Raw genomic sequence first — 65629 nt, forward strand, 5'->3', positions numbered from 1 at the left:
GCCTGCAGGAACCACACCCTTGGTATGAATGAACAAAAGAAAGTTTTAGGGGCTCATTTTTCTTTTTTAAAGATATTGTGTTCACCACACGTTTGAAACATGTTATACACTTCTGCCTGTGATCAGAGCTGCAGCCTTTTTAGTTTATTCAATAGGTGGATGTGCACAGGCAAGAAAGTACAACGCCTGCACATGAACACTTTCCCCTACCTCCTAGAGCTGCAGCCTTTTTAGTTTATTCAATAGGTGGATGTGCACAGGCAAGAAAGTACAACGCTTGCACATGAACACTTTCCCCTACCTCCTAGAGCTGCAGCCTTTTTAGTTTATTCAATAGGTGGATGTGCACAGGCAAGAAAGTACAACGCTTGCACATGAACACTTTCCCCTACCTCCTTGGGTCTGCGAGAGACATTACACATGCAATGCACTACAGTTGCCTTATTCCTTTCTTGGGCCTTCGATATGGCCCACCACTCCTCTTCACGCCTACGATCCATCACATGCCCAAGCAAGCTCACAGCTACCAACAACAACACATCTTGAGTGAAACCCGCAATTTTAAAATGGGATGCTTACTCGGAGAATTCATCCTCCACCTTCTCTGCGATGAGACGATTGCCAAAGAGCATTCTGCAAAGGCAAGTGCACGCAACGCCTTTTAGCTACTTTTGAACACTTCGACACAAAAAGCAGCAATGACTTCCAAGCACAAGTTTAATACGACCAATTCTCTAAGAAGAAGCCATAAGTTTAGGAATTTAATCGTGCCCCATTCAAGAAGCAGCTACGCTATTTAAAGAAGTCGAAGCACATTCCAAGAAAGCTTCAAAGTGGGCACGACATTTTACTCACAGCTTATTCATTTTGCCTAGTGAAACGCCAAAAAGTTATTCACAAAGCAGGAGGATTGTACAGCACTTCAAGTCATCAACCTTTTGTTAATACTTTTTTTCCGCACAGGCAAATAAAATTCAATAGGTATCAACGCAATGGCTAACCAAATATAAACAGCCTTCCAGGGCAAAGAATCTACTGCTCCACGTCAAGAATGCTATCAAATTTTTTTAAGTAGTATCTTTCCCTAGAAAGTGTCGAATGTCACTGGCAGATGTTTGGAAGTGTTTCTCACTTCAGTCTACATTTTCTGGCTAGGTCACAAATGTATATTTATAACGGCAGGGTATTAGTATTGGATTGAGCACTGTATCAATTCTTAGATACCTGCACTTGACCTGTATTTGAAGGAACACTAATAACAGATTGCTAGGTTTCAGTGCTGTACGATCTCCTGCCATGTGGATAAATTTTTACTGTTTAATTTGGCAGAATTTGTGGGCTGCAAGCCGCTTGCTATGCCCAGCATAAAGGTTTTGCAGCACAATATCCAGCATCTTGTGGCATCACAAAAGATTCCCTAAAGTTTCCCAATCGAATTCCTGCACTTAACACCGCTTTCTACAAAATGGTGCGCGATTCGGCGGTATAAGTCTCGTGTATGGAAGCCACTGCTGCCTCTCTAGTTGGGGCACACAAATGGGTCCAAGAAAGCGGTCATGCACATGGCCTGCAGAATGCTCTGTGTGTATCGCCTCATCACAAGGTGGCTGAAGCGATTTCCAAGTAATTGTCTAGGTTCAACTCAGTGAGCCGCCTGTAGCTGGGGATTTTCCTAGGCAAGCGAGGTATCCTAGGTGTAGAAACAAACTACAGATCATCTGCAGGGCTTCAAGAAAAAAAGACAGCTGTGGTACTTAACATGCACAATGTTTCTCACAAACTCCACTAGAAAATGGGAACAAAGTGCTGGAAAAAATAGTGGTGTTTATGGCCCCTGAAACTTTTTGACCTATGCAGATTCATTGATATGATGAAAAAAAGGAAACACTGCAGCGCTCACCACAGGCAGAAGTATGATTGATTGATATGTGGGGCTTAACGTCCCAAAACCACTATATGATTATGAGAGACGCCGTAGTGGAGGGCTCCGGAAATTTAGACCACCTGGGGTTCTTTAACGTGCACCCAAATCTGAGCCCACGGGCCTACAACATTTCCGCCTCCATCGGAAATACAGCCGCCGCAGCCGGGATAGGCAGAAGTATGTAACCTGTGTTCAATGCATGATGTACACAATCACTGAAATTCAGCAGAAGGTACATGGGTCCGATGGGACGCTGTCCTAATGATAGACTCCATGAAACTTTTACAGCACACAAACAACAGTGACAAGGTATTTCCGTATCTATATGTGGGATTTCAAAGGCCTTTGAAGACAGTGTGGTACTTTAAGGTAGCCTGTATTAGGGGGTTATTCCACTCGGCTAATTTTTAAACATAACGTCATTCAGGTTATGATCAACATTTGAGTAAATAGCACTCAAGTGTCAAGATTGCTTACCTGTAGACAAAGTGTAAGTTTTAAAGATCAATATACAACTATTAACAAAGTTACATTCATTTATTCACTTTTCAATTATTTGCAAGTGGTTAAAGCAAATAAATAGTTGTGCCACCCGTTACCACGTCGATGAGGATACACTTTACAGGTGGTGGTTGTTTCAACTGCCATAATATAATCACACTCGTTCTCCCCACAGACTAATTGGGGTAAAATAATATTGATGCTATGAAACCAAGAAACGTGTACAATTATGCTAACGCTGTCTTGAGCCAAATAAAGAAGGTCATAATAACAGACGCAACGGAAGAAGTTACGGCAAACTGGTGGTCCAGGTAAACATGATGAAACCATTGTTTAAATGAAAAAGGGGCTGCCACACCTTCAAAGGGTCAATTGATCGACATAATCACTCAGAGCAAGCTCACAATAATTCTAAGGAAAGAATAGTTGATATTATTTTTAATCTATTTTGTGTATACATCGTATACACAACATAAATCAAATCATTGAATGTGAATGAACGCAAAAATGACCCATTTATGATTTTTGGTGTCTTACCGTAAATTGCATCGGTGTCACACGAGCACTTTTGCTCATCAGAAGGGCTGATTTGAGTCTGATTTCTTGATCACGATCAACAATGATCGTTGCTAAGCGGTGCAAATTAATCTGAATTGATCTTGGCCGAAACGAGAGTCAAACCACATTGCGGAAGCCAGATCCCGGTCAAAAGTGCCCGTGTGGCACCGGCAGTGCACGTGACTTACGTCACAATTAGTGCGATGAAACATGCGATGGCAATAAGGACTACAAAAGAGAAGACTGCAAATTGTCTTCGTGAAAGACCCTGCTACTTAACCGATCATGCAGCGTGAGGAGTGCTCAGGGGGAAGCCGTTGACGCTGAACGCCTAGCTTAGTTGTACATGGACAGGAGGGGGCACCGCAGAACACAAAGCCAATAAATGCAGCCACACAGACTCTATATAAACTAATATCTTTGTTAACTACTGACGAAGAGACCGCGGCGGAATCCTCCATTATTGTGAGCACGAAACGCAATCACGTACCTAAAACAGCCCATGATGAAATGTGGGACCCGATGTTGAAAATGTATAGCTTCCGACACAAACAAAGCCAATGCCCTTCTTAAAGACTATCGCTTGTTTTATAACTAGGTAATTTTAAATATTCTACGTACAAATTGCAATATTATTTTTCATAACTGTCTGCATTTTCCCTTTGGTAACATTTAATGAGCGCAAACCTAGAAGCCATCGTGAGGGTGCATCATGAGGGTGCAAAAAAAAAAGTAGGCGACGAGTGCGTATTGCGCTGTACAATTCTGAATTCCAATTTTTTCTGGTCTGGTTTAAGCTTTCATGGTTTTCGTGGCGGTTCCCCTGCGCAGGGTGTTGATATATAAAGATGTGAATGTTCCTTGAATAAAGCCAGTTAGTAGTTTGTGCCTGTCCTCGTGTGTCTCTTCCTGTGTGCTGTGCGTAAATTCGCCCTCACGATAGTTTCTATGTCAAAGCACCAACTCGCCCAACAGCCAACTTTTCTAAACAGCACTAATTTAGCGGAAAAAGGTTCATTTTGACACTGCAAAATTCTGTACATGCCCCTGTGAAAAAGGGTCTGCGGTGGAATATTTACGCGTAGTCACCATGAGACCATATGCTCTCAGAACATAAATATTTGCGGTGCGATTTCAAACAGGCTTTGTTGCTGTGAGCTTCCTTTTGTGCGCTTTTTCGGGGTGTTCGGAACAGCACCTCTCCGCAGGCAGCAAGTACAAATTCATGCAATGAGTGAGGTAAGTGAGGTATGTATATACACAGGTCGGCAAACTCATTCGCGAGTAGACGAGATTCAGATCAAACCTTGAGTGTAAGTGCGGGTGAATGGTATTCTCGCAAGTTTCTTGTGTGGAGTCTCAATGAGTTCTATTGTTCCTTTTTGCCCACCCCCATGTACTGACCAGTACAGCCTTGTCTAGATTAACGTTTACACTCACGCCTACTAAACCACATTGTTCACTTAAACTCGTAATTGAGGGTACAGTATCAAAAGGCCCCCAGAAGTCCACCAGTGACGTGAGATATTCGTGTTAAAGAGCACCGACGCCATGGTAGACTCATGAGTCGGTTGATTCACTCAGATTCAGATCGAACCATAAGTGTGCGTCTAAATGAGTCCGGGTGAGTAAAAATTTGTTAAGTTTCAGTCTGAGTGAATCCGGTTGAAGAAAATTTTCGGGAGTGTGAGCCCGGCTCAAGAAAATTTTGTTGAGCCCAAGTCCGAATGAGTGCTAAGCGCAAAATATATTTCAGGAGTGAATGTGAGCGAACTTCATCATTTTTATCAGCCTATAGTGAGGCAGATGACTCATTACAGAAGACGACACCAACGGCGCGCAATCAGGCTGCAGTTTGATCAGCCGAGTTTAACACAATGCATTAGAGACTTGTACAATCAACTACTTACCTGCTAATGTTAAGCAAGCCTCACTGAGTCATCGTCTTGCCTTGCAGATATTTTAGAGCATACACTTGATTCGATCTTTTGCAAACAGCTTTTGTCTCACTTTTTTTGATGCTGCCTTACCTGCCTTTCTTTTACAGTAGACTCCGTCCTATAACGCTACAAAACCAACTTAAAAAATAAGTCAAAATTGAAGCTTGCGCAATTTCGATTTCAACTCACTAACCTCATCATAATAACAGAGTAGCATGGAGCATCTTATTTTTCTGTGTTTCCACTCTGCATTCTCTGTCAAAGGCGTCAAGGTAGGGTGGCCTAGTCAATTGAGTGTGAGGAGTCGTTCAAGTGGGACCGATAATTACCACTACTAGTGAAAAAAAAGCAGAGTACCTCCACGCAACCGCTAAGCATCACCAGTGAGTTCACCTGATGCGCGTCTTCCTACACAAAATAACGTCCGCAGCAGAGACATCTTAGCACGTAAGTGCATGGTCGGCGATTTGAGGGCGAACTGGATGCTGTTCACACAGCGATTTCAGCTTTATTTCACCATTGTAAGTCAATTTAGAAAAAATTTAGATTTAGAAAAAAATTATCGACCACAACGCAGCTAGTTAGAACAATTCATGAGTTTACGTCGTCGCTGGATACGGGGAATCAAACTGATGCTATTTTTTTAGATTTTAGTAAAGCTTTTGATCTTGTCACGCATAGCAAACTCATTTCTAAATTATATGTCCTAGGTCTACCTGTTAACCTCATTGACTGGATCCGTTCTTACCTTGAAAATCGCAAGCATTATGTTAAAGTAAATGACTGCATGTCTGGTATTCTACCAGTGTCATCAGGAGCTCCTCAAGGTAGTGTTTTTGGACCTATTCTCTTTCTGGTATATATAAATGACATTGTTGAATCAATAGACACATCACAAGTCCACATAAAGCTTTTTGCAGATGACTGCATACTTTATAAAACGATTACTGCTCCGAATGACCAGAAGTGCCTGCAATCCAACCTTTGTGCTATTTCTAAGTGGTGTGAAGATTGGTCAATGAAATTAAATAGCGATAAATCAGTTGTCATGCATATAACAAATAAGAAACACCGTTTTAATTATACCTATTCTCTCAAGAACTGTCCATTGACTGAGGTTAACGAATATAAATATTTGGGCGTCACAATTACAAGCCACCTAACATGGTCAAGCCACATTAATAAAACATGCTCATCTGCTTCTAGAAAGCTTGGTTTTTTGAGACACAAATTAAAAACAGCGCCCCCAGAAATCAAAATGTTGGCCTACAATGCTTTTATAAGACCAAAGTTAGATTATGCTAGTGTCGTTTGGGACCCACATATAAAGAAAGATGTTAAGAAGCTTGAGATGGTACAGCGAAAGGCGGTTCGCTTTATCTTTAATGCCTACCGCAGAAATGACTCGCCAACAACGATCATGGCTAATAATGATATCCCCACTTTACAATACCGAAGAGCTGTTGCCCGGCTGAAATTTCTACACTCACTTTATTTCCGTATATTTAACATTTGTCCACAAACTTATATAAGAAATCGAATCTCAAGACAAACTCGACATACTCACAGCTACACTCTTGAACCTTACTTCGCACGTACTAATCTTTTCATGAACACAATCTTTCCTCGGACGATCAATGATTGGAACGCGTTACCTTTTGGCGCATTCTGTGATAATGAAAATCCTGACTTCGATAACTTTGTAGTTTTTCGTTTTTAACCGTACAACTCAAGATCTCTGTCTCACGTTGTATTTTATTTGCATTCTTCGGTTTCAATTTGATTTCTTGCTGCCATTTAACTTTGTTCAAATGCTATCCGGTGTTCTACTGCCTTAACATGTTTTATTGCTTGAACTTTCTTTTATTTAGTTACATTGTGAATCACTTTTTGTTATGCCCCCCTGCTTGGTCTTTCGACCGCAGTATTCTGTAAATATATAAATAAATAATAGACTGCATCTATCAAACGGATGGTGATCCTCCGAATGTACGTAGCAGGCGTACCTGTTGCCCTTATCTACAACAGTTTAGACTTCGGTCCTCCAACTGAGGCGACTCCGCAAGCAGAAATGGACCTTTTCATTGTGAGAAAGACGCTTCATGCGCACTCTACGCCGACATGCAACAAAGCGTATACCCGCTACACCCTTCGCTGCTTAAAGGGGCAAGCTTTATAACGTCTTGGCTCTTCCCCCGCTGTCTTAATCCTAGAAGCGCATCAATGTAACAATGAGCAGCAGTGCGACAAGATTATCAGACAACAGACGTCCCCAGGTATGAATCACCCTTTCTGCGAACTAGCGACAATAGTCCACAATTGTTATGTACAGAGCTCGCCACGTTCACCAAGTCATGGCAGATTACACACGGCTTCCAGCTCAAATCACGATCAGTCTAATTGAATAGTTGACAGTTTGGTAAATGCAGCTAAACCTTCATTCAAGAACGCATTGAAAGTTGTTCATGAGCTGCACTTGTGCATTTTGGACCACAGATATACACCACGCTGTAACAGAAAGGGAAGCCCGCCAAACTGCTGATAGGCTACCGTACCTACTCTGTCGACAACAAACATGCTGCTTAAAAAGCCTGCCCTGCACTAGCAGACTTAGTAGGAAAAAAATGAAATGAATGAGGAACTACTAGAGATAAAAAGCATAGTAGCCGCTTTTACTGAAGAAAAAAGACCTGTTAAGACTGCGACCATTCACGCCTCGACTGTTATAGTGAAAAGGCGTTGTTATGGGACCAGTAATTGACAGATCTTGCAGCATTGAGGTGCACGGTGGCATGCTATGGAGAAAGGAGCACACCTGTGACATGTGCCTCAGCCATTTGTGTTGTGATCAGCGAGAAAAACACTGCAGTTGACCAAATGCATCAGTAGTCCAGACAGCTGCAAAAACGTGATGCTACTTCTATATCGACTACATAGAAAGCTGCGTGAAGCCATGTGAAGAAAGAATGGCATCTCATTAGCAGCTTTGCTCAGTTGTGACTCTGCTCACTCGACCTACTCAAGCAAGGGCATCACTATTAGTAGGTGCATTTGTTCAAGCTGACATAAGCATTACAGTCAAAGTGAAGCTTAAGCCAGGCTTTGGGCAAATCGCAAGAGGACTGCAGTGGTCTGATGTTATTTGTGTTCTGCATAGTGTATTGTGCAGGCTTGGCATCTCCTTGTAGGCGTCTCTCAGATTTGCTGTGGGTGATATCACGTGCAGATTACTGTGCCCTTTCACGATACTGCAACTTTTGGTTTAGGTTTTCTCACCAACAACACAGTGTGTTCAGCAGGCCTGCTTTTTTCACGTTGGTGTCTCCTGTGTGTGTTGTGAGTGATCATCCTTGTGTATTAGTGCAGTCTTTCGTGGCGGTGCAATTTGATGTTTATATATGCTTGCAGACAGTGTGTTCTGCAGGCCTGGTGCTTGTTGTGTGTGCCATGAACTATAGCTTTGGCAGTAACAGAATAACACACTTTTTTACAATTCTTTATTTTCGGCTAATGTTTACTTACACACAATTCTAAAGAAGTCATGAAATGCTGTCTTGACGATGAGAGTTTCCAATAAAGGTGCAAGTGCAGAGCACCTGATACAGCTACTCTTGCATTTTCATCATTCACAGATGCCATCAGATAGTTCAGTACTGCAAACAGTTGTCAAGGCAGTTTTGAACAAGAATGGGCACCCTTTTTTGTCCGAAAGCTCAGCATGTCTAATTATTTATTGTGAGTTCGACCGTCCTCCTGAAGTTTCGGCGATGGACCTTTTTTGTGACATCTAGTGTGCGTGTTTTTTCGCTTCCTCCCATTCTTTTTTTCTTTATTATTGTGTTTTCCTTAATATATATATATATATATATATATATATATATATATATATATATTTATATATATATATATATATATATATATATATATATATATACAAAACAGCCGCTAAACACGGCTGCATGAGTGCATGAGAGAGGAGGACGAAGTCAGTTTTCGTTGGATGCTGGTCTGGCGCCATCTTACTCGTCGAGTTCTGTGCGCTGTAAATAGATCATTAAACAAGTTACTCGTAACATTATCTATATATATATATATATATATATATATATATATATATATATATATATATATATATATATATATATATATATATATATATATATATATATATATATATATATATATATATATTTAGCGACCATGATTTTACGTTATTACTTTATCCAGTCACAGATTTTTGTGTTCGTATCTTTTGCTCAAATCATTGCATTGTCTTTTATGTTCCTTAAGAGTAAGGGCTCTGTGAAACAACAGATCTTCTAGATCCATGGTTCATACTGGTTCCACTTCCATAGTTCTTCCCAATCGTAGCGTTGGTTGTAGCTGTTGTTTTGCATCATGCATGCATGTGGGTCCCGTTTTAGTAGATCTGTATCTTGTGTGTTTAATCTGAAAGCACTCTTTAAAACAATATTGTGGTGATGGATCATACTTCAGGCACAGTTTCATTTAACAACGGCTTGTTCACTTCATAAAGCTTTCCATAATGCTTCCTATATTATTTTTACAACCACACAGTAATAATTAAAATATACTGGTAATTTGTATTCTTCAAGTCTTCATGCAATCATGTTAAGATGAAGCCCGCCTGTAAATTCGACGTCTGAATCCCTTTAACGGAGTCCTAAAAGGCTTGCTTCATATCTTTCTCACATATGAATTTACTGTGTTTAGTGTATCTAGCTACAGCCATAACAGAACAACGCAATGTTCTCCACCGTGTGATTATGCTATTGTGTTTCTTTTTTTTTTTTTTTTGCCAATGCAGACACTCTGTAAATAATGCATGATGTGGAGCTATAGAGGCCAAGTCAGGTGACTCATGATGTTCTTTTTCGTCTCCTGCAGTACGGCAGTAGTGTATAGTCAAACAAATAGATAAATAAATACAAAGGATGCAGCTATATAAAGAAATCAAATTCATAGAAGGATTGGTGTATGAAAAATATAGGCTGAACTGTTTTCTATATTGTTCGTGCTTCTTCTATTGCTTACACAAACACACAAACTAGCCACTGTCAGCCATCATTCAAATGAGTACACGAAGTTGGAAAAGTTCTCATGTGTGTTATTGAATGTTTCAACGATTGTGTCCTCCATGCTGTCCCTATGTTCGCTATTAAACATGGGCTTGATGTCTATATATAATGTTGATGCAATGTGATTCTTTGATTGTTGTTGCCACATTAAAACCATTAGGTTAGGGCAACGTAATAATTTGAATGTTCTCACCTTATTAAAAACATCATGTTAGGACAACTTGATTATTGGAATGTTGCTGCAACATTAAATACAATGTGTTATGGCAATGTAATACAATAAACGTCGGTGCAAAGTTATATTTTACTGTCTAACGTTGCCTCACATCGTTCCATTCAAACCACGTTGACTCAACGTTCTGCGTTACTTGGGTATCTTAACCCGTAATGCACGAGGTGTGTGTTACCGGCATGAGTGCTAATTTGAACTGTACGGTATAAAACTTTTTCGTAATTTATTTGTAAACCTTTTTTGTAACCATGAAACTGGATTGCATAAAAGCATCATGTGTTTGTCCCATGAACTCAGTTGAAAGTTTGCGCTTGTGTCCATGTAGTCCTTCATCACAAGTGTTCGTCTGTTAAGCAGTGCGCAATAAGGTAACATTGAATAGCTATTAACTCGCCCAAGCAAGTACACACAAAAGTACTCGTACACGCGTGTTCTTGATAACGGTTGACCGTCACGTTCATACACATTCGTTTACGTACATATTAATAAATCATTCCTTTCAGACAGATAGCCGGATAGCATTGCGTGATTCATAGAGGAAGTTACTACTGTTAAGTCGCACCAGCCGTTTTCTATCTGTATAAATAGAGTTACATTTATTAGCTTTTTTAAGAATATTTGAATATATCCCTGAACATCTACAATCCCATGTATTGTGTGATGTCTCTGCTCATTAAAAAACAACAGATGGTGAAAACTTCCGAAGCCCTCCACTTCCACGTTCTTTATAGTCATATCGAGGTTTTAGCTCGTAAACCCCCTGATAATATATTATCATTAATAATAATAATAATAGTATATTATTATTATTATTATTATTATTATTATTATTATTATTATTATTATTATTATTATTATTATTATTATTATTATTATTATTATTATTATTATTATTATTATTATTATTATTATTATTATTATTATTATTATTATTATTTGAAAATATAGCACACAACGACCAACGGGAGCCGTTATGCTTATGTATCTGCCATGCTCCATTGCGTCCATGCTTGATCTGATGGGAAGGACAATCGACTCTACATATTCTAGAGTATCGACTCCTCACAATTTTTTTTTTGTGTGTGTGATCTGTTACCGACCTTTAAACAGCTCGTATTTCATACACTGCACGGTTTTACAGATAAGATGCTTCATTACAAGGTAACACGTGGAACCTGTGATGTCGCCCTTGCACTTCCGGCGGGGTCACAGCACATTCAACAACGCCTACACTAGCAGCCTTTACCAGGGGAAAAGGGGGACAGGAAGTGTTCTTCCTTTTCTAAAAGGGCGGAAGCCGGAAACCCGGGATTGCGCCTCGGGTAAACATTGGAGTGAATGCACTGGCGACGAGCGTGATGAAGCGCACGGCACTGTGGCACGCCAGAAAACTTAGTCGTTAGGAAACCAGTCGTCACAGATACACGTTTACTCGACGTGAGCAAATGGAGTACAATAGAAGTGATGTGAACTCTCTCCTTGGCTGATGAAAAGCCCGAGAGTGAACAGATATGTTAAGATCTCACAACCACGCTTCCAGCGCTATATTTAGCGCCAAGGATACGCAGCGATTGAGAAGCCTGTTGCGATCGATGACAATACCTCTTGGAAGGACTTTTCGCACAAAGTACTTAGTTCCTCAAGACACTGCACAATTATTTATTTATTTATTTATTTATTTATTTATTTATTTATTTATTTATTTATTTATTTATTTATTTATTTATTTATTTATTTATTGTAAAGTAGTAGACTTTGCTGCAGTAGTGTTCACGCACTATAAAACTTTCAAAGCGCTGTGGTGACCTCGACGCTTCATTTGAATTCGTGTCCCCTCTAGGTAACTTTGGAAAAGTCTATGGATGATAAGTAAGGTTTGTTAACGTAGCGAGATGGTTTGTATGTATCATTTTATGACGGTAAAGGCGAAGTTGTGCGAAGCTAAGCGCATGGTTTGAAGCTTGGTTTGGTGTGTGAAGCAGAGAACGCATGTGTGCGCAGCGGAAATTCAGCGGCAGGCTTGAGCAGAGTTGTGGCGGCGCTTGCCTCTGTCAGCATGGGGTGGTTTTGGAAGGGAGCCTTGGTCACGATGGATCAATATTTCGGTAAATAATTGTTTGAAAAAGACGACGTTTGTTAGCTGAAAGTGTTGACCGCGTCAAAATACACATAATGCGGAAAAAATATAGGACAATTTAGTTTTTTCGTCCCTTTAAATTGACATGACTAGAAGGGCACACCGAGCAATTTCTTCAACAAACGACATAACGCACAACAATAATTTCATAGAATAAAGGTACATGAGTAGACATGCGATCATGTGAAATTGAAGGCAATATACATGGTAACCATGATTTTTTACAAGCAATTAAAGTCTGTGCAAACAACGTTTCATGCATCAGAGACACACACGACATACTAGAATAGTTATGAATAGGGGCTTTTAGCTTGTACGTATACTTCTTTACGTTACCGTGTTACCGGATACCAAATAAAATCTACGCATGCACGGGTCTTTACGTAAGGTAAACTACCTGCCGGATAAGCTTTACGTTTCAGGCCCTATCTCACAAATGCACCTTCTTTTAGCTTGTACTATACTTCTTTACGTTACCGTGTTACCGGATACCAAATAAAATCTACGCATGCACGGGCCTTTACGTAACGTAAACTACCTGCCGGATAAGCTTTACGTTTCAGGCCCTATCTCACAAACGCACCTTCGTTCCTAGCAACTCGCACTATCTCCACAGCGGAGACTCGAGCCGTTGAGTCAAAATAAGCCGACGTGCTAGCGCCAATAGCGATTACATTGTTTCAGCCGGATTGCCAAAGCTAAAATGGCATAGAACATAGACACCGGAAACGTGCTAGCCCCCAACAAGCTGAATTGTTGGCGCTATGTAATCACAAAATTGCTATTGCAGAAACATCGCGCATTGTTCGTCTGGTGAAAAAAAGCACGCAATGGCACTATTACTAATGAGTTGCCTTTTTAATCATTTTCACCTCGAAAACATTAGGCGTAGGCCAACCTGTTCATGACTGCGGTTGCACGAAGTGTCACAAGATGTCGACACCATCGTTGCAGTTACCTTGTATTTTTCACACATTCGCGCATACCAGGATGCTGTACATTATAAAAAACGCCTCGTGATTTTGACGCAATGGTGATTCAATTTTATGCAAGTGAAATACAGTTTATTGCACTTAGAATTACCATTTATGGTGTGCAACTAAGTAAAGGTATACGGATTCAGGTGCGTACGTAAACGTTTACGTATGAAGGCCAAAACGTTGCAAAATATGCGTTCCGGTAAAACGGCAAACAAAAACTGGTATCCAGTAACACGATAACGTTAAGAAGTATACGTACAAGCTAAAATCCCCTATTATCTTTTTCAATTCCCACGCAGATTTACACGCGTGTAAACCAGCGGTCACGTGGCAGTCACACTCGTTTTGGCTTCTTAAATGTGTGAGCGCTTTCTTCTAGCGCATGAATGGAAAGAGGATCAAAACCCTGAAAACGTCGTGAGTTCCCTTGCCTTAACTTTATTTTTTAAAAAGCACACATACCTTGCTCAGAGCTGCATCCTCATATTTGAAATACACCAGCCAGGCAAACAGCCCCGCCGCGGTGGTCTAGTGGCTAAGGTACTCGGCTGCTGACCCGCAGGTGGCGGGATCGAATCCCGGCTGCGGCGGCTGCATTTCCGATGGAAGCGGAAATATTGTAGACCCGTGTGCTCAGATTTGGGTGCACGGTAAAGAACCCCAGGTGCTCAAAATTTCCGGAGCCTCCCACTACGGTGTCTCTCATATTCATATGATGGTTTTGGGACGTTCAACTCCACATATCAATCAATCATCAAGAAGTTCCAATGACTCGCATCGGAATGCCCCAAACACACAACTGACAGGCACGGATTGTGCACAGTACAACGTAAGTAAACTTGTGTTGCGTGCGCTGGCAGTTCTGGTAGAATTTCACGCGTTCTGGGAAATTGATTATGGTACACTATGCTCTGAAGAAGACCAGAGTTTATTCTTTCATCAGTAGTGAACCGATCAATCGAAATTTTGTGTTGGATGAGACTGTTCATGTTTACGCTAGCGTAAGTGCTGCAAACGTAAATGCACGTACTAGTTAGAACACTGTTTACTTTTTGTGAACACGCAAGAGCTGCTGCGCAAATGTATGCAATTTTTGACAGCGCAAACATCCGCTTTGTTGCACTGTAATACTGCTTTTTTTCTCGTTCCACTGCAATAATGTCCACTCCAGCTATATTGGTCATTTTAATACATTACCAAATAAACAAATAGAAAAATACATAGCATGTTTATGCTGCAAGATGAAATATTCTGTATAGTATGAATCTGTTTAGGTAAAAGGAAATGGCGGTGATTGTTTGGTGATCTTTCAGAACTTTTATGTGTGCCGTGCTGGAGCAGATTCGATTGACACCTGTTTTGCCGCGCATGTAGCCCTAATCTCTCGTGTCTCCTTCGCGGCCTCATCATCGTTTTACTAATTTATATGCTTCACTGATGCGATGGCTTCCTATTCATATGTGCCTTGAGTGGTAGCCCTCATCTTGCTACATGGGGTGATAGATAAAAAAATTGTCACCGATGTTTGATTTTGAACTCCTGACGTTTTTTTGAGATATCAGTGGCCCTTGATAGAGGAATATGTCTTGTTCACTTTTCACTCTCTGACGAAGGTCGTGCCATGGCCGAAATGTAAATCGATGAAGGAACTGCTTCTTTCTGATAACTGGCTTCTCAATATATATATATATATATATATATATATATATATATATATATATATATATATATATATATATATATATATAGTCTTGTCCCAAATGCACTTTCGATTGAGACCAAACTAAACATTTCTCAACGATGACTACCTTGCCCTTGCGGATTGCATAATTAAACCTCTACGATTGGTGTACTTCATTGTTATCAAAAGTCTCAATGCAACTGTAATCTCGCGCAAGGTTGCGAGAAAGTCTGCTCGAAAAATAATGCGTGCGAAATTATGCATCGTGCAGCATAGCTTCCAAACAAACGACTTATTGCGTATCGCAAGCATGCTTGGATTCGCGCAGTAAAGTAAGTTGACTAAAAATATCACTGTGTCAGGGCTGCTTGACATATAGTGCATAACATAAAAATCATTCCCTTAGGCATGCAGTCACAAATATCGATAGTTAGAAATTATTCGCTCAGCAAAGTAAGCAAAACTGAAATGTAATTCTGAATGTACAAAAACATGCTGCATATACACTTCTCATTTCTCGTTGTGATGAGTGCTTTCCTTAAATTAATAAACGCACTTCGCCACGACGACGACTATGCTATCTACGCTTAACCGAGATTAACAATTAACAATGTCTTCACCGATCGGGCGGGTCTTCGCAGTGATAACTTTTCGATGACTAGTGCATTCAATCGTGCCACAAAAGGCTCTTGCACCAAACGGTTGCTCTACCTGTAGTTTACACCCGTCGAGGTGGTCTATGAGCTAAGGCTGACCCGCAGGTCGCGGGATCAAATCCCGGCTGCGGCAGCTCCATTTTCGGTAGAGGCGAAAATGCTGTGGGCCTGTGTGCTCAGATTTGGGTGCACGTTAAAAAACCCCAGGTGGTCGAAATTTGCGGATCCCTTCACTACGGCATCCTTCATAATATGTTGGTTTTGGGACGTTAAGTCCCACATATTCATCAATCAATTACCTGTCTTTTACAGTATTTTACTGTGATTACTTTTACGTACTCTCTTCGCAAGCATACCCATGAGGAGAGGGGGTCTCGATATACATGTACACAATCTGCTCAAACTACCGACTATAGTCACGTCACAGAAAAAAACTGATGCCTCTGTCTCCCTCCCCCGTTGGGCTGGTGTGAACCCCTCCCGAAAAAAAATTTCTGGCTACGCCCCTGGTTTAGGTGTTCATGCAACCCATTTAATCAAATCCGAACATACTTTATGCAGCCGCAACATAGGTGGCCTGATGTGGCTGAAACCCATGAATTTTGAGCCGTTAGTTATACTTGAACTGTGTTTTTGAACGAATCTTTCACGGCTGATTGCGGCCGAATTGCTGTAGCTTAAACCTGCGAACCCTAACTCGATCATTACTTCAGGGGTTCAAGCACAATTGATTCTATTCAGATTGTTTTCTTCATGTTTGTATTTCATTATTTTGTTTTGGTTTATCAACTATTGCATGCCCTTCGTCCCACTTTCGTGTTGCAATTTTTATAAACCCTTTTACGTGTACAAACAATAAGAACACTCTCGACCACTACCTCGAATGACGCTTTCTAATAGATAACAGGCCTAAAACCCATCTGCTGAGGAACACACCTGAAAACAATGAAAAAACACTTACTGACCACGAATAAAAGCACGATCTCTTTCACTTGTGAACAAAGCTCCTGTACGGGAGCCAAAACTTTGGCCAAAACTGAATTAATTCGTGGGCAACGTGTTTTTTTTTATTATTCTCTTCACTTCAGAGGACAAGCTTAAGTAAAAACTCTAGGCATGCGCTACAGATGTGGAACTGATACGTGGTATTTGCAGAAAGGAATATTTTATTTATTGCACAAAACTCACGATAATGTTATACATCACGGTATGCATGCATAAGGCATGCATGCATTGCTGTTAAAATGTAAAATTGGACATTGTATTTTAATTATGAATATTCATGGCGTGATTGGAAGCTGTTGGCATTGAAGCAAATATACATCTTCGGAAATGAGTCTCAATAAATGTTTATTGTGCATTGCTAAATCGTGGCTGATCGATTCTAAGTTGCTGGTTACTGGAGATTGTTGCAAAAGCTTGCATGCAATATTGGGAAGGTATGTATTATTTATTTATTTATTTATTTATTTATTTATTTATTTATTTATTTATTTATTTATTTATTCATTCATTCATTACATACTGCCGGCCTCATATGGAGGCCTTAGACAGGAGTGGGGCATAAATACACAACACAGAACAAGCTCGAAGTATTGAATAGAACTGCACAAACAAAAAAAGAAATACATGACTTAGTATTCTGCAAATCAACGGCATTGGCGAAATATGCAAAAGCAACAAAAGGAAACCAATTGCACGGCAGTTAGTACTCGCATAGCACAAGGTACTCACATTAAGTATTTACATACCAGAGAGCATTTCAGGTACTGAAATTGTACTTACATAGCACAAAAAGTCAAAGGAAAAAAGAAAAAGGAAAAGAAAGTTTCACCATTTATTCGAGCACAGCAAAGTGAAAGCGAATGCAAGTGAGTACGTGACTTTACATGACGCTTCGAGCATAGTGGCAATTAAAGAACTTCATTTCTGATCGCCTGCAGAAAAGATTCAATGTTGGAGCGTTCTACCGCATGAGCAGATAAGGCGTTCCACTCGACGATTGTCCGAGGAAAGAAAGAGTACATAAAAGGGTTTGTTCTGCACTTCAGCTCGGCCACCTTTTTTGCGTGAAGAGACCGAGTAAAGCGGCTAATGGTAGCTTTTATGAATACGGATGAATCAACTCGTACCATTTTGTGATAGAACAAATAAAATAACTTTACGGTGTCATGACAGCGCCTTTTTCAAGTTTCTCTAGTCCTGCTTTCTGTAGGAGGTGGGACGGGGATGTTTTCCAACTATAACTATTATAAATGAAGCTAACAGATTTTCTTTGGATACTTTCCAGCTTTAGTATATTAGAGGTTGTCCAGGGATCCCAGGCCGCCGCTGCGTACTCCAATATAGGACTAATAAACGTCCTGTAGGCTAATAGTTTTATTTCCGTTGTTGAGTGACCCAGCGTGCGCCTAAGATATCCCAGTTGTCTGTAGGCTTTTTTAGCAATAAATGTTACATTTTCATTCCAGCGCAAATTGGAGGTTATCATTACTCCTAAATACTTATAGCCTTGCACTAAACTTAAAGGTTGATTATTGATGAAGTAGGTAAATTCAAGTGGTTTATTCTTGTGGGTTATGGTCATTGCTACTGTTTTTTACCGTTTTTTTACATTATTGCTGCCGTTTTTTACTACCGTTTTTTACTACATTGCTACCGTTGTTTTACCGTTTTTTTTTACATTACTACTGTAGTTCAACATGGGCGCCTTGTATGTCTTAAAATTTCTAGGGGTGAATTAGAGGTACTGCCTTTTTAGCAAACCGGAATCATTGAAACTGATGGTCACAATTTAGCAGCAGACAATAGCAATTTAAAGAAATCAATGTCTGACATTATAGGCATATTCGTCTAAATGTGAGCAGCCTGAATAATTCTACATTAGCTGTGTTTAAATTGAAATTCATAATTTAATTTTAAATGCCACCTACAATGAATACTTCATGAAAGTGCATACCATCATGTATGTGCTGCTTTTTCACTGAACTGGCATTTCTATGCACTATGCAGCAGTGCTATAAAAGCATATTGGTGACACATATGTGATGTGAAAATTGCGTATTCTTTTTTAAGCTTGCAGCTGTGTTCTCCAAGAACGTTGAGCATATTTTAAAACATGTCTGGTTTTTGTACATCCTGCTTTTTTAATACACATTATCCCTTATAATTTAAAAAAAAAGACTGACAGATTTAGTTTTGAGACAAATACTATTAATTTTTTTTCTTTACATCGCAGCCTATACGTGCTCGTCGTACGAAGAGAGCGTGAAAGACGTCCGGACAAGTCTGTTATCAATGCGGGCTCGTGGGAAAGTTGCCTGCTGGTGTGCAGCAGCTGCGGATGGCTTCTGTTTTCTGTGGAAAGTAAACTGCACAGAGCTGCCTGGTAGCTGTAACCAAGGAGCACGTATATTCAGTGTGTTCTAAATTAGGTCCCATGCTTTTCCTTACAAATGTCAGCGCCATAAGTTATGTATCTAAAAGTCACCTTTGCAGATAGCTATATATCAAGGGGGATACAATGTGAGCCAATATTTATCACTGTTAGTGGTGCGGTGAGTGAGACCCATTAATAAACTTATGAGTTACCGCATCAGACGGTCATGCATGCATTAAATATTTCAGCCTGTCACATTTCTACCTAGCTTCACTTGCAATAATTATTGCCTGCCTATGCTCAGGTGTTCTGCTGGAAAATTTAGTTGCGGCTGCCAACATTATGTATGCAGGACAGTGAGCACTAGCACGGACTCCTGCATGGAATGCATTCAATCTAACCATGGGTCGAAAGCACGGGCAAAGATTCTAATGGTTACAATTTTACTACTGGTTTGCGATAGCAAGAACTGACTGCTCGTCTCGCCAGGAAGTGATATTTTTCTGATTCTCACTGCCTTTTATGCGTAATCATCAAAAGCAAAATTACACGTTGGAACGGGATATCTAGGAGCATAAACATGTTCAAGGAATTTTTGCAAGCGGTATTGTGTAGAAACATGACTGCCTCCAACTTTTCGATGCAGACATGCCCGCTTATTTCAGTTACTGAAATCGCATGGTTGATCCGGCAGCTGACAGCAATATCATAGTACTTTGTGTCCCCATGAACACAATTATCTGCAAAGGTGTCTTTTTTTCTATTCTCAGGGCTGAATTTCATTTCAACTACACTGAATGTGTTTGTGGTACTTACTAAGTTTTTTCATGCGTATTTTGTTTTTTTTATTGTCTACAGAGTGAGTCACCCTCCAGACTCGCATTTCATGTTTTAATTGATGCCTTATGTTCAATTACATATTAAAATACTTTTTGAGTTGTGCTGAAGCAGTAGCACAATAATGATTTAATTTTCACTGTTACATTCACTGAACATTTCAATTTCATACGTTTTTGTAACCTTTTTTATTCTATTGTATTATGGAAAAGTTCATTTCATAAGTGCAATCAAGTAACTTTCTTTTGTCATACTTCATCATACCTAGTTTTACCAATACCTAGCAATGTGTGATATTTCACAGTGATACTTACTCTTCTTTAACATGTTAATGATAACTGATAAAAGGCATTCTAGAATATTGTAATTTGAGTTCATAGAAAGCGGGAGGGGGTGAATGGTGACATTTTTACCTACATATTTATATCTGCTTTCTTTGTGTGTAAAGTGTGATCAAAATACTATTTGCTGAATTAATGGGTTAAAACCGCAATACAATTATCAGGGATGCCACAGTGGACTGCTTCAGAAATTATGAGCCCCTCGGGTTTTTTAAAATTCACCCACGTCTAAGCAGACGAGGCCTAATAATTTTTTTTCGTTAATCAAAATTGCGGCCTCCGCAGCCTGGGTTTAATTCCGCGGCCTTCAGTTCAGCAGTCAAGGGTTGCGTGAAATGTATGCTGGGCGTGGGCTGTAGTCTTGCTTCCAGTGATGCATGCTAAGTACTGAAGTTTGGTGCCAACCAGACATCTTTGCTAGGGCACTGATGTTGTGTTTGTCACACTCCTAATCTATTGCAATATTTATTTATTTTAGCATGCACCCTTTTGCAATAGCTCCCGGTAATGAAATGCGTATAGATGGCGTTTATCACATTCCTCATTTTTTGCTCTATTTAATCATTGTCACGTGTATTACGAGTTAGTTGTGAAGTTATGATAGTTCCTTCTTTTATAGACCTTTTCACTCAAGGCTCTCTGGGCGCCGCCATAATCCTCTCTGGGCTGTTATTAGTTCGCGTGTCCCCCCCCCCCCTCTTCCAAAATGCACTGCCGAGGCTATGACGTCGACTTATGTGCTCTCGTGCAACAGCCCGGAAAGAAGGAAACACTCCTCTCTGTAAAAAAGCTCCATGCTCTGTAAGGCTGCAGATATTTATTCTTAGCGTATAAAGCCCAAAAAGTCACTGAGATACACTTCATACATCGTACATTAGATGGCTACTTTGGTTGTTCAGAGTTTATCTAAATAGCCCAGTGTTTTTAATGCTTCGGAAAGTGCTTTGTGATCAGAAATTACGATCGTGATAAGTGTGTTTTTGAGAAATACATGTAGTCTCTATTAGCTGAAGAGATGCTGAAAACTTAAGGCTTTTAAAATTGTTCAAGCTTCATGGGGTTAAGGCTCCTCTGGTAATCTTATTTTTCCTAGCCACCAACAAAAATACATTACCTGTTCTAATACTGTCTGCAAAATGCTCTAAACTGCAGTATAGATGATAATAAATAATAATTTTACAGAGTTTCGTACGCATGTCTATGTAAAGTCTCCAGCTTTAATAGTATCGCGCGAGCGTCGACCACAGGCAGTATCAGCACTTTACAATGGTGATAATCTGCGATACCGGCAATAGTACGCGCAGGCGCTCAAAGCGGTGCTAGCGCAAGCGTTATCTGCCACGCTGTTCCTTTTAGGATGACGTACGCCCTACCACAATGACTGTATTAGTCTCCTTAGATGAAAAAAATTAAAAAGGACGGTGTGAACATAACCGTGCCACAACTTAAACCGTGATCTGCCACTTCATAATCTCTTGATCGTTCCTCTGATTACAGTCAAAGAAGCTGCTCAAAGATGATGCGCAGGGAAGTTTCAACTTAAAGAGTAACTAAAAGTAATAAACTGCAAAAAAAAACATTATTTCACCGACTGGTTTTTGCCAGTTTATTTCATCTAAAGAAGGTGCTAGTATTAGCAGCAGCACTTGCTGCTGAACTCAAACGTGAAAATAAACAAAAGCAAAACATTTGCGACGTTTCTATGTGTGAGTGAGTGCACTCCGGGCGCCTTTAAAAAAGAAAGGGAGTGTTTCATTCTGAAGGGAACAGCCTGGCAAACGACGCTTGCGCTAGCTGCTGCCTGTCTCGTAGATTATCGCCGTTGTAAGGCGCTGATACTGCGTGTGGACGAAACTTGGGTGCTATTATTAAAGCTGCTTGAGGCTGCACATCTCAAATACAGCAACCGTATTATTCCGCACTGCATAGACAGTGCAATGGGTCTAAATTCTGGTCTGCATAAAAGGTGGCTACTTATAGGACACATACAGGACGGAAACTTTCAGGAGACATAAAAGCGGCGGTCAAATCGCGACAGCTGGGAGATATACAGGTCGCGTCATCATGTTGCCTCGGGGAATCATATAGTAAACTTACCAAACGTAGCCATTTTCATGAGGGCTTCGTATCCTCGTCTCCTATTTCTATTTTCTTCCCAACAAAGAGTGCGCAGGCCTTGTGTCCCTCTTAAGGGAAGTTATCAGCCTGCTCCCTAATTGCTGCGTTGAATTTTGTGACCCAGAACCTTCCGAGGCATGCAGCGCCGCAATGTGAGCAAGAACATCACTCAGCTTTAAAACGCTATGGTGAAAGAAATAGAAATTCGTAAATCTTTATTACTTGATTGATATCTCATTGAGACAACGCAGTGTTGCCTTCCTTTATTGTTTTTTGAAGTTTTAGGATAGAATTTATTAGATTTCTTATTTTACTATAGTCTTTCTTTTGTATTGCTATTGTTATAATTGTTTTGTATGTGGGTGTGAAAAGCCAACATGAATTAAGGAGTGAAGAATTAAGAGAACGGAAGTAGAAACTGAAAGTGATACTAAAACTGGATGTGCATAACCAGAAGGCAGTCATGTTAAGCCGCCGCAGCATGTATGTTGTCTTATTTGTTTGTTTACGTTTTGTTTGTCATGACATTCGATTCGTTCAGAAGTGGCACATGGAGATCGTATATCGTATTGTCCGGTACATAGTTTATGTGGAAGCGGCCCAGGAACACGTTGTCTTCAATATTTATAATGCTTAAAATACACTTGTGTGGTTTTTGCAACGTCATTATCAGGGGCCTAGCCAAAAGGGGGGGGGGGGTCAAATTTTCCCCGAAACTTTTCGTGGAAACCTCTGCCCCCGCCACTTACCCAGCTTTTTTTTCATCGCTCGGCGCTGACATGATTTAGAATCTAAGTGATGCTACTATCACGATACCAATCCTGGGTGCTTTTACAGGGAATAATGTCTGCATACAGAAACACGAGTTGCGGTGTTTGTGAAGGCTTAACTACTCAGAGATTTCGGGCAGGAATTTCAGCCGCGAGCGTTTTAAGTTGGCTCGGCAACAGGATGAATGCTGCAGCGGTGGTCATACCATGACGATTAGGTTGTAACCGCGTCTTACTACTCGGTTTAATCTGAGGAGTGAACAAGCGCCGTGAATGGGAAGCAGCACACACCCGAAAATGATGATTATGAGCCCGAACAGACGATGATGACTGACTGCTCCGCCAATGAGGATGAAGGGTGTGATATATGCGTACACTGATTCCTCCCCCCCCCCCCTTGGAAGCGGCCAGCCTGACCACTGCAAGTCAAGGTGGCAAGGAACGTCGCAAGAAGAGCTTCATGCGGGAGATGTGGACAACTTCGGTGCTGCGGAAACGGCGGTCAGTTGACACGACAAGTGATGTCACGCGATAGTTGTCCAGCGGAATCTACTGGGAAACTACGTATGGGCCGATGAAACAAGATTGTAACTTGTCGCTCAGACCTGGTGTGCGAATGGGTGTCAAGAGCAGCACCTCGTCTTCTGGTCGGAATGAGGCACCCTGATGACAAGTGTCGCAGACAACCTTTCTTTGTTGTTGCGTGGCTTTTGTGCTCATACGAGCACACTGGTGACACCATTGGGCAATTCGAGAAATATATTCCTCGTAAGAAGACGCGGATAAAGTGCCATTCCCTGGGAAGAAGGAAACGTCCATAAAGAATGTTGGTGAACGTCCGTAAAAGAGATAAAACGATAAGTACCCGGTTGTGCGCTGAACGGTTGTGTTGTAGGCGAACGTAAGAAATGGTAGAAGTTCATCGCATATATTGTGGTCCGGTCGAATATTAACAGTGATCATATCGGCAAGAGTGTGGTGAAATCTCTCGGTCAGTCCGTCTGTTTGAGGGTGGCTCCGTGCGCTCTGCGTCAATTACCGGGCACTTAACGAGATTACACGTACGGACGTCTACCTCATGCGATGCATTCACGACGCTCTTGATTTTCTACAAAGAGCGGAATAATTTTCGAGCCTTTATTTCCGTTCGGGATGATAGGCAATTACGATGCACGAAGACGATAAAGAAAAGACAGCATTTTCAACTCCCGGCGGGCTATACGATGCTTGTCGGGCTCTGCAATGCACCCGCGGCCTTTGAGCACATGATTGACATTATGCATGTGGCCTTAAATTGAAGAACTGCCTCTGTTTTCTTGATCACCTTATCGTATTTTTCTGACGTTTTCTCAGCCCCTTCAACGCCCGGATTAAGCGAGAGGCACGGGAATTGATACCAAACACCTCCACCCCATATGACGACTAGGTTGTAACCACGTACGATGACTCGCTTTATTCTCGGGAGCGAACAAGTGCCACGGATGTGAAGCAGCACGCATCCAAAAACAGTGATGATTATGAGCCCGAACACACGATGATGACCGACTGCTCCTCAAATTAGACTGAAGTGCATGATATATGCCTACAGTACTTGTACCCACTGCAATAGGTCTCGCCTGAGTTGATCACGACGATGATTTTCACTAGGCAGAGGTTCTTTTTAATGGTAAAAGCCAAACACAGTTCCACGGTCTCATAGGGCACGTTCAAGCATATTGCAGTGTGACTCTTCGAACATGTGAGATATACTCAAGCCAGAGACGAAAGTTTCTACTGAATATTTGCACGTTCTGCCAAATCTAAGCACACAGACAAACACACGCACGCGCGTGCTCGACAGAATATTTGATTCATCCCCCAAATTTCGCTAGTATGCTTGTGTACGAGATATCAATGCGTATCTTTACTATGTCCTAACGGTTAAAGGCACTGTAAAGTGTTGTGTAGTGAAGAAGGTGGTGCAAGACAAGCAAACTTGCAGGCCAATGCAACTTTAGAATCCCTTACCAAAATATTCATCACGTAACTGAAGCTGTTAAATAAAAAGATGGTGGTCGTAAACATAAATCAGCATAATTAGAAGTGCAGTGTGGTTCAGCTGTATTGAGCAAGTTTTATGGTTCAGCATTCTTGCAAAGAGCGCAGCGATATGAAACACAAAGCTGATATATATATATATATATATATATATATATATATATATATATATGTGTGTGTGTGTGTGTGTGTGTGTGTGTGTGTGTGTGTGTGTGTGTGTGTGTGTGTGTGTGTGTGTGTGTGTGTGTGTGTGTGTGTGTGTGTGTGTGTGTGTGTGTGTGTGTGTGTGTGTGTGTGTGTGTGTGCAGGATCGTCAACAATATGACGACTCTTATGCAGATGGAACCAACGATCTTCTTAACCTGTTGAAGATAAAGGATACTCTGTTACCGAACCTTGACAGCCAGGTAAAAGAGTGTGTGGCTGAGGGTAACCTTGAGTATGAGCTTCAAAGCGTTGGGCAATACCAAGATTCTATCGTCTTAGCGAAGTCCCGCGCTGAACGTATTTTATCTGAACCTCAAGTCGTAGCTACGAACGCTTCTCATCATTCATCAAGACTCTCTTCTAGCCCGTGCACAGATTAAGCTTCTTAAGTTTGATGTACCGAAGTTTCTTGGAGACCCCATTAAATTGCCTGAATTTTAGGACCGATTTCAATAAACTATTCACTAAAACGAGCCCCTCGCTGACGTAGACAAACTGAAATATCTCCGGAGCTACCTGTCAGGTAAAGCGGAAGGTGTAATAAGCGGCTTGGCTACAACCAATGAAAGATAAAGCTCAGCTATAGATCTTCTACAAGAAATATTTGGCCATAAATCACTGAATGTGAATGACCATATGCGCCGACTTCTTAACCTTCGTAAAGTACAGTCATGCGAAGATATCGAAGAGCTGCAAAGGCTGTATGAAGAGATGCAAACTCGCGTGAGATCTCTACGTAACCTTGGTGTCAAAGAGAGAAAGTGTGGAGTGTTGCTTAAAATGGCAACAATGCATAATCTGCCGCAAGAAATTGTACTTCGTTATACTCAGTGCAGTTTGTCTTCGAAAAATACAAGTGGTACTACAGGGCCACCAGAGGAATCGTCTATTCTTCTAGAGTTCTTAAGCCTGGAAGTGAAAAGCGAGGAGCAGGCGTTGCTGATGACGGTTGATCACCGAGAACGAGCCCTAACCAGGCAACCGCAATTTAAGGAAGATAACCAAGGTTTAAAGTCTATGTTAACCGTTAAACTCTCTCCGGCGAGTTCTATGTTCTGCGATGATAAAGGTCACATGGTGGATGACTGCAGAGCTGATCTAACGCTAGGTGAGAAAAAAAACTACGCAAGTTAGAATGTTGCTTGCGATATGCCCGACATTTTCACAGAGCGAAGGAATGCAAAAGCTGGAAGAGGTTGAGTTGCCCAAAATGTAAGGGAAGGCACATCGCTTCTATGTGCGAACCAAAATCGAAACAGAAAAAAAAACGAAACGTAGACCACTGTTTGCAGCTCGTCTGTTGACCCTTCAAAGAGCACAGTACTTGTATACAGACCGCGCAAGTCTGGGCTCAAGGCACTGGAAGGAAAAGCCTTGTAAGAATGTTATTTGACGGCAGTAGTCAACGCAGCTTCATCAGAGAAGAGTTGTCTAGAAAGCTGAAAGCCACCGTGTTAGCCAAAAAACTGCTGTCTATCTCTGGATTCGGAAATATTTCCGCATCTCGGAAATGTTATAGGAGGGTACGGGTGACGCTGAATAGCCAGTATGAGTCAAAGTCGATAAAAATTGATGCTATAGAAGTCCCACAAGTATGCAGTGACCTGTCAGCACTAACAGAGACAAATGTGCTTGAAAGAATAAATAACTGGAACTTACGTTTGGCTGATGTCACTGTATTCCAAGTCTTACTCCAGCCTAAAATATGCGTGCTTATAGAAGCTGACTATTACTGACAACTCGCCAGCGGCAAAATTCATCGACTGGATGACTCCTTAACTGCCATTTAAACCATCGTGGGATGGACACTACATGGCGATACGAGAAGTTTTCTGAAGCTTGAACAGCCAGACACTGTAAGGACCTTCAACGTATGTTTAATGGAAGCCAACTTTTCCGAGCAACTGAGAACATTCTGAGAAGTGGAGCATCTGGGACTGGCCCACGAAAAGATACATTCGAAAGGAGATGAATAAGTTCTGGAGAACTTTGTGGAATTCACTGTTAAAAGCAATGAACGCTACGAGGTTGAACTTCCTTGGCGCAACAATTATTACGAGCTTAAAGACAACCAAGACGTCGCTTCAAAGAGGTTTGAGTCTCTACAGAGAAAACTACGTCGGGAGCCAGAGTTTCACATGGAATATGACACTACGATAAGGAGCTACTACAACAATAGCTTCGCTCAAAAGGTTCCAACGAGCAGTACGGGTGGGCTTGTCACTTACTACATTCCACACAGAGCGGTAGTAAGATGTGACAGAATTGCAACAAAGGTACGGGTCGTATTCGACGCCTCATCTTTCGCTCCAGGCTCTCCTTCTCTCAAGGACGTCTTGTGCACTGGGCCGAATTTGAACCCCAACATTCTTTACCTCTTACTGAAGTTTCACAACTTCAAGATTGGCATTTCCGCCGACATTAAAACAGCATTTCTTCAACTGTCCCTGGCCGAACAAGACCGAGACGCATTTCGTTACTTTTGGTTCGAGAAAGGGTCTTTTAACCTTGAAGCTAACCTTCAAGAACTACGCATGACAAGGGTTTCTTTCGGTGCCGCAGCGGCCTTTCCTTCTTCCGGCAACTCTGCGATACCACTTCCGACTAGTGGAAGGCAAATACCCTACGACTGCCAAACTACCGAAAGACCATTTCTACGTTATGATTTGGTCATCGGAGCTTAGAGCGTAGAGAAAGCACAAAGAATTGTTAGCGATGGCTTCAGTATTCTGAAAGAGGTGGGGACGAATTTAACAAAGTGGACGACAAATAATATACAGTTACGGAATTATTACAACCACCAAGACTCGAAGATACAGTACGATGTAGGAAATGAAAAGAAGACACTGGGACTCGTTTGGGATACTGACGAAGATTTTTTAAATCCCTCGCTAACTGAAATGATGCTTGGATCATTAAGTGAGCCAAAGATTACGAAGAGACAGAACGTAAGCTTTGCCTCACTTATGTATGATGCTTTCAGATTTTTCGCGCCATTCGTTCTGGTGGTAAAGTTATTAACACAAAGGCTGTGGCTACAGAAATACACCTGGGATGCGCCCCTACCCAAGTCTATTCTAAAGGAGTGGACAGCATGGACGAAAGGCCTCCCAATAGTGAGTCAGTTGGAAGTTCAGAGACATTTTGGCCAATTTCTTCAAGACAACATTTTTCGTGTTGTCATACATGCCTTTAGTGATGCAAGCCCAGCTGCGTACGGCGCCGTGCTCTACCTTCTGATAAGGGAGTTGAATGGAGCCATATTTCTGATAGCTAAATCAAGAGTAGCACCGCTACAAAAAATGACTGTTTCATAACTAGAGCTCATGGGAGCACTTGTGGCAGCTCGACTTATTGCAACATTGAGACGTACCCTAAACTTATCAGACTTTGAAACTGTTATGTGGGCAGACTCTATGATCGTGAATAATTGACTACGAAGTTCAACAAAGCGCTCGAAACAGTTCGTAGCAAACCGAGTGTCTGAAATACTCTCCTTAACAGAAGTGATTATGTGGAGGCATTGCCCAGGTTATCAGAATACTGCTGATTTGTTGTCTAGAGGAGCCACCGCCGAGCAACTTCTACAAAGCTTGCTTTGATGGAAAGGACCAAACTTTCCCAACAGTGAGACGACATTCAACGAGCCCTGCTACGGCGAGGACGTAATTGACATAGAGGAAAAAACTATGTGTTGTAGAACAGCTGTACGACCAGAAACTACGATTGTAAACATCGATGACAACAGCTCCTATAACCGACTGATGCGTACGACTGCATGAATACAGCTGTTTGCTGAGAATTGCCGACACCCAGACACCAGAAAGAAAGGACCTCTAGCCGCAACAGAATTAGAAGATGCAGAAATTTATTCAACACGTCGTACGCCAAACAAAGTATTTGGACCGGATGTGCGGCGAATGAACATTGCACTTCAGCGGTTTTGTCCATATGCGACGAATTAGGACTTCTTCATTAAGGAGGTCGACTTCAGTTCAGGCGACCTCCTTAAGCGGAAGTTCCAAGCACCCTATTCTGCTTCCTGCTTCAGACACATTCACAAAGTTGCTGGTGAAAAAAGAACACCAACGGCTTTTACACGCTGGAGCCGGTTTACTTATGACGGAGCTGAGAAAAAGGTTCTGGATACCGAGAGCCAGACAGGTGTTAAAGAAGATCATTCATGAGCGCACAGTCTGCAGGCGATTTTCTTGTAAGCCATACTCGGAGCCCATCGCACCTCTAACAGAAGACCGTGTCACCCCCTCTCCACATTTTGAAGTATGTTGGGTAGATATTGCCGGAACTCTTCTCCGAAAAGATAAGGCTGATACTACTAAAAAGACTTACATACTTATCTTCACATGTGCAGTTGTCAGAGCTGTTCATTTGGAGCTTGTCACCAATCGTAGTTACGACAAATTCCTACTAGTCTTCAAACGATTTGTGTCTCGACAAAGAATTTGCAGGAATATGTACTGCGCCGATGCCAAGATCCTTAGAAAGGCATCAAGGGAGATTCAGCAGCTTCATGAGTTGATGAAATCACAAGAAGTATTATCATATTTTGCTAGTCAGAGGATTGTTTGGAAATTCATCACCGAATAGGATCCCTGGTGGGGAGGATTTTGGAAATGATTAATTGAATTTGTGAAGTTTGCAATGAACAAACACTGAGAAATCATTTCTTTAATTGTGAAGAAATTTCAACCATCCCCATTCAGGTTGAGGCAATGATAAATTCGCGACCGATCACTTTAGTGTATGCTGAATCATCTGAAACAATCCCACTGACGCCAAGCCATTTCCTCATGGGACAACGACTGACTATGCTTCCTGGAAATTGTGTGAACACATCTAAAAAAACTTCATCGTCAAGCGACTTTTTTCAATGAAGGTGGAGACACAGAGAGCAAGTGTTAAACAATCTTTGGAACATGTGGAGACGAGAGTACCTCCAAGAGCTTCGTTCAGCTCATGTGACCGAAAATACAAGCACAGAATCGGTTAAAAAAGGAGACATCTTACTCGTAAAAAAATCAAACACGCCGAGACAATTGTGGAAGATGGGACAAGTTACAGAATTATTTCAGGGCAAGGACGGTAAGGTTCGGTTATGCGAGGTGCGCACTTATGTTGGCATCACGTTGAAGAGACTGATACAACTGTTGTATCCTCTCGAATATGCCGTGCAAGCTGCAATATCTCGTAAAGAAACGTCTTAATTAAAGAGATCCCCTGCAAGTTGTTCGGCCAGGAGCTATAAATATTGTTTCGGAAGAGCGGCGAAGAGGAAGAAGAGTACTAGAGCATGCCCGGATTCTCTCCTTCCTCCCCCCCCTTTTTTTTCTTTTTTTACATTGCGCCAAAATAATTTCACGGTCAAAACACAGTAATTATATTCCCCTAGTCTAGAAAACCTAAAGGTATTGACTTGAATTAACCACCGGCTTCTTGGCCAATTCCCCTTAGTGGGTGAAAGCCACAAAAGAAAGGAACAAGCAAGCAAGCAATGTGCGCCCGCATTTCATTTTTTTAGTTTTGACCCCAGCGTCTAATAAATAAGATGCTCTCTTCTACGGCTCCACTTTCTGGTTTTGAACAGCATAATCACGAGGAGTACACACTTCTGTCAAGTTTGCCAGCCTACTGCACTTTACCAACAATACACGCACATTGGTTTGCTCAAAGGTCTGTCAAAAATTGCTTAGTAGCTAAAACTCGCAAAATGAAATTGATTCTGAAAGTTGAGTGGCTGGACTAACTACTAAAAAAGCTGGCTGCACGAAAAACAAATCTAACTTGCCAATATTGACGATCCAAAAGCGTCAATCACCGGTGATCAATTTTATTAGGCGTCGTAAGGAAAGAGTTAAGCTTTATATTAAGCTGTTATGCTGAGCGAAAGCTGTTATGGAATTACAACACGAGTCAAGTGCGGCGCCGTAGCTGTTCGCCGCCGCCGCTACCTCCAGCGCCGGTAACCACTACCGGACGAAATGAAAAAAAAAACTCATTAGGTAAAAACACTATGGCCACAGTGCGGTAGGAACCCCTATCGCCGGAGCCAGCCCAGTATTCTACCACTGAGCTGCGCCATTTTTTTTTTCATTATTTAACTAAGCTACGCTGGTGCTCAAAACTCGTTTGCAAATTTGCCTTTGGCGGCCTTGATATGAGGAAAGGAATCGCGTTAATATGAGTAGTAAAGCGTTTTAGAGCAGCAAAGGAACAACCATGCGTCACAGAATGCGAATTGCGTAACGAGTGGATCGTCCAATGTTCCAAAACATTACAAAAGCTTGTTCTTGATCGCCTATTAACTGTGGCGCATATTCATTTGAGGCCTAATTTTTCATCGTTGTCAGCCACTTCGTAAAATATTTGCATAAGGTTCTTTGCAAGTGTGTAGCGGACACCCCGCTTCTCTGAAGAATGACGACGGATAGCATAGTGAAGGTCGGCCTACTACACAAAAATGATGATTATTTATGGCGTAGAAGGTAAACAGCAAGTGTGCCTGTGTCAGTTTCTTGACGAGTGTTCAGAAAAGGCTCTGAAAGGCCGCCCTTACAGTTTTAGCTTTGATTATGCTGGGCGTTCAGTGCAGGCCTGATGGTTTTAAATGCAAAGCATTTCTTAGGGAACTTCAGCGACTTTGAATCCATTCATCCACCCACCCAAGTATTCATTTATATGCGAAGCAGTTCTTAGCGAACTTCGGCGACTTTTAGATCTATCTATCTATCTGTCTATCTATCTATCTCTCTATCCATCTATCTATCTATCTTATCTATCTATCTATCCATCTATCTATCTATCTTATCTATCTATCTATCTAGACGCCTAAAAATTTACCTATCCCGACCGTGTCGATGATGGTATCGATACCAAAATTATTATGGCATAACATGACTGTATGACGAGCATAAGTGACTGCTCATGACATAAAATCATTACATATATGTCATACATATATGGCATATATATATATATATATACATATATATATATATATATATATATATATATATATATATATATATATATATATATATATATATATATATATATATATATATACATTTCAAGGTTTTGCTGCTCTTTCGGTGGTTTTGTTCACATGACATATTGCCAAACTGGTATGGTATGACATGACTACATGCATGACGAATAAAAGTGACAGACCCTAACGTGAAAATCGTAACACGCATGTCATGAGAGTCATGACTGCACGGCGCTCTCATGGTGCGCTCACGGTCGTTTCGCTAGCTTCACATATACCCAATTTGGTATTACGTGACGCGAACGGACTACGAAGATAAATGACACGTCCAAACATGATAATCATGCGTCATGGCAATGCGTGTCATGAAAAAACATGACTACATGCTACGCTTATCGAGCGCTCGCAGCCGTTTCGCTAGCTCCACATATGATATCAAATTTGGTATAACGTGACGTAAATAGACGACGAAGGTATGTGAGACGTCCAAACATGATAATCATGACATGCGTGTCATATAAAGCTTGACTACATGCTATACACTCATAGCTCGCTCGCGGCCGTTTCACTAGGTCCAGACATAACAAATTTGGTGCCACGTGACGTGAATAGACGACAAAGGTAAATGGCACGTTGAAATATCATAATCATGACATGGAAGTCATATACGGCATAACTTACGTCCGCATCGTAACGTTGTGGTGATTTTAAAGTGACAAGTCAAGCTTCCTCATTCGTGCTTCGCATATCATCAATTTCCTCTGTACGTGGGATCTGCCAATCTTTTTCGTTGTTATTTATTTATCTTTCTCGCCTTCTGTACAACACCTATTTCCGCAACCTTGCACAAGGTAGCAAACTGGTTACTTTTACCATGTAACCCAGCGTTTTCATTTGATCTATCTCTCTGCTTCTCTTATCTCGTATGTTTGAAGTCTTTTCTTTTAACTGAAGCGACTCATTTTGTAGTCATCTTCTCAGGCCGAGGAAACTTGTGAAAAGCGGCCTTATCATGACCGAAAATGCTGCGGAAGCCAATGCCGCACAGTAGTTCGGCCTTGCGAGTTCACTTTAACCCCAAAAAAACACAAGTAGTGGATGCCGGATGAATAAAATCTCTAATCAGAAGAAGAGAATGGTGCAATGTCGATAAATGTCTATGAACTGGTAAGATTGATGGTTCTCTAGGCAGCAGATCGCAGCAGAAACAAGGCACCATTCCGAAGCATAACAGGATAAGCAGCCCCGGCGGCCCGGCTCGACCTCGAAACTGACGTCTTATCTCCACGTGTCTCCTTCTGTCGCGTTCCTCCCCTCCTTCGTTTCACGCTTTTTTTTTTGGGGGGGGGGGGGGTTCCCCGGTGAAAGTTTGCTGGCTAGCGAACTGGCTTACCCCTTCTGGCCTGCTGGCTAACCCTTTCTTATGAGTCACGTTTATTTATCTCGAAAGCTCATTTTCCCAAATAAGTAACGCATCGCTGTATGGGTGCATCGCTGTATGGGTATTATGGCTAATTCTAGAGTGTTACTCCGCTTGAAGAAGCTGGTATCATATGCGCTGTTTCTTATTTTGAAAAAAAAATGCTATATATATTATTGCCTTTTCCTGCCTTAATACAGCTATAAATATATATTATAAATCTTCCCCAGTTATCACACTCGCCAAATACCTCTGTACGAGTGAAGCATGACAGTGTAGGACTTCAAAAACAATTCTAACTGTTTGCGGCACTTTATATTTTGCAGCTTGTTCGTGAATATCACAGTAATGCAACGTACTAAATAATGCTTTATATGGCTCAACCTTGGTGTCCAATGAAATTTTGAATTATCGACTATTGGATTTATAATTTCAGTGCCACTGGCATGTATGAATCTGTCAACAGAAATGAACATAGAAGTGTGTGAAGGTCCCCAAAATATAAATAAAAGCCCCTGGTAAAATTTTGAAATATTTTATTAGATGATGTCAAATCATCCATAAAATATTTTTGCGAAGAACAATTACCCGGTAAATGACTTGCACACGCATCTTTTAGTAATGTGACTAGGCTGAACAGCCCTTTACTACTCGACAAAAAAATAAGAGAAAGAAATAAGAAGGTAATTTGAGCAGAGAATTCTGTGATGACTATGAAAACGTTGCGTCCTACTTGCATCGTACGCTGACCCACGCTTTTAGAGCTATCTTTAATTTCATGAAGCCTAATTTGCCATAATTATCCTGGAAAAACAGCACGCTCTAATGTTTGTCTTTGCCAGGTAATTTTTTTTCGTCGTTACAACGGTAAAAAGTGCAGGGCAGATTTTATTAGTTCGTAACTGATATTTTGTGTAATGACGTGTTTTTTCCAACATTTATTATTGATTGCTTGCACTCAATGAATTCATTTAATATAACACAACTTTGCAAGTATTAACGCATAAAATCAAATTGGCACAAATGAAAGAAAAAAAGTGGTTTGCCTGTTTGTTGCACAAAAGCTCGATGAACAACCGTACGGATAATTTTTTCCTGCTCAATTTTTATTATAGAACCAGGATACGTGTTTCGTTTTGTCTACTTTCCATGATTTATTTCTAAAGAACCGGTATGGATTTCCCTTATGGCATCGGGACACGAACGCCTCGCTGAGGGTTTCTTGCTTTCGTGAATCATCAAACACTTTGCGGTCCTAATAGCGTGAAACCCTTGCGCCGTTATTACAGTAATGCGCTAATTGTGTACGTTGGGAATTGAATGTACAGAATTTTTTAATTTTTGTAGGGCCTACGAATGGGGTGACAGTAGTACTGACCATGATCAAGATGAATGCCAGGAGGAATGCCAAGTGATGGGATGCAAGTGTATAAGGTGAAAAAATAATGAAAGTGAATTAAGGTTAATTAGACGTGAAATATAAATAAAGTTTAAGCAAGTGTGAATCAAAATGAATGACATAATTGAGGCTGTATGGAACTGAAGGAAATGTGAATAAAAAGTGGCGACAACATTAATGAATGCTGATGAGAATTGAAGTGGAATCGACTGTAAATAAACATGTCGGTGATTTGGACCTTACGTGCTCTATACCTCTAAGGGATAAAGAGTAGCCGGCGCCATTTTGGCGCAAACATCTTCCTATATCAGGTAGGTAAAAAACTCAATAAAAATAGTTCTGTACGTGATTGAAATATAATAATTTTTAGTATACCTGCCAAATCCACTAGTTTACGTTGAGGCATGCCGCAGGAGGGGCCGCTGCAAATTTCGACCTCTTGGGCTTATTTACGGTGCTCCAAAATGAAGGTACACGAACCACTAGCACTTCCCCTGCATGAGAATGCTACGGCCGGGGCCAGGGTGGAACCCATGCCTTTCGGGTTAGCCGGCGAGGATCGTATACCCGCTTTACCACCGCAACGGCAAAGGACTGAAAAAGTCAAAGTAGTTTATCACAATAGGGTCACGATACCATATATTTTGTTTCACGTGTGCTCTTTATAGCATTAACATAAATAACTGTACGTGATAGTGTTCAAGAGCTCGTTTTGCCGCAATTAGTGACTACGTCAGTCGGCGGCGAGGGAAAAGTCGGTATCGATGTACGTAATACGTATCAAAGGCTCGCTCCGGAATTCAACCCCGGTACTCTGCGTGGGAGTTAAGTGTTCTAGTTCGAAGCCATGCCAGTGTCTTTTTTTTTTTTTTTCAGGATGGCAGGGGCTTGAAACTGCTTCAGGAGAAAGAACTGTGAACGTCAATCAGTGAGAGGAGTGGCGTTTAAAAAATTAAAGATAATGGACATTGTAGAACAGAAGCCTAGAATCGAAATAGGAGTCACGAATTTTCATTGAGTAGCAGGTGAACTACATGTAAAAGTCCACCAATTACAAAGCGCTCAAGCATAATTCACAAAATGAGAAATTATAGTGTAGTAGGTATTTAACAACGACTCAGACGGAATCGCACTTGTCTACAGAGCACCCAGCTGGCAAATTCATCTGGAGTGCTATGCTGGATCGGCCGAGTTTCGCGAAACTCGGGAACTTCCAGAGCCCTGGCGACACCCCCTTATCAACGAGCCAACAGTACGAAAGCGTGAAATCCACCCCTCAGCGCGCTGCGTTTCATTGGTTACGATGGAAGCAGTCATCGGGTCAATGACGGTGAACTAAGTTGCGCGGTCTTTTCAAACCAAAGGCACCATTTTCATTTGTTTGTCGTTCCACTGAGTGCAGATTTGCACCCTTGCATTAAAGGTGTCAAAAACCTTTCGTGGGGGCATTTTTTAGATGCACGGTGTGTTTAAATTTATTTTGAAGCTTTTAATGCCTGCACTGCAACACGCAGCGCTCACTGAGCGCTGCGTGTAGTGTGTTTTACTCGGGTGGATGTGTGAGCACTTGTGTGAGTGTTTGCGAGAGTCGAGGTTGCGCTGAATTCTTACAATATATCATAGCATATATCTGCAGAAAACGAACAAGTATAGTTTATTAACAGACAAAGATGGCTTTATGATGCTGCAACATTTAAATGCGGAAAATAGTAGCGTGACAAAGTACTGACTGACCAAGCCAATGATTGTTGTTTTCGTGTGTGTGTGTGTGTGTGTGTGTGTGGTTGCCTTGGTGACTTTAGGCGCTGGGTACAAACACTTGTGTTAGCTACTCATATTTTTTATTGTGTCATGGGCATTGCGAAAGTGACTCCGAGGGCAAAACGAGGTTCCCATGAAAATAGAGACGTCGAGCTTTAGCAGACTAGGCCTGAGATGCCATAGCCTCCGACTAATTGGCCTGCGGGTCGTTTACAGAGGTTTTCGGGCATGCTTCCCGAAATCTGAGTCACACGTCACATCAACTTTATAATTGAAAGTCGCTTTGACGGGTTACCTCATGCGTTGAAGTAGAGTTACAAAGAATTTTCGTTACAAACTTGCCTAATATACGTACTTTTCATCACGCGCACCAAAAAAATGCAATTAGTGCTTTGTAAAACACCGTCTAGTGTTCTAGATAACAACAAACGTTAGAGGGATAGTTCTCGGTGTCTAATAAACTCCAATGATCTACCTTCCCTTTAGATATCCTTCGCACCTTTCATTAACTAAACAAAAGATTTTGGCAATACTGAGCTGCTAACGTGGAATCAATAAAGTATTACCACGAACTCCACAGTCATGTCACAGGTAACTAGCTCTGCTAAGAGCAGCGACTGAAATTCACACAAAGACGACTACTTCTTGAAAGATTTTAAGCTATCAAGAAGCAGTCGTGTTTGTGTGAATTCTAGTGCTGCACTGCTGCACATACCGCATGTTCACGGGGCGCCAAACTCGTGTTCTCTGATCCAACCGAACTCTGAACGTGGACTGGTCCGTGAATACCACGCGTTTCCAGAGAGATGCAGGCAACCAGGTGTGATATTCAACAAACTGGAGCCGCTTCGCCTTGTTCTCAAATCGCATGAGTGGCTTCCTGGCAGCCGTTCAGTTTCTAACTCCTTCTTCATAGAGACGGCGCTTCGTGGTTGTAGCAAAAACGTGGTCGAGCTCTTGCTCAGCCTGTACTTCTCGGACAGTACTTTTCGGCTGTTCCGCTACTGCTGCCACAATTTGCAGGTCTTTGTCCTTTGTAGTAGTCAGCCGGACAGAGGTTGCCGAGGGGCGTCTCCAATGCGTCCTTCATTCCTGTACCCTTGAATGATCCGGTTGACAGTGGAACGAGGACGGTTTCTCATCGCAAATAGAGAACGTGGAGAATATTTTCACAGGCATAAACCTACGATGCATCGTTTTTCGTCTACCCGCACTTCCGGCATGACCCTTCAATTAGGAGACAAGACTGGGATGAAGTACTGCCGAACATATGCAGTCCTTTTATCTCGTGGCGATAAAAAAAAGTAAAATTTGATGGCACTATGAATGGAAGCGTAACAACGAATTACCGCAGTGGGCTAACGTTGCGAGCCAACGAAGATATAAAGCGATAAGCGGGCCTTGTTTCCCCCAGAGACAAAAAGTATAAAGCATTATTCTGCAACTGCTCACAGCAGTAAAAATTTGTCATCAGCGCTTGTTTGGTGCTCATATTACTCCGTACGAGTTACACAGAAAATTTGATTAGAACGTTTCCTAATTTGTCTGCCTGAATGGCACGAAGGAATACGGCTGCCAGTAAGCAGTGAATAACGGTGTAATATCGGTGACATGAATTCTGTAGCACATGCTAGCAGCGCTATTGGTAACACACCATTGTATCAGCTCTATAAGATTAACGGACTATAGTCACTATCTTTTGTTTACAGGTTAGTAACCAATCAAAATTTTCAAACATTGCAAGCTGATATGTCAGGCCTTACTTGATATTCATCATCACTCTCGCGGCGTTCAACTTTGCACTGATCAAAAGCAGCTCATGTATGGGCCGGGGTTTATTACCTGTAATATTGCTTGCGAAAAAGCCACACTGTCTGCGCTTTTTGAAAACCACACCAACTTCTCAATTTGCATGCGCACATAACAAGAGTGATGCTCGATTCACTGTAAAGCAGCCGCAATTCAGTCGAGTGCCATGCTCTAGCAGACGACACAGCGAAGACCCGCCTACAGCTGTCATTGCACTTACGCGCTAGTTTCCGAAGCACCCGGCAAAGGCGCTCCATGGAGCGCCGGCCTTGTGTTACGGTATATGCTAACAATAGGTAGCCTTTAAAGGTAGCATATACAGTAACTCTACGCTGGTCTAGAGTTACTGTATATGCTTACCATATGCAGTAACTGGACGCTGGCCACACGACGTGGTGTTTAGGGTAGAACTGGACGACTTTCTACCTTCGTATCTCCCTCATTTTCGCACACTTCAAGGTACTTGTACTCGCTTACCCTCGGTATTTCTTGGCCCTGTATTGAGACCGCCTGGTCTTTGCGATCATTCAATACCATCAATCCACATTTTTTTGCACCAACTCTTAGTCCTAGAGCCTCGCCTTCTCTTCCACAAATATCTGCCAGGTGCTGTATATTGTCGTGACTGTCCACAAATAGGACAATATTGTCTGCATAAAATAGACCTGAAAGCTTTTGCTCAACCATCGCGCCCGCCTGTTTGCGTCACAGATTCAACCCAACGATGCGCTCTTCAAGTGCTTTTTCCCTCCTCACCATGTAGAGCATGAATAAGAGCGAGGGCATAAGACATCTCTGTCTAAGCGCCTTATTAATTTTGACGCGGCCATTTCCACTTCTTCCTTCCAATTCGATGCAAGGTGTAATTTATTTGTATATTTCTCTCAAAAGCTGTACACAGTCACCACCTACGCCCACTTACTTGAATATGTCCCTGTTACAAGCTGCCACTCTAGCGTCGCCAGCGCGAAGTCGGCGACGGGAATGACAGCAGGTTGGTTCGTTCCGTACGCAAGCAGAGACAGTGAAGAGATCAGAGACGTGAGAAAACAAAACAAACTTTACTGTAGTGATATGGCAGCACACGGGATCTAATACAACAATTCTATACAACTAACAAAATACATCAACACTTGATACAACTAAAGAAATATATAACAGAAACAATAAATCAGCTTACGCGAGAGAACTATCACAAACTACACAAACTAACAACAATAGAACTACGGAGTAGAAAGTTCGAAGATATAAACAGATGAAGCCATACGTGTGATGATTGGCAGCGTTGTGTCCCCGACGATCGGATGCGAGAAGTCGAAGAGAGTTCTGGCACGACTGCGATGTCGGCGGTGTTGCAACGCTGGTGGCTCCGGGAGGCTGGTGCTTGCAGGTGACTTCGAGCAGGTTGAGCTAACTCGAGGCGAAGTCCCGATGTCTACGTTGCAGACGTTAATATCGCGTCACAACTAGACGAACGGCTAAGTTTAGGTGGCCAGCCGATACAGAGCCACACTAAAAACTTCTAGAAGAGATGCTTGTTGATCTGTTTCTACACCATCTTGGTCAGCGACTAGTCTGCCTAGCAGGGCAAAATCCTGCGCTTAAATCCCCCTCGTGTCTCCTCGCTCTCTTCCTTGGGGACAAGAGACCTCTACCTGGGTCCAATCATGCGCGTTTAATTGATGGGAAACTCCGCCCCGAAAATATTTTGACCCCACCCCTTTTTTAATAGGGAGAGGGCCCGCAACTAGCGAGAGTGACAACCTGTCGGGTTGTTGTCCTACGGCTTGGCCACCAGAGCGTTTCCCACGCTTTTCTCCGTGGGAACGGTCAACCACTTAGCTCTCAGCCGGGCGTCTCGTAGTCTAATCCTTTTTCGGGGTATACCGCGGCCTTCTACGACCTTGCAGACGTCGCCGCAGTTACAAAAGGATTAACTGTCGGCGGCGACGTTCTAAGGAGAGCACCCCATTTTGCACTTATCGGTTCCTTTTCATGTGCCGCCGTTTCTCACGGTCAGTCGGGCAGTACGGCGCCCGTTAATTGCCGTGACGCGGTGTCGCCGAAAATAGCCGTCCGTGACAGTCCCACAAAATTTTTTGATTAACGTTGTCACACGCCCCGGTGATGTCCAGATAAGCTACGTATAAGGGACTGTTTTCTATTTTAGATGTTTCTATACACTGAGTAAGAACAAGCTGGTTGTCGTCTAACCACCTGTCGATTCGTAATTCATTCTGAACTTCTCCCAAAATATCATTTTGCACTGCCCATGTTGATATTTTTCATTTTACTGCCTGCATCGCCAACTTTTATAGGACAGATGTATTGGTTAGAAACATATATGAGCGAATGTTATCCCTTTCTTCCTTGCCTTTATAGATCAAGTTCATTCTATTTTTTCGCCAAGTGTCTGGTATTTCCTTTTGCCGTAAGCACTTTTCTACGGATTTCAGCTGTGCTTTTTTTGTGCTATATCCTAGTACGTTATTGAGGCAGACGGGAACCCTATCTAAGCCCGGAGTGGTGCGCTTGGGAATTTTTCCTTCGGCCTTTTTCCAATTGAAATTCTCAAGTACTATATCTTCCTCAGTTGCACTCTTTTCCATACTTTTACTCCCCGGGGAAGCATTCTGGGCGATCTTTTAAAACAAATGTGCTGATACCTTTCGGATATAACCTAGTACTTCGTACCCTTCCAATTTATTTCCTCCTTCATGTATCGTATGTTGCTGCATTGTGACAGACGTCCTACCTAGAGCTTTTATGTGGCTCTAAAATATTCTAGGCGAGGCTTGCTTATTTTCGCGAATCTAAATCATTCAGCGTTCACTTTCACCTTTAATTTTTGCCGTGACCAATTCCTTCACAATTTCTTTCTCTAAATATAATTCCCATATTGGGTTGACTTCATTCTGTGGCCGCTTCTCCCTTTTTGCTTGTCAATGCTCCCGTCATGCCTCACGTCACTTCTCAACCACTTCCTGAAATTATCTGTTCTACCGACTTTCTGGCTTTTTCTTTTCTTTGCGGCAAATATTTTACTTCTATTTTTTCATCTCCACCGCCACCACAAGTAACAGCTCACTATACTCCCAGTTTTTTTCCGGTAGGCATCTACGTGACGAGGCGCCACCTGGCGTCGAGAAGAGAAAACTAGAGTATACAAACGCAACATTTATCTTTTTGGCTTATTTTGTGATAAAAACTAAAAAAATAAACATTACTCACTTCGTATGTAGAAGCGTCTACTTAAGTGCAGAGGACAATTCGGGCAATATTCACCTTTTCCAAGCAGTTCGTTGAGCCGCCATCTTGTTTTGACAGCAAAGTAGCTTGCATCGCATTTGTCTACGATACGGTCTTCTCGAAGCTGTGAATTTTGCCAGCTACGTGGGAATTAGAATCGGGTTAAGATGGTCGCCGTCCACTTAGCTATCTAGTTAGCTGTCTATGGTGAGTATTGGAACACACCCATAGTGATACAGCATGCTAGGTCCTTGAGCTAGAACAAAGAGAAAGAATAAAAAAGAAAAAATAATATAATAGAGAAAAAGAGAAAAAAATTAAAAAATGGAAAGAAAAAAGGTAAATATACAGACTCATTTTTGTCTCTTGGGCGCGAACATGTGCTGACAGAATGACTTATGACGAGTTTTCTAGGTGCCACTGCAGCTTGTCTACCTGATCGATATTGTCTAAATTCGTGAATAAAAGTTTCATCGCATTCCTCATTTCCGTGAAGCTCGAGAAAAGGCCCGAAACACAATCACCCAGCTGATAAAGATCCTTAGATGAACAGATGCATGCAGTAGTCATAGAGCACACGCTCATCTGATACGCTCGGCACTGAAACAAGATATGTTCTACGGTTTCTATGGAGCCACAGTTACTCCAGTATGGACATTCAACTTGACCGAAGCGGTACCGTATGTTGTTTCCATAAGCACTGTTCAGCCGGAGACGATGGTAGAGAGTTTGCATGTGTCCAGGGATTCGGGGTAGAAGACAGGAGATGCGGGTCGATAGAGTGGACGAAAGCCTGATGATGCGTCTGGAAGTTCCAAAGCCTCTTTTTTTCTCCGGAAGTGAGCCTTTTGTCCAGCTGGGAAGCATAAGATTAAGTGTAATAGGTTCACCTGTAGTTTCGGTCTGTGCAATACGTCTGTTCACTTCATTGATACCTCGTACACAGGGTTTAACATTAAAAGGTGAAAGCATCCAGGGAGGAAATCTTGGAGGCATTACCTTCTTCGGCTGTCTAATAGCAGTAAAATGCTGAATTTGGACAGCTTGGCCAAATGCTGAATTGCTGTGGGTGAGATGTACACGGTACAGAAAATGCTTCTTCCCGCGTAAGACATGTCGTAAACGAGTGTGCAATATTTCTTGAGTGCAGGCAATATTTTTTCAGTTTTACCAACAGCAGATAGCATACCATGCTACCTGCCGTTGTTGAAACTGTCTGAAGTGGTTTACATAATCATTGCAAAACATAAGAGGCTAGCAATTTAGGGTATAAACATACAAATCCTATTGCCAGAAGAGATGTAGACCATTCGAAAAATTTCGATGAAGAGTGTGCTCGCACACACTACAAGGCGACCAAAAACACGGCCGAAGCTCACCACTGAGGCTTTTTTTATAAAATTTTGTTGTGACTCGAGCGAAGAGGCACAAAAATTTCGGTATAGATTTTGCGCCCCGCCGCGGTGGTCTAGTGGATAAGGTACCCAGCTGCTGACCCGCCGGTCACGGGATCAAATCTCGGCTGCGGCGGCTGCATTTCCAATGGAGGCGGGAATGTTGTAGGCCCCGATGCTCACATTTGGGTGCACGTTAAAAAATCCAGGTTGTCGAAATGTCAGAAGCCCTCCTCTACGGCGTCTCTCTTAATCATATGGTGGTTTTTGGGACATTCAACCCGACAAACCAATCAATCAATCAATCAATTTCGCCAGGTGTATATACTTCGCGTCCCGAAAATAAATCGCTGAAAGCAAGAGCAATGACTCGGAGAAACACAAGAAGTGCTGCGTAAAACATGCTCGCGGTTCTTAAGCTTTCACCTAGCTGGAAAAGCTGTCTAATAAAACGATAGCAGCAATCTCTTGTTTTTGCTTTTTCACGGCCATTTGTATGAGCGTGCAACAAGAACCATACGTTAAAAAGCCAGAACAAAACAAAAAGTGACTGCAAATTATTTATTATAAAAGTCACTTTACACTCTTGGTCAATCAGTGTACAGACGCGTCAACATCCAGTGGCTATTGATGATAAACCACGCTGCACCAGGGTGCCAAAGGAAGGATACTAGAAGCAATGTGTGGTTTTTTGCTATGACTGAAAACAGCGGGTAGCCAGCGCGTTCCGCGGGCAACACTGCCCGCCAGAGCGGTCGGCGTCGCGCAAGAGCGGCGGTACAGCAGCGGCGCGTATGAAACGAACGAGCGCCCGCGCGTCCTGCGGCCGCTCATGGCCGCTCAGTCCCTCGCATGTGAAACAGGCTATACACAGGATAGTCAAATATGAGCTTCGCATCTGAATTCCCCATCGCCAAGATGGTTTCTCTCAACATCACTGCGCCACTCACCACGTTTATCTGGGCGCGGAGAAAATTCCGCTCTGAAACCCGTACACCAGTAAATCCCTTGGAGCGTTGACTGATTGACATGTGGGGTCTAACGTCCCAATACCTCCATATAATTATGAGAGACCCCGTAGTGGAGGACTCCGAGAATTTCGATTACCAGGGCATCTTTAACGTGCACCCAAATCTGAGCACATGGGCCAAAAACTTTTCCGCCTCCATCGGAAATGCAGCCGCCGCTGCCGGGATTCGATCTCATCACCTGCGGGTCAGCACCTGCGTACCTTAGCCACTAGACCACCGCAGCGGGGTGCGCTTAGAGTGTGCAGGCATCTATGAACAAAGAGGCATCTATCAACAACACATATCAAACATAGGTGCATCCTCCTTCCAAAAACTCTGTCTTCTCAGACATGAGTTAAAGCAAGCACCAGCTGAGGCGAAACAATTACCACATTTATCACTTATTAAACCGAAGATTGAATACGCCGCAATTTTTTCGGATCCACACACACACACACACACACGCACACACACACATACACGTCAATGCACTCGAGAGGATTCAGCAAAAAGCTATGCGGTTTACTTATTCAAAGAATCGGCAGACTGACTCCCCTACAACCTTAATGAGTCCACACAGTATTCAGGCATTGCAAATTCGGTGAAAGGTACACAGATTCAAGTTTCTTTTTCAGCTGAATAATAGAAAACTAGCTTTAGAACAGCCGAACAGCCGAACGCTCCTGAATTCCGATTGACGGCGCGACTGTCTATGGGCATTGTCAATACTGTAAATTCGTGCTCATGGTCGATGCCAAAAGTATATTTAGGTTCAGAGAAATTTCAGAGAGCGCAAAAGTCCATTGCCATGGTGTTTATGAAATTTTAATATCGACAACTATATTGTTCCTTCGGATCAGGGGCGCATTTCCGTCTACCAAAATAATCTTTCCGCATTCCACTATAAAAGTTTAGAGCCTTTTCCATTTGCTGTCGTTCTCGCTCGCCGGGACACAATACGGTTCATTCTTGTTAGAATATCATGAAATAATAATTCTTGGTAACTGTCCGTTTAAGTGCAAACGCCTCGTTTTCCTTTTTATCAAACACCAAATCCCTTTAGACGCCAAACGAAAGCTATCAACACGAACAATACGCCGGCAACAAAAAACATGCGTGGAAAAGGAATTGCGGTTAGGTGTGATGCAAAACACATGTAAAAAACACTTTCTATGAAGACACCGTTGATTTTTCTGAAGCATTGACATAAACGCCATGTGCAGTAGGAGTAGACAAACTATGGTGATGTACTGTACACATCAGGAAAAATCAAATTTTGCGTAATTTTGAAACCAAACTACGTCTTCACCTGATTGTTTCATAGGGCTGTTAGAGGTGCTGCCGAGAGCTAAACAGGTCGAAGGCGCTCTTCACCTCCCACTCAAAACAACGCATGCCCTCGCACTTCGAGTGAGCTTCGAGACGGCTTTAAGCTCTCCCTTAGTAGAGTACGTGGTACTCCAAATCGTAAACATAAACAGCATATATATATGCTGAAAGAAAAGACCGCAGATGCCGCGAGAGAAGATGTTTATTGATGAGAGGCTTTGGGTGTTTCCAGCAAGATGTATTTCAAGCAAGGTCCGTAAAGTGAAGGGTGAGTGGGTCTGGTTGCAGCGGTCTAAGGTTGAAATTTGCAAAGTCATGGTCGATGCACGTCCCGCGAACCGTGGTCGGATGATGTTTGCCTTCGTGCGTTGCTCGTTTCAGCGACTGCCGCGACTCCATGTAGTCGACCACCCAATCGTCCTTGATGACGTCGACGTTGAAGTCGCCAGCTATCACGAAGGGTCTCGGAGCTGGGGATCTTCCGCTCGACGCCGACGTTTGCGTTCCGCATCGCGAGCTCTTCTCAGCGCGGCCTTGTCCACGGGCCAAGTGTCTTCGGAATTACTTGCGGTTCCGCCAACACATTGGCTGACGCTATTGCAAGGGACGTCAGTAAGCGTGTTTGTGGATTCGTTAGCATACATTTTAACCAGCGACATCGGACGTGGAGCGACCCCACAAGCCAACTGACGAAAGGCGGCGTGCCCCGACACTCGGTTATTTATAGCGAGCGCCGGCCCTGGCGTGCACTTGCGCGCGTTAGCGTACATCTGGCGCACGTAAAACTAAAGGTCGCGCGGCGCGCGGAGGGGAGAAGCGAGCGCAGCGCGTGCTGTGTTGAGAGGAGGAAGGGATGCACAGATGGCTGGTGGAGGAGGAGGAGTAGGGGAGGCTGCGGGGAGCGACGGCGCATAACTAGCCCCTAGTATAACATGCTCCGGATGTAAAAGAATTTGGAGGTGGGTCTAGCGACTCACCACGGCCGCATGGATCGGGCGCGCGTGGCGGTGTTCCTAGAAGCACTGCCACACGCGCCTGATCGAGGTGGCTGTGGACCCACTTCTGTGCTGAGTGGCACCGAAGGGTTGAGCTCACATGTTCGGTTGTGCACTCCGTTCTGGTTCGGTGTCGTCAGATGTCGAGGCTAGAACACTGCACGGGCTCGAGCTTGCCCGGAACCAACCCGGCCCGTGAGCCAGGCCAGCTCGGGTAGTTTTCACGGCTTGTTCGGGCCTCACGTTTTGGGTTTGAGGCCGGGCCAGAGTTTAGGTGGTGGGATCGGGATTTGCTTTGATGTGTGCCCGAAAAAGGTGTATACTGCCCCAGTGTGATGCGGGCGCTAGAACACGGAGACGCTGAGGAACGTGCGGATAAGTGGGCACCTGCCGAGATTGAGTTTCGTTTAGGGGAAGAGAAAAAAAGAAGATCAGACGGAGCTGGGCATTCGATGCAGTCGGGTGAAAGGCTCGAGATTCGACGCTCTGGGACGCCATCCACGAGTTGAAGCTACGGGCTTCACGTGGCCGCTGTCGTTCTCCGCCTCCGACGCTTCCCTGCGGTGACAAGTTGTTCGTCACCTCGTACAAAGTGTTGCCGAACTCTTTGAAGCCATCCCGCGTCGCCCAGTGCGTCCAACTCTTCGAGGGGTGAGCATCCATCCGCCGAGATTAACTTTAGCAAGGACCATTCGCTCCTCAGGAACTGGTCTGTAGTTTGCTTCCTGTGTTTGCTGTGTTTGCTCTGTTTGTTTTGTACGTGTGCGTGTTCGTTTATTCATGTTTTGATAAAGTGTTGTTCATAAACCAGCAAGAAGTCTCGTAGTTTGTTGGAATCATTGACGCTCCCAGCCTTCTTTGCGTAAAAACCCACACGTTATATCATTACATTGGCGTCCATGAAAGGACATTGAAATGATATAACGTGTGGTATTCTAGCGCAAACAGCACACCGGGGCACTACATCTTTTTCGGGCGCACATCACATTTGCCGAGGGTTGAGATAGTTTCAGATGCATTGCGCATACATTCTGTTTGTTGCACATATTATGTTGCACGTATCATTGCACGTATCATGCCACAATTCGTTTGACCAACGAATTGCGGCAATTCGTTGGTCAAACGTTATTGCCACCGACTGTTTGGGCAGATCTTTCTCAGTTCTCATATAAATATTTTTCCTAGGAAAGTTCTCATTTATGTGTAACTGAATTAGTTTATAATTTTGTCTTTGAAATAAAGTACTTCATGCTTTTAATTTTTCTGACTGATACGTTTAATTTGCTTTTCATTCGGACAAATGTCTGAGAGCCTGTGCTTTTGCATGAACCGTTCGGATTTGTGTATGCCGAACAATTTCACATATTTTTCACAAAAATTACCATGCACATGCAGCATGCAGGCTTCATAGACATTTATTGCTTAGAAAGTATGTGTACCATTAAGCTAAAAAGCATGGTCGGGTGATACACCTGCCTTTTTTTCGTGAACTTCTACTTTCCAGGGAAACGAAAGGGAAATGAAGCTTGCTGAATGGAATATGTATGTACCTACAACGACTGCATGTCCCGTTTGATGTTCTCTAAGGGAAGAGTTTTGCACGAGGCATGCATATGGTGTATAAGGTCAATTACAAGACATCCGTGGTCTGCTGTATATTTCTAATAAAAGTTACATTTGAAGGTTTGCAGTATAAGTATTCAGTTTAGAAGTTTTTTAATTACCTACACGAACACAAACACACTACACTATAAGGTAAAAGGGTGTTAAAAGGGTGTGTGGTTGGTCTTTTTAGGGACTAATGGGGCTGCCTGTCACAGAACGAGCGCTAAAAATGGGCGCGCCGCCAAATTCTTGCGATAACGGGCGGGAGAAACGCCGCGAGCTCAAAAGAAAAAAAAAAGAAAACAAACATCCAAGGCTCCCCGGGGGCGCGCTCTCCCCCGCAGAAGCGTGGCTTCGCCGACGAACCTCCTCACCCCACTACGGCGGCCGAGCAAGCACTCGATTTTTCCAGAAGGAACGGGGCGTGTATGCCGGGTTGACTCATCTGTCGGGGACGGCCCCCGTACAGTCTCGCGCCTCTCCCCAGCCTTCGCTGCATATCGCGCCGACGAAATGACGAGAACTTTCTAGAATGTGGCGCGGAAGGTATTTAATCGAGCGGCCGAGACGAGAGAGCAGGAGAAGACGGAAGTAGCGCCAGAGCGCGTAGGGATTCCGCCGTGTAGTCGGCGAAGGTTCTGTCCGTAGTGACAGAGCAGGAGAAGAAGAGGATTTCCACCTGAGGGGTGAAGGCTCGAGCTACAGGCAAGAGAGTGTGTTTACCGCTATCGAGCGAAGACGCGTGGCGACAGCTGCGTGTGGGAAGCCGATGTGTTTCGGCGAAGAAGTTGAAGTTTGAAGAGTGGCCAATTGAAGACGCGAGGTTTCCTGGAAGAGAAACTTCAGGGGGCAGCGGAACGACAACAACGCTGGACTTTGAGTGAGTGATTCTCGGAAGAGTATCATTCAGACTTTTGTTCCAAGGACTTTGGACTGAATAGGTTTTCTATCTCTTTAGTCTTTAAGTGTCTTGGTTGTTCGATGCATGCGACTGCATTGTAGTGTGTATTGTTGTCTGTGTCCGTTGTTTCGAGTGTGGCTGATTGTTCTGCGTAGTACGTTGTTTGATCGGTGACATATTGTACTCAGCTATTGTGGAGTGAGCATATTGGTGTATTGTTTTCGATCTGCCGTTTTTGAGAATGTAATATTTGTTTTGTTTATCAACTCTCGGCTCTGACTTGTTCTTTGGGCCACAGCCGGCGTCCGCTGGCGCGCCAAAAAGGACCACTTCTAAATTGTCCACGCTTTCGTGGTGCGGTTCGGGGGGCCCATACTTCGGCCCTTGGAATTAGCCCGGCGATCACCTCCCTAATTAACGGGACCCGTGTGTGACAATTAATCTGGCGTCCGCGAAACAGGACCTTTTGGTGCACAGTGTGTCCAAAGTAGTGAGAAAGAGCCTTGAGTTGTTGATAGTGCTATCGGAACGATTTTGTGTGTTGTTCAGTGTTCTCGTTAGTGAGTGCAGGGGAGTGTTCCGATAGACTGATTTAGGCAGATACTTTTTGCACGCGGCAAGACTTCATTTGCGAGACACAATGGATCTCGAAAAGCTAGTAGCTCTTGGTGAGAAGATGGGTCTTTCTGGCGCCGAACTACGGAAATGGGTAAGCCAGAAGGAGAAAGAGGCGGTGGAGAGAGAAAGGTTGGCAGCTGAGAGAGCCAAGGAAGAAAAGGCAGCTGAGTTGGAACGAGAGAGGTTGGCAGCTGAGAGAGCCAAGGAAGAAAAAGCAGCTGAGTTGGAACGAGAGAGGTTGGCGGTCGAAAGAGCCAAAGCGGAAAAAGAAGCTGAGTTGGAGAGAGAGATGTTGGCAGCAGAGAGGGCCAAGGAAGAAAAAGCAGCTGAGTTGGAACGAGAGAGGTTGGCAGCTGAAAGGGTGAGAGAAGAAAGAGAAGCAATGGAGCGACAGCTGAAAGAAGAAAATGAGGCAAAGGAGCGACAGCTGAAGGAAGAAAGAGAGCAGCAATTGAAGTTGGAGCTGGAGAGAGAGAAGTTGGCAGCCGAAAGGGCGAGAGAAGAAAGAGAAGCGGAGATGGTTGAAAGGGAACGGCAGCGGCAGCACGAGATGGAACTCGAGCGGCTCTGTTTGCAACAGCGAAGTGAAACTCCAATCCAAGCTAGAGTTGAAAGCAGCGAACGGGAAGATTATGGTTTCCGCTTGAACCCAAGCAAGCTTCTTGTAGCGTTTGATGAAAGGAAGGACGACCTTGACGCGTACATTCACCGGTTTGAGACGATTGCGAGGAGCCAGAATTGGCCGGAACATCAATGGGCAACTGCTTTGAGTACTTGCTTGAGTGGTGAAGCGCTCAGTGTGTACGGTAGGCTGACGCCGACCGATGCAGCCAACTATGCCAAGGTGAAAGCTGCTTTGCTGAAGCGATTTAGATTTACTGTAGAAGGTTTCCGGGACAGATTTCGGAAAGGAAAGCCAGCTGATGGTGAGACGGCTACGCAGTATGCCGCCCGACTTTGTCATTATTTCGACAGATGGATTGAACTTTCAGGGACAGCGCAGGAGTACGATGAACTTAGAGAGCTCCTAATTAGAGAACAATTTCTTACTAGTTGCCACCCAAGCCTGTCGCTGTATTTGAAAGAGAGGAAGGCTGAGTCACTTGAAGGAATGCTTGAATTGGCTGATCAATTCTTGGAAGCGCAAGGTGGAACTAATTTGGCCAAGTTCAAGAAGGATTGTCCCGATGATTCGAAGAAATTGGCTCCCGAAGAAAAGAAGCGTGCACCAGAGAGCATTCCGCGATGTTTTCTGTGCAACCGAGTGGGTCATCGCGCGAAAAACTGTCGAACAATCTTTACGAGCCCTACGGCAGTAAAATGTTTGAAGTGTGGTCAGACTGGGCACAAAGCAGACGCTTGTCGGAACGGAGTGAGTCAAACTCACCAGGTATCTTGTGTGCAAGCGGCACCGAAATCTGATAATAATGCCGTCACCGATGGATTCGTAGAGTTGAAGAATGGGGAGAAAATTCCTATTGTGGGTGCTGTAATGTCAAAACAGCCAACCGGTGTTACGAGAGGAATGCCGATGCTGCCAGGAAAAGTTGCGGACAAAAAGATTACGGTGTTAAGAGACACCGGCAGCTCCACTGTTATTGTGCGGAGAAACTTGGTACGGGAAAGTGAGTTAACCGGCAAAACGAAACCGGTTTGCTTAATTGACCGTACAGTTCAGATGCTTCCCGAAGCAAAGATTGAGGTTGAAACCCCATACTTCAGCGGGAAGGTCACGGCTCTATGTATGACGACCCCCCTTTACGACCTTGTCATCGGAAACATCGACGGGGCGCGAGGACCGAATGATCCGGAATGTTTGGGAGAAGACCTTAAGATAGAGCCCTCGCCAACCCAACGACCGCGAGATACAGTGGAGGAGCAACCCGTGACGGATCCCACTCGAGCCCAAGGTGAAGCCGCGGTGCAAGGGACTATGAATGATAAGATGATCGTGTTGAACGAGTTCACGGGCCGGGCAACTGGACTTACGTCGGCACGACCTCAACCGACCGACACTACAAAGGAGACGGAGTTGGCCAGCCAGGCCAAATGTCGGGACGTGGACAAGCGGGTGACAGGATCGGTTGAGCGTTATCACCCGTTAACAGTGTCAGAAGTGACAACGATGGCTGAGACGCCGCCTCAGACCCCGTCGTTGGAGAAGGCTCGCCGAAAAAGAACAAGGAAAAACGAGAAGAGATCGAGCGAGCACCGCAAGAAAGGACGCAAGCGCAGCTCGAAATACACAGGATAGGTGCTGAGGTGGAATCGAATTGTGTTTGGCAGTGCTGAGTGCCATATGTTGTGTCAATGTTGTGTTATCCTGTGTCACAAGTGTCGAAGTGTCTGTGCTGTGATGTGATGTATAGTGTTGTATAATTGTTGTAAAGACAGAACCTTGTACGTTTGTATTGTTTGGAATGTGTGAAGCGTTGTACTCATGTACCTGCGGTTATATTACATGTGTGTGAGATTGAATGTAATGTCCAATCGTATTGAGTGATATATTGTGAATGTGAAGTGTCATGAGCGACGGATTATGTTACAGTCTGTGAGAGTGTGTGGTGACTTTTCGCGCTCGTTTGTGTGGCTTTGAATATTATGAGATAATATTCGTAAAGTGGGGGGCAGTGTCACAGAACGAGCGCTAAAAATGGGCGCGCCGCCAAATTCTTGCGATAACGGGCGGGAGAAACGCCGCGAGCTCAAAAGAAAAAAAAAGAAAACAAACATCCAAGGCTCCCCGGGGGCGCGCTCTCCCCGCAGAAGCGTGGCTTCGCCGACGAACCTCCTCACCCCACTACGGCGGCCGAGCAAGCACTCGATTTTTCCAGAAGGAACGGGGCGTGTATGCCGGGTTGACTCATCTGTCGGGGACGGCCCCCGTACAGTCTCGCGCCTCTCCCCAGCCTTCGCTGCGTATCGCGCCGACGAAATGACGAGAACTTTCTAGAATGTGGCGCGGAAGGTATTTAATCGAGCGGCCGAGACGAGAGAGCAGGAGAAGACGGAAGTAGCGCCAGAGCGCGTAGGGATTCCGCCGTGTAGTCGGCGAAGGTTCTGTCCGTAGTGACAGAGCAGGAGAAGAAGAGGATTTCCACCTGAGGGGTGAAGGCTCGAGCTACAGGCAAGAGAGTGTGTTTACCGCTATCGAGCGAAGACGCGTGGCGACAGCTGCGTGTGGGAAGCCGATGTGTTTCGGCGAAGAAGTTGAAGTTTGAAGAGTGGCCAATTGAAGACGCGAGGTTTCCTGGAAGAGAAACTTCAGGGGGCAGCGGAACGACAACAACGCTGGACTTTGAGTGAGTGATTCTCGGAAGAGTATTATTCAGACTTTTCTTCCAAGAACTTTGGACTGAATAGGTTTTCTATCTCTTTAGTCTTTAAGTGTCTTGGTTGTTCGATGCATGCGACTGCATTGTAGTGTGTATTGTTGTCTGTGTCCGTTGTTTCGAGTGTGGGTGATTGTTATGCGTAGTACGTTGTTTGATCGGTGACATATTGTACTCAGCTATTGTGGAGTGAGCATATTGGTGTATTGTTTTCGATCTGCCGTTTTTGAGAATATAATATTTGTTTTGTTTATCAACTCTCGGCTCTGACTTGTTCTTTGGGCCACAGCCGGCGTCCGCTGGCGCGCCAAAAAGGACCACTTCTAAATTGTCCACGCTTTCGTGGTGCGGTTCGGGGGTCCCATACTTCGGCCCTTGGAATTAGCCCGGCGATCACCTCCCTAATTAACGGGCCCGTGTGTGACACTGCCACAATCATTAGTCCCTTTAGGAACTAACGGAACCGGGTCTAACAGTTAGTCCCCTCAAGGGACTAACATTTAGTCCTCACATATACACCTTAGTGAGTAAATGTTAGTCGCACAGTTCACCCCAAAGGACTAACATTTAGTCCTCACATTTGCACCTTATAGAGCAACTGTTAATCCCCACATTTACACCTTTCAAGGTAACCGTTAGTCCTCACAGTTGCACCTTGCCGGACGAAGCGTTGATCCACTCAAATACTCCAATCGGATGAACTTTTTGTCCCCAGTTCAAACATTATTTTTGTTTAGTTTCCGCCAGGCCTAATACTTTTTTCGCCTGTTTTTCTGCGCAGTGAGCGAGAAATTCCGCAGAAAAGAACACGCTAAAGGTAGTTAGCCACCTAAGTGTAACTGCTTTCACAGTCACGGCAACAACGAAAGACGAAAGTGAGACATCAAAATCTTTTATTTTTCTACATACACATGAAGTTTCCCCATTCTTTTAAGTGAATTCATGGTGAAGGGTACAAGTCCAGTCTCGTTGTCAAATGTTGTTCACTCCTTGGAGAGCTCCTCCGACGGAAGCGATAGATGACAGGCATCGCAGACGCCAGCGCACGCAGCCTTCTGCCTGTTGTGTTCCCACGGCTGTACGTACAATAATATAGTAAAAATAGTTAGACACACGTGACAGAAGATGAAGATGCACGCATATGACAAGTACGTGCGCGTTAATATAAAAACAAGCGTTAAAATATGACACAACAATAACTTTACCTTCACATCTCGCACAGTCCTGAAACTGCTCGGACGAAAGAGATGGATGACAGGCATCGCAAACGCCAGCGCACACAGGGTTCAGCACGATGTGTGCCCACGGCTGCACAATAGGTATGTAATATAGTGAGTCACACGTGACAGAGGATGAATACAAATGCATATGAGAAATACGTGCAATGTGAAATGAAAACATACGTGAGATATGACATGCTAATAATTTCACCATGATGTCACACATCGCCAAAGACTCATTTCGATCCCCGTAGCACAACAGCTTAGGAGCGGCGGCTGCAGCCACAACTCCGCGAACCTCCGTGCCGCTAACCAGTCGACGAGTCCTAAGCGAGCGACGTCGTTCAGCTCGAGCAAGCGACCGAGAGACCAAACACGGCGTTGCACGCGGAGTGTCTGCCGCCAGCGAACTTCGAACAGGAAAGCAAGCGTACGCTTCGCCGCCGCCACGAACAGCGCCGAGCTGGTTTGGAGCTAGCGCCGAAGAAATCGACGTTAATGCGGCCCGCCCTTTTCCACAAACTCGAGCGAGTGCAGCGCGCAAACGCGAGTTCGCCGCCGCGGCCAGCGGACAGCGCCGATCTGCTTGCGACCGATTGTAATGGCGACCGATTTTCAGTGAGTTCCGATGCTAGCGAACCCCCCCCCCCCCCCCCAGCCCGTGCTGGTGCACTTACAGCGCGTGACATACTACAAGGTCTTTACGAGAACCCGCAACGTGTTTTCGATGACTGCCAACACAGCGACGAGGTCTCAGCCCAATATCGTCAGCCCGGAGCTCATCGCGGCGGCGAAGACAGTCGAGCACTCGATGAGCGAGCGTACAGGAGGCCGACGGCAATGGCGGCCAATTTCCAGGCAGTCGCAAAGCACAGTCGAACTGCAGACGCGGAAGCTGACCTTCGCAATGCATTTCGTGCATGCGATATACAACACGACCGAGCCTGTTACCAGCAAGCGCGATCCGTATCGCACACGCGACAAGTTGAGTATAATAAAGAATGATAACCTACTTGCCTTAGAATCCAACGCTGTTTTCTGCCCTGAGTCGGACTGAATTATATATCCGATAGGCCTGTTCTTCTCGGCCGCAATATTGGCCCTCCCAACTGTTGCTGTCGCGTGTTGGTCGTGACTATATTGAAGCCATATATATACAGCGCGGCATGGTGACGTGTCGAGGCTTGCTTCAGACTTCATGGGTGCAGCGAAACGCAAAAGCAGCAGCCCACGCTCATCCAAGCGTGCACACAAGAACCACGTCGCAATTCTCAGATCGTCAAATCAAGGTGGCCGTGGTCAAGCACTCCTCCGCGCGCCGCGCAACCTTTAGCTTTACGTGCGCCAGATGTACGCTAACGCGTGCAAGCGCAGGCCGGGGCCGGCGCTCGCTGTAAATAACCGAGTGTCAGGGCACGCCGCCTTTCGTCGGTTGGCTTGTGGGGTCGCTCCACGTCCGATGTCGCTGGTTAAAATGTATGCTAACGAATCCGCAAACACGCTTACTGACGTCTCTTGCAATAGCGTCAGCCAATGTGTTGGCGGAACCGCAAGCAATTCCGAAGACACTTGGCCCGTGGACAAGGCCGCGCTGAGAAGAGCTCGCGATGCGGAACGCAAACGTCGGCGTCGAGCGGAAGATCCCCAGCTCTGAGACCCTTCGTGATAGCTGGCGACTTCAACGTCGACGTCATCAAGGACGATTGGGTGGTCGACTACATGGAGTCGCGGCAGTCGCTGAAACGAGCAACGCACGAAGGCAAACATCATTCGACCACGGTTCGCGGGACGTGCATCGACGACGACTTTGCAAATTTCAACCTTAGACCACTGCAACCAGACCCACTCACCCTTCACTTTACAGACCTTGCTGGAAATACATCTTGCTGGAAATACCCAAAGCCTCTCATCAATAAACATCCTCTCTCGCGGCATACGTGCGTGCGTGTTCACTCGTGTTCACAAATAACACACACGCACGTCACGCCCCACCGTGGTGGTCTAGTGGCTAAGGTACTCGTCTGCTGACCCGCAGGTCGCGGGTTCAAATCCCGGCTGCGGCGGCTGCATTTCCGATGGAGGCGGAAATGTTGTAGGCCCGTGCGCTCAGATTTGGGTGCACGTTAAAGAACCCCAGGTGGTCAAAATTTCCGGAGTCCTCCACTACGGCGTCTCTCATAAATCATGGTGGTTTTGGGACGTTAAACCCCACATATCAATCACACGCACGTCACAAATTACAAACCACATTTATCGCAGTTCAACATATATGCTCCGCATGCTCACCAGTGTTCCAACTTGGGAAACTGCGGTCATTTCTTTCTGCATATATATATGCTGTTTATCTTCACGATTTAGAGTACCACGTACTCTACTATGGGAGAGCTTAAAGCCGTCCCGAAGCTCACTCGAAGTGCGAGGGCATGCGTTGTTTTGAGTGGGAGGTGAAGAGCGCCTTCGACCTGTTTAGCACTCGACAGCACCTCTAACAGCCCTATGAAACAATCAGGTGAACACGTTTGTTTGGTTTCAAAATTACGCAAAATTTGATTTTTCCTTATGTGTACAGTACATCACCATAGTTTTTCTACTGCTACTGCACATTGCCTTTATGTCAATGCTTCATAAAAATCAACAGTGTCTTCATAGAAAGTGTTTTTTTACATGTGTTTTGCATCACGCCTTAACCGCATTCCCTTTTCCACTCATGTTTTCTGTTGCCAGCGTATTGTCCGTGTTGATAGCTTTCGTTTGGCGTCTAAAGGGATTTGGTGTTTGATAAAAAAGGAAAACGAGACGTTTGTACCGAAACGGACAGTTACTAAGAATTCTTATTTCATGATATTCTAACAAAAATGAACCGCAGACCATTTAGCATGAACAAACTTCTGGGCCCGTGGCCAACATGAGTTTTACAGTCCCACGCTTTAAAAGTATTGACACGTTTTTTACAAGACAGCGGGATTGCAGACAAGTATTAACAAAGAACAAACTTTCATTTGTAACACATGTACTTATTATGTAGAGTATCATGTGACACCCATCACGTGTGTGTTGTGAAATGAATGACGTGTCGACTATTATGTACATACGAGCGAATGCATCTTTATAAGGACCAAACGTGTGCTTTCCTGTTTTGTGCTGGTGGACCGAATATTAACGAGGGACATTTCCAGAGACTTCTTACATTGACTTTCGAACATTTACTTACCATTGTGATATGTGCGTATAAGTGTGTCTTTGCATATCTGTGCACGAGTTTTCTATTTTCCATGCACTGCTTTGTATGTTTTGCTTTAAGATACGTGTTGAAGTTTCAATCAACGGCTAAGGAGTAGCCGGCGCCATAATGGTGCGCCAACATCTCCTTATATATCATATCAATAAAAAAATGAACCATATTGTGTCCTGGCGAGCGAGAACGACAGCAAATGGAAAAGGCTCTAAACTTCTATAGTGAAACGCGGAAAGATTATTTTGGTAGACGGTAATGCGCCCCTGATCCGAAGGAACACTATAGTTGACGATATTAAAATTTCGTAAACACCATGGCAATGGACTTTTGCGCTGTCTGAAATTTCTCTGAACCTAAATATACTTTTGGCATCAACCATGAGTACGAATTTACAGTATTGACAATGCCCATAGACTGTCGCGCTGTCAATCGGAATTCACGAGCGTTCTCTGAAGCATGGTCAGTAGGCAGACGCTCCATTTTTCGGCTGTGCTAGCCATAGTCCCCTCAGTTTTAACGCGTTAGCATCTTAAGATATTCTTAAATGAAAAGAAGATAAAAGTGAGTCCCGTAACTGTCTCGCAGGGGGAGGACACGTCAACAGTAGCTCACGAGGGATGAGAGTAAGGAGGGATTAAAAGGATAGAAATAAAAGGTATAGAGATAGAGAAAGGAAAAGGAGACTGTCACTGTCCCCGCGCCACGCGCGGGGACAGTGACATCCAGAAGTAAGGAGAAGATAACAAAAATGGACACGGTCGCAGAAATTCGAGGACATGGAACCACTCAGCGAGAGCGCTCTTCGGCGTCAGGAGACAGCGTAGGGCGCGCCAGTCGGCCAGAGCTGCGCTGTTGTCGGATATCGCGGGGTTAGGATACGAACACTAACCACTTTGAATGTTTCCTGTATCAGTGAACAATCCGGACCGTCCGTGACAGGATAAATATGATTCGTTCTTACTTGATGTGAAGTTTTTGTGCAAATGCATGGCAACTCGTGCTTTCAATGATAGCCCGCAAAGTATACATATCAGCTTTGCGAGATTTTCTGTAACCATGTAGGTTAGTGAAATGTCGTCTGACCTTGGAAGTTGACATTCCCTTTGTTTTACGTGCGTATAGCATTCGTCAGTGTTCCTGTAGTGCATGAATTCCATTTCGTTATACGCGGAAAGTCGCACTGGCTCGCGATTTGCTCTTTCAAATCTTAGCCGAAGATTCCCCGTTTGTTTTTATATTATTTATTTATTTATTTATTTAAAAATTACTGCAACCCATTCAGAGTCAAAGCAGGAGTGGATACAAACACTGGTATTAATAATAAATATCATGCAGTGATGAAACGAGAAATTGTAGCTGCATACATATTTACAAATGCTTAACCACCAACCATTGCTACAGCAACAATAACAAAAAAATTATACGACAAAAACAAAAAGTAAAACGACTAATAGAACAACTCTCACGGTGCTCTCTGTGCCTACAAGCAATAAGGCAAGTGCCAACAGAAAATACCACAGTGCTCAGTGTACAACAAAGAAAGAATATTTATCGCCTATGAACAACAAAGTACACCACAAATTATGACAATAAAAAGAGGATAACTTTATGTCCTATTTAAGCATTTGTTCTATAAGTTCAGTGCTATGTAGCCATGTCGATGGCACTGCGTTCCACTCACTTATCGTGCGTGGAAAGAATGAAAATTCGAAAACATCAGTTTCAGTTCTATACAGGGTTAGGCAATCAGCATGATGGTGCCTATTTTGCACAGTTTAAAGGGGCAATAATCTTGTGGTTCTAAAGCTAGTCTTCTATTATTCAGCTGAAAAAGAAACTTGAATCTGTGTACCTTTCACCGAAGTGTCAATGCCTGAATACTGTGTGGACTCATTAAGGTTGTAGGGGAGTCAGTCTGCCGATACTTTGAATAAGTCGCATAGTTTTTCGCTGAATCCTCTCGAGAGCAATAATGTGTGTGTGTGCGTGTGCGTGTGTGTGTGTGTGTGTGTGTGTGCGTGTGCTTGTGCGTGTGCGTGTGTGTGTGTGTGTGTGTGTGTGTGTGTGTGTGTGTGTGTGTGTGTGAGTGTGTGTGTGTGTGTGTGTGTGTGTGTGTATCCCAAAAAATTGCGGCGTATTCAATCTTCGGTCTAATAAGTGATAAATGTGGTAATTGTTTCGCCTCAGCTGGTGCTTGCTTTAACTTATTTCTGAGAAGACAGAGTTTTTGGAAGGAGGATGCACCTATGTTTGATATGTGTTGTTGATAGATGCCTCTTTGTTCATAGATGTCAGCACACTCCAAGCGCGCCCCGCTGCGGTAGTCTAGTGGCTAAGGTACGCAGGTGCTGACCCGCAGGTCACGAGATTGAATCCCGGCAGTGGCGGCTGCATTTCCGATGGAGGCGGAAAAGTTGTTCGCCCATGTGCTCAGAATTCGGTGTACGTTAAAGATCCTCAGGTTATCGAAATTCTCGGAGCCCTCCACTACGGGGTCTCTCATAATCATATGGTGGTATTGGGACGTTAGACCCCACATGTCAATCAGTCAGCGCTCCAAGCGATTTACTGGTGTACGGGTTTCAGAGCGGAATGTTCTCCGCGCCCAGATAAACGTGGTGAGTGGCGCAGTGATGTTGAGAGAAACCATCTTGGCGATGGGGAATTCAGATGCGAAGCTCATATTTGACTATCCTGTGTATAGCCTGTTTCACATGCGAGCGACTGAGCGGCCATGAGCGGCCGCAGGACGCGCGGGCGCTCGTTCGTTTCATACGCGCTGCTGCTGTACCGCCGCTCTTGCGCGACGCCGACCGCTCTGGCGGGCAGTGTTGCCCGCGGAACGCGCTGGCTACCCGCTGTTTTCAGTCATAGCAAAAAACCACACATTGCTTCTAGTATCCTTCCTTTGGCACCCTGGTGCAGCGTGGTTTATCATCAATAGCCACTGGATGTTGACGCGTCTGTACACTGATTGACCAAGAGTGTAAAGTGACTTTTATAATAAATAATTTGCAGTCACTTTTTGTTTTGTTCTGGCTTTTTAACGTATGGTTCTTGTTGCACGCTCATACAAAAGGCCGTGAAAAAGCAAAAACAAGAGATTGCTGCTATCGTTTTATTAGACAGCTTTCCAGCTAGGTGAAAGCTTAAGAACCGCGAGCATGTTTTACGCAGCACTTCTTGTGTTTCTCCGAGTCATTGCTCTTGCTTTCAGTGATTTATTTTCGGGACACGAAGTACATACACCTGGCGAAATTGATTGATTGATTGATTGGTTTGTCGGGTTGAATGTCCCAAAAACCACCATATGATTATGAGAGACGCCGTAGAGGAGGGCTTCTGACATTTCGACAACCTGGATTTTTTAACGTGCACCCAAATGTGAGCACCGGGGCCTACAACATTCCCGCCTCCATTGGAAATGCAGCCGCCGCAGCCGAGATTTGATCCCGTGACCGGCGGGTCAGCAGCTGGGTACCTTATCCACTAGACCACCGCGGCGGGGCGCAAAATCTATACCGAAATTTTTGTGCCTCTTCGCTCGAGTCACAACAAAATTTTATAAAAAAAGCCTCAGTGGTGAGCTTCGGCCGTGTTTTTGGTCGCCTTGTAGTGTGTGCGAGCACACTCTTCATCGAAATTTTTCGAATGGTCTACATCTCTTCTGGCAATAGGATTTGTATGTTTATACCCTAAATTGCTAGCCTCTTATGTTTTGCAATGATTCTGTAAACCACTTCAGACAGTTTCAACAACGGCAGGTAGCATGGTATGCTATCTGATGTTGGTAAAACTGAAAAAATATTGCCTGCACTCAAGAAATATTGCACACTCGTTTACGACATGTCTTACGCGGGAAGAAGCATTTTCTGTACCGCGTAGATCTCACCCACAGCAATTCAGCATTCGGCCAAGTTGTCCAAATTCAGCAATTTACTGCTATTAGACAGCCGAAGAAGTTAATGCCTCCAAGATTGCCTCCCTGCATGCTTTCACCTTTTGATGTGAAACCGTGTGTACGAGGCATCAATGATGTGAACAGACGTATTGCACAGACCGAAACTACAGGTGAACCTATTACACTTAATTTTATGCTTCCCAGCTGGACAAAAGGCTCACTTCCAAAGAAAAAAAAGAGGCTTTGGAACCTCCAGATGCATCATTATGCTTTCCTCCACTCTATCGACCCGCATCTCCTATTTTCTACCCCGAATCCCTGGACACATGCAAACTCTCTACCATCGTCTCCGGCTGAACGGTGCTTATGGAAACTACTTACGGTACCGCTTCGGTCAAGTTGAAAGTCCATACTGGAGTAACTGTGGCTCCATCGAAACTGTAGAACATATCTTGTTTCAGTGCCGAGCGTATCAAATGAGCGTGCGCTCTATGACTACTGCATGCGTCTGTTCAGCTAAGGATCTTTATCAGCTAGGTGATTGTGTTTCGGGCCCTTTCCCCAGCTTCACGCAACAGAGGAATGCGATGCAACTTTTATTCACGTATTTAGAAAATGTCTGTGAGCTAGACAAATTGTAGTGGCACCTAGAAAGCTCGTCATATAAGTCATTCTGTCAGCACACGTTCCCAGCCAAAAGACAATTAAAAAAATGTCTGTATATATACTTTTTTATTTTATTTTTTATTATTTCTTTCTCTTTATGTATATATGTCTTTCAGTCCCCAGTCCTCTTTTCCACGCAAAGTAGCACGTCAGCGGCATACATACGCCGGCTAAATTCTCTGCTTTTCCATAAAGAGTTATTTCTCTCTCTATCTCTCTCTCTAGTTTATGAAGTAGCCTCGTACACTAGAAAATAAGTTGTATACTTGTCCATAATAATACCTCAAAATAAATAAAACATTTTTTACGAGCTACATAGCGATCGGAACTTTTTTCCTTGAAAAGCACCAAGAAACAATTCAATCGGTTTGAAATAAGCACGCGTGGGATAAGTTCTTGAGGTCTTAAGAATTTTGAACCATATTCAGGGTCTGCGAAAAAGCAGACGGGTGCATTTGGTTTTTCAGATAGTATAGAAAGCTTATGCTGGCGGCACGCTCAATGTTCCGTTCCGTTATGGTAAGTGGTTCTTTTTTGCTGCCTCCGTTCACCCAAGCTTGGTCCTTCTGCACGTACTGGTATCACGCTCGGGACGCTGTTTTTTTTTTTTGCAATAGGGATTGGCTGCCGAGCAAGCCTTGGAAAGAACTGGAAGAAAAGGGGTGTGGTGATGTGGAGATGCGTCACGAGTTGCATACGGTCCTCGAAACGTCTCGCTCTTTCCCCAACCTTGGCTGTGTATCGCGCCGACGAAACGATTAGAATTTTCTGGTATCTAGCGCGAAAGGCATTTAAGGGAGCAGTGGAGAGTGGTGATCAGGAGAAGAATAAAGTTTGCGCCAGTGTGCGTTGGGTGTTTCGGCCGTGTCGTCCCACCGCGGTGGTCTAGTGGCTAAGCTACTCGGCGTCTGAGCCGCAGTTTGCGGGATCGAATTTCGGCTGCGGCTGCTGTATTTCCGATGGAGGCGGAAATGTGGTAGGCCCATGTGCTAACATTTGCGTGCAGGTTAAAGAACCCCAGGTGGTTGAAATTTCTGGAGCCTTCCACTATGGCGTCTCTTATAATCATATCGTTGTTTTGGGACGTTAAACCCCATAAATCAATCAAATCAATCAATCCGCCGCGTCGGCGGAGGTTTTGCCCTCAGTGACAAAGCAGGAGCAGAAGAAAGTTTACGCCAGTGTGTGTAGGCAGGAGACAAAGAACATTTTATGAAAGTGTGCATAGGGTCATTCCGCTCAGTCAGCAAAGGCTTCTGTCCTCAGTGACAAAGCAGATGGGGTAGAGGGTTTGCACATAGAGGGTGATAGCTTGTACTACAAGCAGAAGAGTGTGTCTACTGCCAGCGAGCGAAGAGGCGTTGCAGCAACTGCGTGTGGGAAGCCGACGTGTTACTGGCGAAGAAGTTTGGTGCTTTGAGAGCGGCCAATTGAAGACGCGAGGTTTCCTGGATGAGAAACTTCGGTGGCAGTGGATCGACAACAGCGCTGGACTTTGAGTGAGGAATTCTTGAAAGAGTGTCATTCAAACTTTGGACCGAATATGTTCCAAGTACCTTGGACTGAATAAGTTTTCGAAGTCTTTAGTCTTTAAGTATCTTGGTTGTTCAATGCGTGCGTTTGCATAGTAGCGCGTATTTTTGTTTGTGTCCATTGTTTCGAGTGTAGTTGAATAAACTGCGTAGTACGTTGTTTGATTTGTGACACATTGTATTTCACTATTGCCAAGTGTGCATTTTGTGTATGGTTTGATCTGCCATATTTGAGTATATAATTTTGTTTTGTTTATCAACTCTCAGCTCTAACTTGTTCTTTGGGCCACACCTGGCGTCCGCTGGCGCGCCAAATAACACAACTACTAAATTGTCTGTGCTTTCATGGTGCAGTTCAGGGGGACCGATACTTGGGCCCTTGGAATTATCTCTGCGATCGCCTCTCCAGTTAACGGGACCTGTGACATTCCCCATGTCCTTGCCTACTAAAAACAGTGGGAGTTGGTCGCAAATTCTCTGACCACTGACCTGAACTATCGCAGAAGCTACACCAGGCACCTGTGAACGCTGTAGTATTGTCAATTCTATTCGTTTTAACTCAAGGCGCTCATGTCTCTCGGCCTTTTCATGGCGTTCTCGCCTTTCAGCTTCTTCACGTTCGCGAACTTTTCGCCTTTCCGCTTCTTTGCTTTTGCGACCCTCTACTTCTCGACTTTCATCAGTCTCCTCGCGGCGTGCTTTGATATCCGCCCAGGCCTCATCAACTTCCTCAGCCGGCACTCCTTCATCCATCATGATCTCAAGGATTGCTTGCTTTCGTTTGGCACGGCCCAAAGTAAGGACAGGTTCTTCACAAATGTCGATGAGTTACTTAACTTTAAGGTTCTCCAACGTTCACACTAGCCTCTTGCTGTTTCCCCTGTTAAGAATTTACTTGCCATACCCACTATAAGTCTGCTAACAAGATGCGCAAGCATTTTTTAACACTGCCGTGTTTACACACTCCGCATTAACTTTGGTTTGAAAGGGCTCCGACTTGGCTTGAAACGCTCAAAGCTCACTCTTAAACTTCACAAAGCCCTTCTCTAAACTACGATAACCTGTGCTAGAGTAGTCTGGTGAACTGAAAGGAAAACATCAGGCACTCTCTGCATCGATGTTGCTGACGCCAGCCGATCCCGCAGCTGCCATCAACTGTTACGAAGGCGCTGCCGACGAGGTTACGAAGGCACCACGAAACTCACCGCTTACAAGGACACCGGCCACGTTGACAGCGAAAGGGCTCGAAGCAACGAGATGTCTTCTCTATGACGCATACGTCGGCTCTATTTATAGGGACGGAGTGGACCTTTACGTCACCAAAGTCTGACCAGAAGCACCACTGGCCATGACGTCAGAATCATTCAATGGGGACCCACAACTGCGCTCCGTCATGATTATCAAATCTGGAGCCGCTGTGCTGTGTTGCACCCAAGGACGAGTGATGCTGCCACGCATTGCGTAATACTCGCCAGACTGGAAGGCGCCGATTGCTTCATCGGGCTCGTGGGCTGAGGGAGCTCGCTGTGCGTTGTGTAAGACAGACCGGCGCCACCGCGTGATGACGTGGTCGAGTTGATCGAGTCAGGCGGGCTCGATCGCTGGCCGTCACACAGACTGCCTTTGCAGAGGAATTGACGTTCGGTGTGGACTCCCAGGCGTAACAGTATTAAAACTCATATACAGTGCGCCCTCCAGTCTCCACCATTGATAGGTGCGCAGCAGTCCTATTTTGCATCACTGCACATTTCCACGACGATGACTGCATGGCACACACTAGACCGTTGCTATAGTGGTTGCCACTCTTTACGTTTCATATTTCATGCCCACCAACATCTATTCACGTTTCT

General features: G+C 43.9%; 2 long non-coding RNA genes across 2 annotated transcripts; one reads left to right on the plus strand and one right to left on the minus strand.

Annotated features, from left to right (window-relative positions):
* The first annotated feature begins 18968 nt into the window (after positions 1 to 18968).
* On the plus strand, positions 18969 to 35459 carry LOC142777138 (uncharacterized). Its single transcript, XR_012887939.1, has 2 exons — positions 18969 to 19117; positions 35171 to 35459. It is a non-coding gene; the product is annotated as an uncharacterized LOC142777138 (long non-coding RNA).
* An 18642-nt stretch (positions 35460 to 54101) lies between these two features.
* Positions 54102 to 55049, minus strand: LOC142777139 (uncharacterized). The gene is made up of 2 exons (XR_012887940.1): positions 54431 to 55049; positions 54102 to 54301 (listed from the first exon to the last, which is right to left on the minus strand). It is a non-coding gene; the product is annotated as an uncharacterized LOC142777139 (long non-coding RNA).
* Positions 55050 to 65629: the final 10580 nt, after the last annotated feature.

Source organism: Rhipicephalus microplus, chromosome X, assembly GCF_043290135.1.
Source record: "Rhipicephalus microplus isolate Deutch F79 chromosome X, USDA_Rmic, whole genome shotgun sequence".
Lineage (NCBI taxonomy): Eukaryota > Metazoa > Arthropoda > Arachnida > Ixodida > Ixodidae > Rhipicephalus > Rhipicephalus microplus.